Raw genomic sequence first — 60,948 nt, 5'->3', positions numbered from 1 at the left:
ATGATCCCATTTTACAGAGGAAGAAACTGAGGCCTAGAGGTTTTATGTAATCTGCCCCGGGTTGGTGAGGGGCATTTCTGTCCCTCAGCCCATGAATTTCCACAACAGTTTTCCTCACTTTGAAAACTGGCATGGGAAGAAAACCAATAGACTGTCTCTCATATTCATTTTTGGGTGGAATGGAAAGTAATCTTGTAAAATAAATGCAGCTAGGATATTCTCATCACATGCGAGCTGGTGTTGAAAATCATTGTCTCCTTCGGGGAGTGAACGAGGCCAGGATTTGTATGAAGGCTGAACACTTGGTTTTCCTTTGCCCTTCATACTGTCGCTAGTGTCCCTGAGGCATGCAGAGTGTCCTTTCTCACTCTCCTGAAGCGCTTGCATGGAGAGCAGGAAAGCACAGCAAGTCCTACTTAGAAGCAGAAGAAGGAAAAGTTTGCCTGAAGATCTGCCACCCATTGCCACGGCTGCCGCCGGCCCTGTCTGTTCCCAGTCCTCCCTGCGTCCCTGCATGCAAACCTGACCCACCTTCATAGTTTGGCACGAGGCTGTGCCGAGCAGTGTTCGCCGGTGGCTCCGGAAGGTTTTTAGCTGGAGACGGGCTGCTAGGCACTAGGGGGTTGGCGTAATGCCACTGGCACTCGCCGCTGGCTGGCAGTGTGCTCAGGAAAAAGCGTGCCACCTCACAAGGGGATCCTTGGGACTGCCCGAACTTGGCCGGCAACATTGGCTTTTTGCTGCTGAAGACGTGAGAGTCCAGGGGGAAGTGTCCGTAGTGGTAGGAGAAGGGCAGGCTGTAGGACGGCGCGTACAGCAGCTCGCTGCCCTCTGAATGGAGCTGCTGTTCCGGGGGAGCCGGGGCGTTTGCAGGGGGACTGGCTCTCCAGTTTCCGAGCTGGCCGCATTCCAGTTTGTCCATTTGGAACGAGCTGTATTGCTGCGGGGCAAAGAAGGTGCACGAAGAGCTTCTGAGGGGCCGGCGGGAAGCTGCCTTCTGGCCCCATGAGATCCACTCCCATGGGGCCCACCCCATCCCAGGGCTGGCCCTACCGCTGCCCCAACCACCGCTGCGAGGTCCTTTGGGGACAGGTGCACGGCAAGCAGCACCCAGTCACCCATCGCCTGGGTGGGAAGAGATCCCACCCCAAGCCGACAGCACACCAGACGCACATGGACACTTGCCATTTCCAAGAGCTCACAAACTGCTTTAAAAAAAGGGGAGGGGAAAGGTTTTCATTTTTAAAAAGGACAAAACACTTCGGTTGGTCTAAGAGGCCGACGTGCCTTCCTAGTTTAGCCTTCTCTTTCCTAGACTTGGCCCCCGGATAGCAGCTGCCCAGGCTGTGTCACCAGCATGTAGGCAGGACACCCCGGGGACCCTGCTTGACTGCACAGGGCGATCCTGCCGTGCAGTCAGAGCTCGTCACTCCTTAGCATGTCCAGGTGTCCCCAGCCCGGGACCGAGTCAGCCCGCCCGCACCAGCCTGCGCTCTTACCTGCGGGGGGGTAAGGGTTTGTTCTCAGCTTTGTCTTCATCTTCGTATTTTTGGGTTTAGCTAATTTCCTAGTTTCTTGTGAGGTAGACAAGGCGGTCCTCCAGGAGTCCTGGGACTTGGAAGTGGACATCTGGTCCAGGGACAACTGAAGTTCCTTGTATTCAATCTCCCTGGAAAGCGAGAGTGGGACAAGTCACGGCCGGCGAGTGGCAGAGGCAGAGAGGCCCCCCTGGCACCATCCCCTGGGCACGTTCATCCTTAGTGCCCCAACGTGTCACTTCACTGAGGCTGGATGTGGCTGGGATGTGAGAGGCCAGCTCACCCTTGGTATAGAAGCCGCCTGTGGCCCCAGGAAATGCTGAGCCAGGTTAGTGTCACTTGGCAGGGTAGAGGGAGGCCCGTGCAGCTCTCTCCAATCCCATAAAGCCCCAAACACATTTCCTGGGGAAAGCAGGGGCCACACGGAAGGCCGTCGAGGCAAAAAGGAAGGGGCAGAAATACCCTTATCAAGTCCCCCCTCATCCAACGTGCCCAGGGCCTGGCTGCTCTCTGTTAGCACCCGGGAGGCAGGGCTGGGAGCCCTCGCTGGTCTGGAGCCCGGCCTCTGGCCTTGTCCATGTGCACATCAGGGGCCCGTCTCCACCCTAAAGAGCCAACTCAGCATGGTCATGTTCATGGAAGGAGAGGGCCCCCAAAGTGCCAGCCCACACCAATTTGCTCCGGAAGAATAAATAAGGGGCTAAAAGGTTTTCTGTCTTACAGTTTTGCCAAAAATCACTTGGCTGCTAAAACACCTAAGAACCTGGCTGTCATTCTACGAAAGAACCTAGAGCCCAGATCGTCCTGGCATTTGGAAGGTGAATGAGGACCCTCTTCAGGGTGGGGCTGGGGGAACTTCCAGGGCCAAGTGCAGGGCCAGAGCTGGGTGCAAGGAGATTTAATATATAGTGGCCACGATGGGCAGAGAGTAATATAGGGCTCCAGGTAGACTTATGTCTTGTTGCTTCTAAGGGCCTAAAAAGTAATTGCAACTGAACTTGACCTTCTGGGGCTCTTAAGGGGCCAAATATTCACCATCACTTGCAACAGGCTCTCCAGGAAGACAGGGGAAGAATGGGAGGTTTCCTCTGTCTCACCCAACAGGAGCACCCAGGATGACCCAAATGTCTGTGGACACGGATAGCCTGAGTTTACACTCCTGATCCAGGATGTGCATGCTCTTTGCACCTTATTCAAGATGGGGGCACCCCCACCTGCCCTGGCCCCTCACCTGGGATCTGTGATGGGCCCTAAGCTGCGCCCCAGGCAGGGCTCCCCCCTCCCCGTTCGCTCCCCCACTGCCTAGCGCACGGCCCCCACCACTGAGCATGGAAATCATTTGGACCTTCCCAGAGGTTTGGACCAGACTGTTCAAATAAAAACAAAACAGGAGACAAATGAACAGTTTGAGAGAGAGAGAGAGAAAGAGATGGTGCTTATCGGAGCGATCCGATGCGGGACAGGGAAGGAGGAGAGAGCAAGGAGAGAAACAAATACGTGTGACTTACGTGAGTACATAATTGACACTCACGATGCAGTGGGGCCGGGATGAGCGGCTGTTGTGCACCACGGTGGCGTAGCTCTGCACCCACACCCAGCCGCCCCGCCGGGACAGCAGCCGGTAGTACTTGGTGGTGACCTGGCCCTTCACCAGCACTGGAAGCACAAGATGACATCAGTCCTCGCACATTTCCAGGCCTGGCCTCTGGGGACGCTGCCCCACGGCGACCAGCAACCCTGCTCTGAGCCTTCCTGGGGCCAAGGACAAAGGGGGTGGGCTTTCTCCACAGGAAGGTGCATGCTCCCGTGCGTGTGCAGGCATGCACACACACACACACACACACACACACACACACACACACAAGCACACAAGGATTTTGCCTACAGCTTCAAGAAGTCCCCTCCCGTTAAGAACTCTAAGTTAGCAGTCGTTGCCTTCACGGGGGGAAACGGCCCCCAAATAGTGTTTGGACTCGGCAGAGTGATAAAATTGGATATGCCTTTTAGTTTCCAAAGTGCCACAATTACGTTTTAATCCCCCAGCCCTTCGTGGGCAGAAGGGGTGAGTGATGTTATTTAAACAAAGTAGCAAGCTGAGTCCACTCAGCTGTGTCAGGCTGTTGCTGGTATCTGCCGCGCAGTGGAACGGGTGCATTCACAGTAAAACGGCTGGTTACTCTCCTGCCATTTCTATTTTCTTCTCAGGAACCCCATTAATTTCCTACGTTGTTGTTCATGTAGGAAGGGCCTCTGCTTGGCTACACAATTCCTGAAAATTGGGCCTGTGGGCCCATCTTCTATGCATGGGCGCAAACTCCAGGCTGCCGGGAGCTCACACAAAGCTCAGTGTGCCCACAAACCACTGTTCCACCTCACAGCCTTCCAGGAGGCAGGTGGGAGGGTGGGGGAGGAAAGTGCTGGAACCTGTGGGTGGGCAGCGGAGAGGAGGAAGGCAAGTTAACCTTCTCAAGGGAAGGGGAGGCCATCACAAGTCTAGAAAGATGCCTCTGGATGCCCAGGTCCCCCACTCCAGGGTGCTCCTGCTTCCGAAGGCAGGGCTGGCCCCTGCCCCTAACTAGCAGCTGCCTGAGCAGAGATTTGGGGAGATGGCCCAAGGGGCCGAGTCTGTGATTGTATTAGCTGGCACTGAAGGAAACCCCCAGAGGCTCATATGCAACAAAATTCAGCCTTCCTGTTGCACCACCAAGCAAACCCTCCCACCCCCAGTCTGCCCACATACTCCCTGGGCCCTCCACTGCCTTGTATGGCTTCTTTTCACTTCATAGGTGGCTCCTTATCAGCCACATCAAAATATTTTTGCGGAAAAAAAAAAACTGCTGTAAATATGATAGTTAAAGGGTTATTCACCTTAATATGTAAAGAGTTCATACAGATCAATAGAAACACAAAGACTCTAAAAGTAATGTGGGCAAAGGACATGAACGAGTAATTCACCAAAGAATAAACATAAATGGGCAAAATGATGAACAAAGTTTATCTCACTGGTTTAACTCAGGGGTAGATACCATCCATCAGATGAACACACATTAAAAAAGAAGCAAATGTTACAAGTCCATTGATACGAACTGTGCAGAACGGGCAAATCCACAGAGAGAGAACGCAGACTGGTGGTTGCAGGGTCTGAGGAGGAGGGGGCTGGGAATGATGGGCTCCTTTGGGGGGATTATGAAAATGTTCTGGAATTATTAAAGGTGATAGTTGCACAACATTGTGAATATACTAAAAACCACTGAAAATGGCTAAAACGATGAATTTTATATGATGTGAATTTTATCTCACAAAAATGAAATGACAACAGGTGACGCCGGCTGATATGGGGAGAGGCATTTCATGTGTGACGGAAGGTGAATCAGTGTGATCCTCCTGAGAGCTCGTGCCCGCTGACACACCCACTGCACTCCCAGGCATGGTCTTCTGGAAGTTATGAGCAATGCAAACAGGCTTACGTACAAAGAGGTTCATCACAGTCTTACTTAAAATTCAGGAAAAAGCAGTTGGGGAGAGATTTAACAGTTCAACAAGAGAGAAAAGAGCAAATAAATTATGGTGTACTATGCAGCCATAAAAATGATGATTGATAAGAATTTGTAATAGTATGGGGAATGTGTGCAATATGATGTTAAATGAAGAAAACTCAAGATTCAGAAATGCACAGAGAATAACCCTAGTTATGACATAGTGGGCACGCGCACACGTACACACACGTCGCACACGTACCCCAGCCAACTGCAATCTTGGATGAGCTTCCAACCCCCCTGTTTATCCTCATTTATAGAAGGAGGATAATCCTTACATCATATGGTTGTTGGGAAGATGAGCTGATCTGTGCGAAGATTCAGAGCAGATGAAGGGCTCTGTGTTAACACATACTAACTCTCATTAACTGAAAATGACAGGGGATTTTCATTTTCCTTTGTTTCAGCTTTTCTTGATTTTCTAAGTTTTGAACAAGGAGGCGGTTTGAGTTTTATAACCAGAATGTAAAATCTTTTTTTTTTTTTTTTTTTTTTTTACCTGGGAAAGCAGTTTGTGTGGGGTGGGGAACTAGAAGTACACTAATAGGCCCCTCACCCCCTTACACACGGCACTAGGGACACTGGGGCAGTCTTGTTGTGCAGTGGGATGGGGTGGACAGGCCTCTCTGGGACAGAGCAGAGACCAGCCCTTTTCTGCCCAGGCTTAACATATGCATCTCAACAGACTCACTTGGCAGGAACTAGATCCCTGCAGAAGAGTGTAGACAAAGGCGGTGGGAAAGAGAGGACCCTTGCAGTGCTCTCCTCTGGGGGTCTGCCTGGTTGCACGTGCATGGCCTTGTCCTACCCTCTGCCACCATGGGAGGTGGGCATCGCTAGGAAACCGGGGCCCCAACCCAGGTGTTCTCAGAGTGGCCACTGTGGGAGGACGGAGCAGCAGCCTCCAGAAGGTTCTTTTTAGCTACCTGTGGGTGTGGGAGTGGGTTCACCTTTTAAGAAAGATGGCCAATTCATTTATGGCTCCAAAATAACCAAGAGAAGCAAATGCTCAACCTGAGGTCCCACCCTTGGATTTCCCAAGATGTCACACTTTCTTCATCAGAAATGCTCATTAATCTCTTCAACTTTGAAACCTACTCCTAGCAGTGTGTGTACAGCCCTGAGGAATATGACCATATACTTTTCATTTTTCTCATCTTGTACTTTGTACTTTCCCCTTTATTTCTTGCAACATTCCTCATCTTGAGCTGGATAAAATGAAGCCAGTTTATCCCAAATATTTCATATTAAGGATCAAATTGCAGAAATTACAGAGATTTTATTCTCTCTGACCCTCCCCAGCTCTGCCATCACAAGGCTTAGATACAGAGACCAAACAAACATATACATATAATTTTTTCTTTTTTGCTGCTCTGTGACCCATGGCAAGAGTCAACGTATCAATCCAAGTTGAAGTCCTAGACACTCAGTCATAACATTCTTTGCTTTGCTCCAGTTCTCCTTAACTACCTGCCTAAAATTATCCCAGGCTAGAGAGCTACGCACTAAGGCCCTCCTTATGGTGGTGACGGATGGGGACAAGGAAGAGATGTCCCCTAAGCTGTGAGCTCCTGGGGGCAGAGCCCTGCCCCATGCCCCTCTAGCCATAGTACCTCCCAAATAATGGTCTAAGATGGTTCTGGGTCCAAGGTGATCCATGCATGGACGAAAGCCAGTAGTCCTGGTTCTCCAAGGCCACTTTGGGATGGAAATTCTAGTTCTGTAAATATATATTCTCCAGAAAACTAAGTGGCCTTCCTGGGTCTTCCGGAATTTCTCCCCTAGGCACGGTCCTGCCTGGGAGCCTCCCTCTGGGAAGAAAGTGCACTTTGGCCTTGAGCATAACTCTTACTTCTGTTTTGGATTTTAAAGGCTGAAAAGGACACAGAAAATACCCGCCATGTGTTGAATAGTATCCCCAAAGAAGTTATGTTTCACATCCTAACCCTTGGAACTTCTTATTTGAAAAAAGAATCTTTGCAGACGTGATCAAGTTAAAGATTTCAAGATGAAATCATCCTTTACCCAGATGGGCCCTAAACCCAATGACAAGTGTCCTTATAAAAGACGGAAGAGAAGACAGAAACACAGAGGAGAAGGCCAAGTGAGGAAGATGGCAGATTGGAGTGATGCAGCCAGAGGTCAAGGGGCGCCTGGGGCCGTGGGGGCTGGAGGGGGCAGGGAAGGCTCCTTCCTTAGCCCCTGTGGGGGGAGTACGGCCCTGATGACGTCTTGACCTCAGACTTCTGGCCTCCAGAACTGTGAAAAAATAGATTTTTGTTGTTTTAAGCCACCCAGTTTGTATTAATTTGTTAGGGCAGCCCTGGGAAACTCATCCACCACCCAAATGGAAAAAAATGGTAAATGCAGTCAGGGTTCCTGTCCCTTGCACAGCCCCCAGCCTCCCTCGCGGGACAAAACCAGTTCCATCTCCAGACTCTGCTCAGAGGGCAGCATCCCAAAAGGAGGTGGGTAGGAATGACACGTCGGCATCTGTTTCTGGTCCAGAGCAGGCATCCCCTGTAACGTCACTCAGACCCTGCACAACAGCCTGGAAACGCCTTTCAAGTTTACTTTCTATTTCAAGGCTTTGTCCCCTGTTCCATACCTGTACTATAGAGTGATCACAGACTGGTATCCCATGTTCCACATGTGCCCACAGATGTGCTTGTTGGTGGCACAGTGTCATTGTTACTCAGGATGCCTAAGGGTGGGTCATGTGTTCTCCAGTGAGCCACAGGCCCCACCATTCCCTCTTGCCCTACACGAGCCTATTCCTGCATTCATGTTACATGCCTGGCCCGTCAGCATTTGAATGTGTGGCTATTGTCTGTCATTTAGAGTGTGTTCTCCTTGGGTTTATATGAGCTACTCTAATGGCCTATAATTTTGTTATACTGGTTTACCTGGCCTCATAGCCTTTCTGTCACATTGAAATATTTTAATAGTTGGACATGGCCTATGTTCTCTTTGTGGCTTTGGCTTGGCCTGCTTTGATCAGGAGCCTACCTAGAGAGCTAGGTGAAATTCTCAGCTACCGTGGAAGAACAGCCATGTGGACATCATCGTTCTCCCAAACATGGACAGCCCAGCGTCCCTCGACATAATCGTCGGGTCTGACACTGACCCCCTCCCTGCCTGTGCACCAGGCAGCCCCCGCCTGCCCCGAGGGTCACAGGTCAAGAGAACACAGACCTCTGCCGGCTTCCCACACACACAAGGAGCCTCCCAAAGTTAAGTACAAAGAAAGCAGGGGGCCGGGGGAGGCAGACCCCAGCTGGGGGTCCCCGGTTTCCTAGAGACCATGTGACTACATCATGCCTCTACTCACCCTTGGCAGGCGGTGGGTGGGGAGTTGGGTGGGGGGGGTCCAAGCAGTTCCCTTGAGGACCCCGTGTTCACTTTCCTGCCAGGTCAGACCCGGAGAGCTGTCCTGGTGACGCGGTGACCTGCCCCGGCAGGAGGCCCCCACGCGCCCCTCTCTGGGCCGAGGCGCCCTTCGCACTGGCCCTGGAAGCCTGTGCTCCCCAAAGACAGCTCTGCTGGGCCCTGCTTTTCCGTGAAGCCTGACTTTCTCCAGCCTTTGAATTCTTTTTCTTTCAGCCCCTGTGGACTCCGTGTCCCGGTTAAGATAATATTGTAAAGAATGTGTGAAAACCATGGGACTCACGGGCCCAGCACCACCGCCTCGCGCCTCCTGCTCGGCCTCCGCGGAGCCCTCGGCCCAGTCTCCAGAGAGCCCTGGCTGCTGGACACCAGCGTGAGCAACGCGTGGCCCTCGAAAACTGACAGTGACCTGCCTCTGGTCCTGGGTGTTGGCAGCCGCGGCTTGTCCCTGCGCTCAGTGACGTCTCTCTGTAAGGAGTCCCGGGGGGCCCAGGTGGGTGGGCCACCTCCGGCTGCATTCGGTGAGGCAGATGGAAGGGAAGCAGACAAGCTGCCCGTGTCCCTGCATCCCTGGGACAGCCACCAGGCCAGTCTAGCTGGCTGAACTGAAGGACTTGAGTCCCAGGTCAGCAGCGGCCACCTTGGGGATCCGGGTGGAGCCTGGGGGGGCCCAGGCTGGAATAAGAAGCCCAGGCCTCGCCGCCCTCCCCTCAGGCCAGGTCCCGAGCCCCAAAGCACTGCGTGACAGGACCCAACAGCCACACTTCACAGTGACGCATCCACCTTCTCTGTCTTCCCGCCTGTCCTCCCCCAAGCTGGCCTGTCCAGCTAAAATATGGGAAAGGGCCCATGGCCACTATGTGGGTGAGGACACAGAGATAGCAGAAAATGTCTCTGTTACGGGATGAATCGTGTCCCCCCAGAACTCATATGTTGAAGTTCCAACTCCCAGTCCCTCAGCACGTGGCTGTATTTGGAGACAGGATCTTTAAAGAGGTGACTGAGGTAACATAAGGTCACATGGGTGGGCCCTAGTCCAACGTGACTGGTGTCCCTATAAGGAGAGGAGAGTAGGACACAGACACATACAGAGGGACACCCTGTGAGGACACAGGGAAAGGGAGACCTCAGGAAAAACCAAACCTGCCAACACCTTGATCTCAGACTTCCAGAACTGTGAGGAAATGAATTTCTGTTGCTTAAGCCCCTCCATCTCTGGCACTTTGTCATGGCAGCCACAGGACACAAACACAGTCCCCACAATGATCCGAACACCATGAGACAACAGCATCATCCAGAAACAAGAACGCAGGTCCCTCGGATAGGGCTCTGCGGGTCGAGCAGCAGCCGGGCACGTCCCGAGAGGAGAGGTGGCCGCCACTGGCACCAAGCCAGGGGTCAGAGCTGCGGTGCATGGGGGCTCGGCGTCCACAGCCCTCGCAGAGCTTGGGTGTAGGACACCACTGTCGGCCAACAGCCCCCAGATGGTGTGACCCACGTGTCCAAGGAAATGATGACAGATGGGGCTGGGAAGTGAGGAGAAACCTGTGAAGCATTAGAACAGGGGACGTCCTCACACAGCCCGAGTGGAGGCCCGGGCGGGGGACAGGCTGAGGACAGGCTGTGCAGGGGTCCAACTTGCCCAGCCGGCCACCTTCCACCCTCCCTCCTGGGGCCTTTGGCAGAGCCCGTTCCAGCCAGATGAGGGTAGGCCGGGGAATGATGCCCCCTGAGAGCAGCCCCCGCCAGTGGCTGACGGACTTGGTGTATAAATACCTGAGCTCACCCTCCCCTCTGGGTGGGCCCTGCGGGGCTCGGGAGTCCCTGGGACATCGAGTCCCAGCCGCCCGCAGTGGAGCCAGTGGACGACGCCCTTGTGTGGTGCCTTCACTCCCTGCCCATGTTTAGTCCAAATAAACCAGTGCACTTTACTCCAGGCTCAGGGGCAGCTTTGGAGTTTAAGGAAATTACACAGATGCCACCCAGCCCTGGGGGTGGAGAGTCAGGAACAGGAAGCCCGGAGCTGGCCTCTCTGGCCTGGTTCTGCACCTGGGAAGGAGAGCGAGGCCTCCGGCAGCGCGCAAGGCGGGGTTCCGCAATTGCCGAAGCACCACTCCATAAAGACCTGCTTCCGAACCCGTGCTCTGGTGTTGACTGTCTTCCTTTGGAAGGTTCTGGCATTGGAGGGGTGAGACTTCCCAGCTTAATGCTCTGGGGGAGGCTGAGGCTCAGGCCCAGCAGTGCTTCCAATGCTGGAACCAGGCGCGAGTTCTGGAGACTAATGCCCACCCCCAGGCTTGTGCAAGAGCCGCGGCTAAGCACCCACCCACCCCCCAGCCTGTCCCGGAGGCCATTCCCTCTCCCATCCGGGGCAGGCGCACCCCAAGGCCACACCCACCCCCTGGCCTGGCTGGGGTGCACGTGGTCCCGCTTGTCCCTGCGGTAGGTTCTCTGCCGCAGCTAAGGTCAAAGTCACAGAACAGTAGCACCCACTGTCCATCTTGCTATTTTCTGTTCTCTTTGATATGCAGATTCCAGCCTACTTGGAAAGGAAAGCTGTGCTCTAATTCCCAAACACTCCCGCCTTTCTGCGTGACTCTCGGGAGCCCTGCGTGCTTCCCTTCCACATTCCCTCAGACGACGCGATATCCAGGAATGACAAACTTCCAGGGAGATAAAGTGGATTTGTCGGATAATCACAGGAGGCCTCTCAAACCAAATTCCCTGCAGGCCTGGTGAGCCGGCTGAGCTCGGGAGATCAGGGCTCCCGACAGAACCGTGGCCGGCCCGCGTGTCCGGTGCCAGACCTGCTGTGTGCTGGAAACTGCTGGCGGCCTGGGAGCCAAACGGCCTGGGCTCCAGTCCTATGGTCCAAGCAGCCTGTAGCCCTGCCTCACCCTGCCTCACCTGCTGCTGTATGCAGGTGGCCTTGGAGTCTCACCTTGCTCACCCGGGAAATGGACACAAGAGCCCCCAGCTCCCCGAGCTGCCTGTCACAGGCCAGAATCAATAAGTGAACAGAATCCGTCCATGTCAGGGGCAGAGGAGCCACCTGATTAGCATCACCCGATTAGCATCACCGTGGCCTTTGGTACCTTTCCAAAATGCAAATTCTATTCCTTCTCCTGAGGGGGAAAAAAAAATCCCTACTCCCATTAGCCAGGCAGTGTGAGATAAAAGAAATGGTATTCAGAATGAAGACTTCCAATTCCATAAATTTTCTTTCTCCCTGCTTAGAGGCCTAATTTCCTGCCTTTCAGGCCACTTTGAAGAACAACTCTTCCACCTTGTAATTCAGGAGTTTGCTTTAAACTCTCTTGCTGGATTACGAGCCCCCCAACATGCCCCTGACCCCGTGGATGGGGGGCTCCGAGGGCTGGGGCTCTCCGTCAGAGCAGTCGGCCTGCCCCCACACCCCAACGTCGGCAGGGGAGCATGTGGAGGTGTGAGCCTCACCTTTGCTCTCCAAGTCCCACTGTCCTCCCTTCCAGACTGTTCTCAAAGCAGATGCCTCTTCTGCCTCCCAGGTGCTCTTGCTACTTCAGAGCACACCCCGCTCAGCCCCCCTCCTCACAGCTGCCCACTCAGCTCCCCAGCACCTAATCCTAGAATGGACACATCCTACCAGGCTTGCACAGGAAAATTTCTAGCTCCCATGTCAGTGACATCTAAGCACTAAGCAGTTGCTTTTCTACCAAGCTTGGTCTCAAGAATGACAGGAATGTTTATATGAGACCATGATTTGGTCATTTTTTTAAAAAAGAAGAAATAAAAATGTTCATTCACACTTCCAAGTCTCTGTCTTGCACAAGGGAGCAAGGAAGAAGCCATCTGCATCTGCCCAGCCACAGTCCTGGTTGTCACAAGTCTCTGCCGTAGAGACTTGGAGAGAGGAGGGCAACAGCAACACCATAGGGTCCCAGTCCACACTGAACCGCCAGGCACGCAACGCACAACGGCAGCTGATCGAGCAGCCTATAGACCTGCCGTCCACCTTCAACTCAGCACCAGCAACTTGTCCTCCAACGTCTCTTAGCTAACACTAAGCAAAGCAAGAACAGAGGACATGCCATCTGGACCACAATGCAGATGGCCTGGCTCCTCTATCTGCACCCCATTAAAAAGGACCCCTGGACCAGCCATTGGCATGAGGATAGGGTATTGGCAGGAGGATGGGGTATTTCACTCCATCCAAGTTATTCCCTGGCTTAATTTGGATTTTAAAAGAAAAGTGTCACTTCTTTAAACACTTCAGTGACTAGAGCACATCCCCTAAACCCAGATGTTCCCAAACTGCCTCCGTTGGTGAATCAAATCAATGTGTATCCACTCTTTCCATGCTGACTCCTCGCACCAAGGAACGGTGGCCTCCCCTGAGCCTCCCCAGCTCTGCCACCTCCCCGCTGTGTGACTGTGGGCAAGTGGCTTGCCTTCTCTGGCCCTCAGCATCCTCAACGGTAAAATGAGGATCATGGCCATGAGAATCTCCCTCACTGGGTTGCTACTTTATTTAATCCCTTAAACCAGTGCCCGGCAGTAGTAGGGACCCCATTACGGATCAGTTCTCCCATTGTTACTGTTATTTGCAACTGGTGTCCAGCCGTCACAGCAAAGTGTAGGTTCCAAATCCACAATCTGGAACCCAGGTGACATCTGAACCATCCCACACCTGCCAGAGGTTCCCCGAAAAGGTGTGCATGGATGCTTGAGCACTGACCACAGGTAGCTGCACTTAAGCAAGGGGTGGAGAAGTTACGCTTGAGGTTTAGGGCTCATGTGTAAAACCATGGATGGTTATTGCACCAAACCAAAGGGACAATTCCCCCTAACCCTGCCCCTGAGGAGCTACCTCCCACGGCTGGGGGTGGGCGTGCTACTCACGGAGGTGGTGTGCGTAGCGGAGGTGGAACACGTCGCAGCCGTGCACGTGGTGGTACAGGGTCTTCTCGATCAGGTCCTGTGGCTCGTACCCCGTCAGCTCGGTCACCCTGGGGGAGGACGGTGGCTCGGTGAGCTGCACTGCTCTGCAGATCGCCTTTCATTTAAACTAATATTGATTTTGCCAACTAATCGAGTGCTAAAAGGCTCAGGGGGGAAATGTTGATTTTGGAAGCTGAGAATGATCTTTTTTACAAGAAGAAAGTCTTTGAACTGTAGCGCCAGCGCAGGACGTAGCACTATTCATGGGCAGGAATGTTCTTCTGAAACCACTGGCTAGGAGAATGTTTGGGATGGCTTAAAATTGCAGCCTTTTTCAAGGTGAAGCTTATCTGAGAATATTTCAAGTGATCTTTGACACCGACACCAGGAAAAAGCTGCCACAGCGAGAAGGAACCCGCTCTCTGGGGGCCTCTGGGGGAGAATCCCGTGTGAACCTTCTTTTAAATTGTGGTAAAACATACATAATATAAAATTTGCCATTTAACCATTTTTAAGTGTACAATTAAGTAGCACTAAGTACAGTCATGTTGTTGTATAACTATCACCACTGTCCCTTTCTAGAGGTTTTCAGAGATTTTCCATCACCCCAAACAGAAACTCCGTCCTTATTAAATGCTAACTGCCTCCTCAGCCCCTGGTAACCTCTTTTCTACTTTCTGTCTCTGTGAATTTGTATCTTCTGGATGTTTCATGTAAGTGGATGATACAATATGTGGCCTTTGGTGTCTGGTGTCACTGAGCATGATGTTTTTAAGGCTCATCCATGTTGTCCCATGTGTCAGTACTTCCTAGGGTGGAATGATATTCTAACTGATGCAGATGCACATTTCCTTTATCTGTTCCTCTGCTGACGGATACTTGTGTGCACATCGTGGCTGTTGCGTGTGTGAGCGTGGACCCCGTTCACTGGCACAGGTGGTCGCAGGATGCTGTGGTTGGCTGCTTCCTGCTAACAGGAATTATGGAATAACCGAAGGTATTTAAGCCTCGTATCAGTGGGGGATTGTTGTGGACCCCCCAGAAAATAGTCTAACGACCTGAGATATTGTGACTGGAAGGAAAGCCGTAAGCTCTCTGGAGAAATGGAAGCTTTTTCCCAGTGCTTATATGACACGACCCCTCTGTATTCTCATCAAGCCCAGGCATATTAATTTTCCACTTCAGCTCTTTGAAGAAAAGTGGCTCTCAGCGTCCAAGACCACATCGTCACTCACATCGGGATTGCTCCGACCGGAGGTGAAAATTGCATGTGGCAACGGTATGGTTTCCCAGGCTTTGGGCAACTGAGCTGGGAACCGTGCCCTGGGAGGAGGTGGTCCTAAACATCTTGGTGACAGATATTCAAGAACAGATGAAAGAGAGGGACAAGAAGGGCTTCCAGAGGAGCCACGCATGGTGCAAAGTCCTGGGGTCCCTGTGAGCTGGGGGACCTGAGGAAGGCTGGGGCTGGGCCCTGCTTGCCAGGGTAGGAAACGCTAGCTGTAAGTTAAACCGGGAAACTTGACCTCACTTTCATTCTTTAACCCGCTTCCCTTTCTGTTGAGTTCTGCTGGGGCTTTGGGTCGTAAATCTCTGAGTGCCTCATGTTTCCCTGGAGTGGCTGGCTACTTGGTGTGCACATTTCCATGGTGCTCCTTTAGGGTGGGAAGGAGACAGGGCTCAAGGCCGGGGGAAGGGGGACCCCGCACAGTCCAGGGCCGTTCAGGGCTCAAGGGACTTGTCTAAGGGCCACCTAGGACTTCAAGCCCCATCGGAGTCTAACTCTGCGTGGCAGGAAAATCGAGCTGTCTGCCTTCCTCCCAAAATAAAAACAGGCATCTCTATGGGGTGGGAATGAAAGAGGCTTCCCAGACCCTTTGGATACAAAGCTACAGAACAACGGCCCCAAACGTGTAAATGAATCAGAAACACATGTATTAAGTTTCTCATCAAAGTACACACCAGCTTTCAAAATTAAAGGGAAATCGAAGGGTTTGGCAGGATGCCCTCCCATTTTTTCCCAAACCTCTAGTGTCTGAAGACCTGTCAGAGGGATCTGCCAAACCCCAAACACGGCTGCGTTCACCCATCCTTAGCAAAAGCATCAGCTACAGTTTCAAAGCGAAATACCGCAAACCCCTATGAACCAAATTTCAGGTTATGCCGAGTTCAGTTGTGTCTGGGCTGTGCTGCGTGGGGTGCCAACGGGCCCCCCCGCCCTCGCTCCTGTGACCGGGGGCTGCTGGGCCTCGGGCCACGCCCTCGCCTGGCTCCCGGGGTTTGGACACAGCAATGACATCACCCCACCTGCCACTCTTGCTGTCCTCCCAGTGCTGCACCGGCCCAGGCCCAGGCCCCGGCCCCCTGGTTGAAGGGGGACCATCCCGCCTGAGCTGTGACGGCCTGACCAACCCCAGTGACTGGGAGGGATTCTTCCAGCACCCTTCTGACCTGGCAAGCCTCTCCCACGTGACTGGAGTTCCAAAAAGGCCTCAAGACATTGCTAGAATCTTCCTGATACTTAGCAGGAATAACTGCAGGGTTTTGGGGGAGACAGGAAGTCTCCTTCAAGATCGCCACCCTTCTTTTCTACTCACTTCAGGGGTGCAGCCCCCACCCCCTGAGGCATAGGAGCCGGTCTGAGGCCCCCACCCCCCAGTCAGCAGTCTGGCTTCCAGGGAACCTCTCCAGGCTTTGCAGCATTTCAAAGCTGTGCGGTTTAAATACCTTGAAAAGACCTGAGTCTCTCCTCTGGGGAGACCCCATTCTTTCCTCTTCTAGAAAATTTATTGGGTCTCAGGGGTTTTCTTAGAATTATCAGAGAAAAACTAGGAGACAAGTAAGAAACCAGTTGGATACTCCCAGATGTCTTCAATCACGACCTTAGCCGATTTTCTTCCAGCCTCCTCTGAGAAGCGGCTCCCGAGTCAGGAAGGACGGACAGCCCCTGTCCCCGCACACCTCGGCCTGGCCTGGTGTTGAGGCAGCACGCTCAGCCTCCTGTCCCCACAGGTCCCGCCCTCTGCATGGCCGGGAAGCAGCGTGTGTCGGCATTTGGCCGTCGAAGAGGTGGTGGCGGCTTTGCCCAAAGAGTTATGTCTACTCCTGCTTGGCGTTTTGGGAAGATGACGGTGACCCCGTAATGCCCACTCTTGTCATTCCTCAGCCTTCGCCTGGCTCTGAGGTGCATTAACAATGAGCTAAACCAATTCATATCGTCACCTCTCACCTCTAACCAGGTGCATTTGTTTTTTTCCTCAATAAAGCATCACTAAGTGGTTAAAATGACCGATTTTATGTGATATATATTTTACCACAACAAAGAAAAAGAAAAAAGGAAAACGTTGGTAAATCTTGGCTTCAGGACATACAGAAAACAAAACACACATATCTTTTGCCCCAGAAATCTCAGTGCACAGCCGGAGTCAGGAGTGGGGTCTCTGACCGCTCGTTCCCGCCAAGGAGGCCGCGGGCCGACCGAGTGGCGGGCGGGTGACATAGGCTGTTTCCACTGTGTGTGATGCTTCCCACCTGTCATGTCATTTCGTCTCGCCTGGCAGCCCGGTGGGCAGCGAGTGGGCGGCAGCTCTGCTATTTTATAGATGGGAACATGGGAGAGGCCTGGCCGGCGTGAGGCCTCAAGATTTGGGAGGGCTTTGATCATTCCACGACGTAGACATGTACCGAAACATCACACTGGGACTCATAAGTATATGCAGTTATTTGTCAATTAAAAATAAAATTGAATTAAAAAAAAACTTGTCAGGATCGCAGTCTGCCCCGGGGGAGACCCAAGGCTCCTCCCGCACAGGCCTGGAGAGCAGGCCTGCCCCGACGCCCCTGTCCCGGCCCAGAGAAGGGGACCTCTCTGCTCCCAGCCTCAGCCCTGCGGTGGCTGTCACAGCTCCGATGGCCTCACAGCAGCCTGAGTGGGAAGGCCTCTGCGCACACACACCGCCCAGCATGGAAACTGCTGGTTCTGAAGTCCTACCGAGTTGACAGAGACAGGGGGCAGAATTCTGACATCATGGGCCTTCAAAAAAGGCTTACTTGTGCCCACAACCCATATTTCTGTTGCACACTCTAGTGAGTGGATTCAAATGTAAAGACATAAATAAAATAAATAAAATTAAACAAGTCCCTGAGTCCTAAGGCTGACATTAATTCCTTCAGTTCTTGGCTTCACTAAATCCTTTCTAATTAACACGCATTCTTAGTACAACTTACTCCTTGTTATGATCTGGCTTCCTGTCCCAGCTCTCCAGGGCCCATTTCCACCATCATTATCTCCCAGAAGTCCACAGCGGCGGTGGCAGCAGGTGCCGAACTCACCTGGAGTCCAGGAATATGAGCTTCAGGTCGAGGCTGGCCCTGAACATGAACATGTTACTGTGCAGCTTGATCTCGGTGATGGCGCTGGGCGGCAGCGACTGGCCCACGGCCACCAGCCCCACGATCTGGTAGCAGGAATCGTACAGGGACATGTCCAGCATATACTGCCTGATCTTCAAGTAGCCGCTGCAGTGGATGACCTGGGGGAGAGGAGGCCAGGGTCAGTCCTTGGTTCTCGAAGGTGCTGGAAGTTCCCCCAGCCCAGCCTGTACTCAGCTGTGCGGCCGATGCGCTGGCAGACATCCGGTTCAATGCTCAGGAGAAATGAACAGCTGTGCTTCTTTCTTAGGAAACAGTATCATAATAAAGTATAAGGGTTGTCTTATCTAACTGACTATAAGTAACTCCATAAATTTGGGCTCTCTGATATGTAATAGATTTATGCATAATTAACTTGGTTGTGATTAGATAACACAACAAAGGCATTCTGGAGCACTAGCCATTTGTTCCCTAATGCTCTTCCCATGGCACTGGATTTGACATTCGTATCACGGACATGCTGTATCACTGCAGTAAATTAAGAACTTTCAGTAGAATTGTTTAAAATCTTCATTTTTAATGTATTTTTATTTATTTATTTATAAGTCAAGATTTTATCCCCCTCCTTACAAACAATAAGCCAGAGTGGCTATATAGAAGCACTTTCAATGACTATAGCCCCAAATCACACAGGGGCACACGCACCGTGTTCCAGCACCAAACAGCAACATCAACGCACCCTCAAGCCCACTACTGGAAGCATTTATGCAAATTATAGTCAGTAAAATCGTCATAAGATCATAATCATCATGACAGTGGTGAGGAACAGCTACAATCTTATCCTTAAAGTTATTTTGCAAAAACCTTCCTCCAGGATTCAGTCTTCAGAGCTGGAACAAATCTCAAAATCTTTCTAGCCTGTTCTTCCATTTTACTGATGAGGAAACTGAGGACAAAATAGGTGATATGTGTTGCTTCAGATGAACAGCTGGACAGTTTATATGTAGCAGAAACAAGTGAAGACCCAAGTGCCCTGAAGAATGTCTACTGGGTACAGAGGCAGTGCTGGGGGCCCTCCGCCCTGGCACAAAGAGGCTTCGAGTTGGGGACAGCAAATAAGAAACGTAGCCCCCAGCTACAAAAACAGAGCCAGGGGAAGGTTAAGGAGGGGGTGTGGGGGTGAGGGGGAGGCACACCCTAGGATGGGGGACTGGGATGGAGCATTCTAGAAAGACAGGACAAAGGTACCAAGTGCCCCCTCTCTCACTGCACCCTCTTCCCTCCCTTTCTAAGGGGCAAATGCTCCCGGCCAAAGGTTCCCAGCAGCCTCCAGCTCCAGCGCAATGGTTACAACCTTCTTCCTCTAAAGCCCCCTGGGAGGAGGGTGAGGGGCCCAGGGAGTGGACAGAGGGTGGAGGGGCTGCTCAGCTGGACCTCCCCCAACCTGTCCCTCCAGCGGGAGTGGCTGCCTCTCTGCAGAGGCACAGTACTGCCAGCCAGCTCCCAGTGGGTGACCTAATCCTAGATTCTGGAATTAACCAGTGCACGCCGCAATGTCTGGCAGAGAAATGTAGCCAGGGAGGAGCGCGGGGCTGGGCCCAGAGGTCCCAGCTCGGCCACTCAGCCTGGCCGGCCTTTCTCCCTCTCAGCTCCAGTCCTTGACTGTAAAACGGGGCCACTGCTACTCATTTCAAAGGGCTGGTGTGACTCTTAATTAAATGGACTGGGCCGGGCACAGTGGCTCACGCCTGTAATCCTAGCACTCTGGGAGGCCGAGGCAGGAGAAATCTCTTGAGCTCAGGAGTTTGAGACCAGCCTGAGGAAGAGCAAGACCTGTCTCTACTGAAAATAGAAAAAAATCAGCTGGGCATCGTGGCACATGCCTGTAGTCCCAGCTACTTGGGATGCTGAGGCAGGAGGATTGCCTGAGCCCAGAAGTCTGAGGTTTGATGTGAACTAGGATGACACCATGGCACTCTACCCCCACCAAAAAAAAAAAGGAAGCAAGCAAGCAATGGACAGGATGAGATGCTGCAGAAGAAAGCTCTCCTTTGTACCCTAGGATGGGCTCTGTCATTACTGCCACACACACCTTCAGCGGCAGCACTGGATTTTGGGAATGTCCGAGGCTCAGAGCAAATGTCTATGCTGCAAATACTCACTGGATCCTGACCTGTAATGTGGATTCTCAGTAAGCTCCAGGGGCAGCTGCTGCAGCGGGACTGGCCCGTGTGCTAAGTGCCAAGGTAAAATTGACCCTAAGCCACGCTGATTCCTGGTCTTACACGATGAATTCCAGCCAGCCTAGAACATCCTTCCAAAATGCCAGCCCCAACGCTTGCCTCCTAAGCGGCCGTGTGCCACATTGCTAGAGAGTTCTACAGCAGTGGGAATGACACCTTTGAGTTCCTGAACCTTCCTTTCTGAGGATGCGCTTGAGCATGAAGCAAAGTGTAAAACCCGTAGTGAAGACCCACCACCAGCTCCTCCCCCCACCTGCAGCTCCTCGTACCTTGTATCCACTGCAGGTCAGGCCCGCATTTCTTTTCGCCAAGACACACTTCATTCGAAGAAAGAATGACCTCTCCATCTCGTACTCTGCAAGCAGGAGCAAGGTTAGGTTGGCAACTGTCCCACCAGTTCCTCCCGACATCATCAATACATTCCCAGGGCCAGATCCAGCAGCCGGAGGCCTCCTCTGTGTGTGCCCAGCCCCTGACCCAGACAGCTGCCACCTGTGGCCAAGATCTGTGTGGGGAGGGGAGAGACCAGCCCAGTCCTGGTGTGGCCTCCACGGCTGCGAAGGAAGGCCACTCAAACAAGGCCACCCTCGAGTCAAGGGGTGGGCCCCATGGAGTCCCACCTGCCCATGGCCACAGGGTGGCTTGGCACCAGGAGAGCCTGTGTTGGCCAGCCCAGAGGTGGGTATCTGAGCTACCAGAAAGGCTCAGAAGTGCCTGACCTCTCTCAGAGTAGCAGATCCTGAGTGTGACCCGGCTCGGTCAGATCAGCGCCTTTGCCCTCATTTCCAGCCCTGTCTGTCCAGAGCTCTCCCCTGCCCACTCAGACTCTTTTCTTTCACAGGCCCCACACACACCTCTGACCTCCCTGGTGTAGATGCAGATGAGTCTCCTAAGGAAACACCCCCTGCGTTGGTAAGGGACACAAGCACTCTGAGACACAAATGGAGAATCCCCCACCCCCATGAGGGCAGGTCACTACACTCTAAATAAACAGCCATTTGCTGGAGCTTAATAAATTAATCTTTAAAGAAAGGTTACCACTAGGAATGGAAGCAAGTCTTCCACCCTCCCTGAGGGCACTGCCTTACGGAAGCCAGGGAATCACCTCAGAGGGCCCCCTCCCTGCCCTAGTTGGAGAGGCTGCCATATTTTACCCACAATTCCCCTGCAGCTGGCGACTGCGGGCATCAGGCTTCCTTCTAACATGGCCGCCTGTCAAAACAACTTCCGGATAAGCATGGCGGTGTGGAAATTCAGGTCTAAAAAACATCATCCGGTAATGAACTACCCAATTTGGGTCTCCAGAGAGCCCATTTCCCCCATATTTATCGTACAACAATGGGGGACAGTTCAGACACAGAAAATCAACTCTGTGAACGAGCATCTGAGGAACCTCAACCCTGGGCAGGCTGTGGCTTCTCCTCGTGTACGCCTTAGATCTCGAAGCCCACAGAAATGGGGGTAGAAGGCCCCCATGGCATTCCCAATTCATTTTAGAAATGCTTTTTTAGAGGCTATGACATGGGAAGAGTAGAAAGAAACCAGGGCTAATGGGAGAAAGCCCACTCACATGCAATCAGTATACTGAGCAATTTTTAAAAAACAGTAACAACACGATGTTCTGAGGAATTCTCTAAGACTCTTGTTGTCTTTGTCCAGCTTTAAAACCACCCCACAGTGAAAGAATTAGATTCAGGTGTGATGTTCTAACCTCGTCCTCATTTTGTTAGAAATTACTTCTTCAGAGTCATTATTCATGTCACCGTGTGCATCTCCGAGGATGTCACAGACCACAGCTGCAAGTAAGCCCCCAACTCATCTCGGGAACCAACATGCCCTTCTCTCTCTTTGGGAAGGAATGGACTCCACTGACTACTTCTAAAGCCACAGAGCTGTATCTGCAAGGGGTTTTGCAACTGAGTGTGCAATTCTGTATTCTCTTTTCCTAGCCTTAGAATGACCCTTCCCAGAAGAGTAATAAAAAGGCCGCTCATTTTTTTCTGTGGCTAGCTACCCCATTCTCATCGCTCTTGAAGTTTCCTCTGTTGCATTTTGTTCCACTGGGGTATTTTGGCCAAGTTGGGTAGTGTGGTCCAAAGCACACACTGCACCCATTAGTCAGCAGGCCTGTTGGCCTCAGTGGACTGCTGGCAGGAGTTCAAAGGCCAGGGCCCCTGGAATAAGTTCTTCTGTATCTTCCTAGCACTCATCACAATTGTAATTTAAGGCGTCATCAGTGTAATGACCATGGCACAAAACCTACAGATCCCTCCCTACTCGAAATAATGGTTTTAAATGCATAAAATACATAAGGTTGCCAAAAAATTGACTGTATTGGAAAATATTTATCAAAATATTTAAACACATAGTGATATGGATATAAATGTGCTGCTTTATTAATATATAAATAACAAGATTAAGTAGCAGGTCTCATAACTCAAAGACTTTTGAAGTAGGCATGAGCATAAGTGATATGTTTAAATATCCACAAAAACTTTAATGTGATATGCAAATATCTGTGATTTCTGTTGTCGGCAAAGCCACAGGTACTAGTGATCGATCCTAAGATGGTTCATTGTCTGCAATCATGAGGAAAGGAAATGCTAAATTTCAACTAGAGGAAACACAGATATAATTTTCCCCATGCAGTTTCTCGGACACCCCCACCCCTGTGAGCTCAATCTTCGGCCTCCACAGTCTAGACCTCTGATGCTGTGACCCCCAGAATTCTGAACCAAGAGCATATTGGGGGGGCGGGCTGGCACCACCTTTGTCTCCTGCCCAGCACCAAACACCGTCTCTGGTAGGTACTGGAATCTCAATCACTGTTGGTTTAAAAGACAGAGGCACGAATGCCAATCCCCACTGGGGGGTGTCCTGTGTTTGCTGGGGGGACCTGGACTGGGCAGCCCTAGTCACGCCCCCGGCCCTTGGCAGGCGTGGGAATCAAAGCCCTTGGGTCACATTCAAGAACAGCGTCTTGTCTTTATTCTGGCTTCTTTCGTCTAGAGGCGATACCTTGGAGCAGGTGATGGTGCAGAGGCTGGTGGGCGGTGAGGACAGCAGTCATCTCGTCGTGGTCGGAAGGGTGGATGTACTCATAAATACTGTTGCCGGTCAGCTCCACCTGCCGCAGAAGGGAAGGGTCAGAAATGCCACCGGCCTCTCTGGGACTGGTGCAAGGGGAAGGGCAAGGTGTGTCACAGGTATGCACCCTGCCAGGGACAGGACTTTGATCTCTGCTTACAGCCCACACCTTTGCCAAATGCAGAAACAGTTTTTTTTTTCTTCAGCAGAGATCTGAACAGACTCCCACCCTTTCTAAAAAGGCCAGAAAGCTGAGGCTTGAGCTTAGAGCCAAGAGAGTCCTTAGCAGGAAGGACTAGCAAGTGAAGGATGGAGAAGATGGGGACGCTGATGGCCCGGGCAACGTCCTTCATACAGGAGGCGGCTTGAAGCAGGCCCGTGCCAGCGGCTCTGTCCTTCCCTCACTTGCTATCTGGGGGGACTGGCCAGCCGGGAGCCCAGCTCAGGTCCGGCCCGTGCTCCCGGCAAGAGCTCTGTCCACACAGAGGCCGGCCAGCCAGGAACCAGGGCACCCGCACACCTGGGGAGGCCGTGAGCTCTGACAAAGGCCCTTTCTTCGTCAGCTCTGAGCTGTGCCCCTCAGGCACTGCCAGGCCTCTCTCACGTTGCCAGAAATGTGTCTCTGGCCTTCCTGGTCCATGATGACTGTGCTAATTCTGTGGCTCCCACCCAGGGGTGTGGCTGGGTCTCTGCGTGACCAGCAGGAGGGTTTGGGCCTGCTCCAGATAGCCACACTATGTGGGGATTATTTCCTGGCGTTGCTGCCCCAACCTTCAGGCACCTACTTCCAGACACAGCCCATGGAGGACGCCACGTCCGTGTTGGACAGGACGCCGCTTTGCAGGAATGCCTGGCTCTAGGAAAACATCCTAGTTATGATTTGTACACAGAGGCCCCTGGTGGCCTGATTCCCAACCTTGAGAACCTTTCGAACGTTCTCCAAACATAAGTGGCAGGAAAGGAGATGACACACAGTCTCAAGACCTGGGCCCCCTCAACCACCTTAAGAGGAGCAGTGACACAGAATGTTCCAGAAACTACCATCATCAGAGCAGCCTTCTGAGCAATGGTGGGTGGATCCTACAGAGCAGCAGTCCTCAACCATTTTGGCACCAGGGACCAGTTTCATGAAAGACAATTTTTCTGCAGATGGTTGGGGGGAAAGGGGGGAAGGGGTGGAAGTGGGGGAAGACATGGTTTCGGGATGGGATTCAAGCACGTTACGGTTTATTGTGCAGTCAAACCTCTCTGCTAATGATAATCTGTATTTGCGGCTGCTCCCCAGCGCTAGCATCACCGCCTCACTCCACCTCAGACCATCAGGCATTAGATTCTCGTGAGGAACATGCAACCTAGATCCCTCGCATGTGCAGTTTACAGTAGGGTTCACGCTCCTGTGAGAATCTAATGTGGCTGCTGATCTGACAGGAGGCGGAGCTTATGCGGTGATGCGAGTGATCCATCAGGAGCGGCTGTAAATACAGATGAAGCTTCTCTGGCGCTCACCTGCACTCACCTCCTTCTGTGTAGCCCGGTTCCTAACAGGCCAGGGACCAGACCAGTACATGTCCTTGGCCAGGGGTTGAGGACTGCAGCTATAGAGCTACAATCAATAGAGCAGGGTGGCAGCTGAAGACAGTGTTTTTCAGGGGAGCCCCAGGGGCAGTGATAGGAATTCTTCCACAACCAGCCAAAGCATGGGAAAAACTGCCTTGGGTGGCAGAGAGCCTTGGGTGGGTCCGAAGTTTCCTTCTCAGCCCTGCCCCAAGCGGGGAGGGTAACCTAAGCCAGCAAAAGGAGGCTTGTGGAGAGTCTTGTCCCCAGCCACCCCCTTGTTATTTTTAAGCCTGTCTCGTTGCAGATTTCACTGGGAGGCTTATTGCTCTCCATCAACACGATCATCTAAAAAGCTGCCCTGACAGTGCCATCTCACACGGCAGGGCAACCCGGCCAGCGGCTTAATGGAGAAGTTCTCCTGGGAGCCACCATTCCAAATTAGCATCTAGGCCGTCAGCTCTCTACTTGGGACCAAGGTGGGGGGTGGGGAGCAGTGAAGTGATTTACGCCACTCCTCCCAGCCAGCTCTTCCAATTTGTTAAGACCATGGATGAGTTGCCTTTTTGTTTAGAATAAATTACGCTTCTGGCCTGCTAAGCAATCCTGTCCTAAAACGGCTTTCACAGTTCTATTTTCTGCATTATTCATGGAATGCTTCTTTCCAATATTATGCAAACAGAGCGACCGAGAGAATCCTATTACAGAAATCTCCCTACCTCCTGTTCAAAACCCGCCTCCCAAACCTGGCGCTGTTCTACGGACCCAAATGGAGACTTGCCTCTGTGAAAAGTTATTACACGATTTCATTAAAAAAAAAAAAAAGAGTAAAAACTAAACATTTCTTCTTTCAAGTCATTCCTGTTAATCCTTAAAAAGTTTAAATAAACAGGCACATTTAAGCCAGCTATTTGGGACAGGACAATCTTGTTTTCCTGAGGGCAGCATCGGGCTGTGAAGCCCTGTCAAGGTGGGGAGTGATTTCAGCTGATAAACAAGGGAACTATCTCTTTAAAACATTTTTTTTTATTAACTCACAATTTCAATGGCTTATTTTAAAGATAAAAAAATAACAAAATAGAAAATTTTTGTATTGGCCTCTCATTTCTCCCTTCCCCACCTTTTTAGGGGAAAACGATAATTCTGATTTGCTCAAAGTTCTTTTTTAGGAAACAGTAACTGGTGTCTTTTGAGAGGGACGTCTTCATATACTTGGAGAAAGACTTCCATCTGTGCTTATCAAGGATTAGATTTGCGTTTTAATCCCAAAGTAGCTTCCTCTGTTTTCAAAGTTCACATTCTCATCACATGCGTTGAAGACCATGAGTAAGGATGCATGGATGGAAGGCGGGGTTTTCTGAAGACTTGGGTCCTTTATAAAAAGAACGGGACAATTCTCATGCTGTCTAGGAAGTAAAACAGTCTTCAAATAACAGAAATGTTTTTAAAGAACAAATTTTGGAATGATAAACCAGTGCTGACCTTAACTCAAAATTATGGTTGACATGGTGTTTCCTGTATTTACATATCTGTTCGTGCTTTTGAACGCTGAAAGAAATCCGACTACCTCACTAAAAAAAAAAAAAAAAAATTATAGTTGTCGCTATAAAACTTTCCAGGTCTCATACATCAGCCTTATTAAAACAGACCCTCGATGTGATATTTTAGTATTTGTAAAACCCTGCTAACTACAAAATGGATGACTTTCCTACTAAGAGCTTTTTTATGTTTTGCTGAATAACTTTTCTTCCTGCCAAGAAAACTACATATGATAAATACAGCACTAAATGGCTATATTCTGCGTGGAAGGGCAGAGTCACCGGCACTCCGAAAACGCACGTTACTCTGTTTGGGGGTTTTTGCTGAGTATGGTAAATTAAGCGTTTTAAAATAAGATGGTTTGGGTTTCAGGGTTCAAGTTATGTCAACAAACATAATACGCTGTCTTTTCTCTTCATCTCAAAAGTGAAAGGATTAGGTCTCGTCCCTCCCAGCACCACCATTGATATTTTTATGGTTGCTTCTGGCAGCAGTCTTGACTATGACATTTTTTAATGTGTCTAAAAGAGCTATTTCATACACATCTATATTTATTTGAATATGTATATTAGTTACCTAGATGCTACATAACATACGCAACTTTGGTGAGGAAATTTAACACAAAGATACTTTAAAATGTATATAGCAGCTATACAGGGCTTTGTTTTTTCTTCTTCAAATACAAGAAAAATAATTGCATTAACCAAAAAAAAAAAAAAAAGGAACTAAATCATTTAATAAATGTGCATGGAAAAAGATTACTTCCCCAACTCTATCTCATCCAAAAAGATTTCAATTTGCCTCTATGTTTTATGTGTGCGCATGTGTGTATGCATACACCCAGTGCAACTGTCAGGCCAGAAGCTCACCTGTTTCCCAGCACTTGGACCCTGGGCTGAGGAAACAACTTGCATTTCATGGATGTCTCTGTCATTTTTTTAGTGCCACAGCTGGACAGCAACGATCACATGTTTACTAGTTTAAAAGTGCAAATAAACTAATAAACTTTGCCATATGAAGTAGATTTCTTATCCTAACACATGTTTTAAAAGTTTAATAAAACGTTTTAAATGGAGATGGGCTTATAACACATAAAGAATCATTTTTACACCTTCAAATAGATAATTCAGATAGTTATTTAGAGGTGTAGACCAAAAACAAAACAAAAAATACTACTTTGCTATTAATTTTCACACAATTATGGCAGACCTTGGGGCTTATGTTCCTGGATGATCTTTTAACATAGAGTTTAGCCCTGAATTAACATGAAAGATGTCTTTATTTAGCGAGATAATGTCACTGAGAGTAATTGAAAGTTCTTAGAACACAGAAGAGCACATGTAAATATTAGCTATTACTACTATCATTATTCATCAGAAAACCTGTTTAAAAGGTTACTCTGACTACTGGGTAAAATTTTATTAACACTTTTGTCTCTTGTGATTTAAAAAATACTCAAGTCTATTTTAATAAAGTTTTGTGTTTCATATATTTGCCTGTTTACCAATAATAAAAATCATCTAAAAAGTGCAAGAAATTTAAAAAGAACAGTTGGGTATTTGACATCTTATCCAATACTTTGTTTTACTATTTAAGTAAAGAAGACAGAAAAAAATACACATTGTGATTCCACCTAGATTTCATTCTGTGAAGTTAATCATGAACAGGAGGCAGATTGGAGAGAAAAGTTTGTTGCTGCTTATTTAAACAGTTCACCGTGGAACAACTCCCCAGACACTGGCCAAGGGCTCACGTCGGCATTAAAGTGTTTTTGTAGCTGCAGACTGATTCTAACACAGCCCTGCTGAGAAATCAGAAAAAGTCATTTGCTCTACACAGTTTGACTTATCTTTTAAAAATCTGTCACTTCTGCTGGGAACACAGAGACAAAAGGTATCTCTATGACTTTCTTGGAAAATGGTAGTGTACAACCCCTCTCCTCTTTCAAAATTATGATACGAAATTTTATTGCTACATTCTGGCCTAAAGGAAATATAATACTTTTACTTGTGATTCTGCCTAGATTTCCTTCTGTGGAGTTAATCATGAACAGGAGGCATATTTGTCATCTATCCAATATTTTGGTCGTTCTTAATTATTGTGTTCATAATCAATCAATTCTATTTTCCACATAAAAAGAGAAAACAGAGAAGCAGGAGGCTAGCTTGAGAAGCCTCACTGAATGAACTGGATTGTCTTGGGATGTGCACAGCACCTCAGGATGTGTCAGGACATTCCAAAGACCAAGCAGCCCATTAGAGGTCCTATTAAGGTGACCACCAAAGGATTCTACTGGAAGCAACTTTGTTCTAATGAAACTGTGGGTATGCCTTGCATTTGTGTAGCTCCCTATAGTTTATAAATCACATAAAATGGGCACTTTGATCTGTTTCTCACCATAATCTTGAAAAAGGGATAGAGCAGACATTATTTTATTATTTAAGTTATGATTCAAGGAGGTTAAGTGCCTGCCCTGTCAGACAATGAAAACTACATAACTGAATGTATTTCCCTTTTTGCTTTGACTGCTAGGGAGCTCAGAGTTAAATTTAGTATTTGATACCAGTGACTTTACCTGTTTTAAAAGATTTTTGAACAGGCATTTTAAAAGCATTTGAAATATTTTATTGTGTTTGTAACATTATTGTAAGACTATCAAAGGTTTTCTAAATTACAATTGAAAAAGGCAAGTAATCCAATCAAGGTCACTTGGCCACAGGTCAAGTCAGGAGTAGAAACCAGTTGGGATACATCTAAGGGGCCCTGAATAATAATTTTAAAAAGGGCAAGGTAAAAATTTAGAGAATAATAACTATGAAAAATGTAGAAATAGTAAATTTCATATTCTCAACAGTATTTCCCATTCTACAGGTACACTGATCATTAGTCATGTAGGTGCAAGAGCCAAGCCTTAGTAAACTGTGTCTGGGAGACCTGGTTTCATTAAGGAAGAGAAAAGAAACTTCCAAACAATTTAAGAATGCAATTCATTTTAAAGGGCTTTGCATAAGAAATACATAGGCACATAAACCCACTTGGACATGGATTGGAAGAGAAGGCTGTAAACAAATGGCAAGTTTAAAAAGAATGTATTGGCAGAAAAATAAAAAGAATATACCAGATGCAGGTTTCCAAATGTGGTATCTTGTTTTTCAATGAGAAAACTGAAGCCACATTAACTGGCATGTTTTATTGTGGCTTAACTACATTAGGAGATTGGTGCAATGCAGATTACTCCTGTGCCTTCCTGGAGTTTGCTGTATCCACAATTAATTCCAATGTGTCTTCAAATGTGATTAAAAATCACTGATAGTTCACAATGTAAAGAAACATTTAGTCCCTATAGGTATAAAAAGGTGACTTCCACCATCATGGTCCCCACTTAAGTCAGACATGTGAATGGGACTGATCAGTTAGACGCTCCCCATCTGGACCCGCCACAGGTCCAGACAGCAGCAAGATCCTCCACCAAACCCTTGGCTTGACAGGGATAGATAGAGCTGAGTCCACCTCTTTTCTCTAAGGGATGAATCCTTTCTTAGGAGATGATTCTACTTTTCCAGAAAAATTGGTAATATTTTAATGCTGTAAAGAACCAAGACCTTGCTGTGCAAAACAGTAGTAAACTGAGTTTTATGAGTTTCTATCACAAGCATATAAAATGCTTTGCTGAAACGACCACTGAACTGGAAAAACTCAGGAAAAATGACCCTGAATTCCATGTGAACACTCATAAATCTACCCCTCCCCTTTCTTTCTCACCACAGCACATTCTGCATGAAATCCATGCTCTACATCAGCTTACCTCTTGCTTCACAGCAATACAGCAATTCATAATACCACATGCAGACCAGCAAATGTGGACTGAAACATCTCCTTTTATGAAGAAGCTGTTTTCAGTGGCATCTAACATTACTACATCAGCAGATAGTTCAGGGAATGGGACAGAATCTCAGAACAAGACTGGCATGGTGAAGTAAGTTGCACTGGTCATGAACCCCAAAGGAAAAAGAAAGTAAAAAAGTAAAATGTAACATGGAGAAGAAAAGCCCCGCAGGACGTCCTAAGAAGAGGATTTTGCAATGTGGGATTACGTCTGTACACAAAAGCAGACGATTTATTTTCAAGTTGAGTAAGACTGTCAAGATCTGCTAATGCCTCATTTAATATTTTGGTCATACCTAAAATTAGGCAATACCTACCTGGGACAAGCCTAAATGCACAGAAGCGGTCTCGGATATGTACATGATTTTGCCATCAGATGCTACCACAAAAACAAATCCATCCAGAGTCTGTAAAAGAGAAAGTGTCAGGATGAGTTGATAGTTCCACATTCAAGTTAAATCTAACCATTGTACTGTCACTGGGATGGAGGAATGTATAAAATATTATCAATGCATACTTGGTAAATGCAAAACACAACAACAAAACAAAACAAAAAATGAGGCCCAGGGCCATAAGAAGGAATGTAGGTAACAACACACAAGATCTGCTTCCCATGCCAGCCTCTGAAATGCTTTTTAAAGCACTTTAAAAACAATCATATGTACACATCACAAAAATCATGCAAAACATTTTGAGAAGTCCTATAATGCTCAGTTTAAATGCAGTAGCTTTATTGTTTGGGGTTATTTTAGCACTTAGCACAAATCCGGAGTTCTATGGTACTTAGGGGAAAATCTACCACTATACAGACCATTTTATGTCATAATTGGCAGTCATTTGTACCACTAGGACATATGCTTTATTTGCCACAATTTTCTAGTTACCCCTAAGTACCATTTGAATAATAAATTCCAAACACTACCACTCCCCAGAAAATAAAACAAAATACCCGGTTATTTTACCAGACTATGTCTACAGAATTAATTATTTAGAATTTGCAAGAGATCAAATAACCTTTGCAAAATTCAAGGAGAAAAAGTATCAACTTCTGAAAAATTAAAACTATGCAAATGAAATTGTGATTTTTGCCTAAGTTGGCTAGCCCTCAAAAATAAAGTAAAATTATAAGAGGTAATTAAGACAAATAAAAATGTAATGATTATATTTATGTGTCAGGGATAAAAAGACTAAATTATTTTTGAAAAAGGAAACTGCATTTTATTTACTCATTCATATTTTAGATCCAGAACCAAAGAAAAGCAATAAAGTTGGTGAAAGACTCATACAACCCACAATGCTGCCCCCATAAAAAATATTCCAAATTAATTTCTGGCCACAAATTCTATTTTTATGGCCTGTAATTGAAACCAGATTACCTTTGGTTTTTCTAAGCCCCCCCCTTTGGAGGGGGGGCTAAAAAGAATGTAGTAGATGTGAAACTGGAAAGCCGTCCTTACATCCTGCCTTCTCGAATAGTTTGCTGCAAAAATTCTTTGCCGACTAAACTATCATTACCTTTCCCCATCACAAGGTTAAGATCAGCGTCTTCATCATAATAAGCCTTACTTTCAGGTTTCTAACTCCGCTGCAAAACTTTTTCCCAACAAAGCCTGCAGCGTTTCAAAAATACAAAATATACAGCAACTTCCAAAGCTGTAAACTTTGAGGCACATTTTGCATGCTTGCTCAACTCCAAAATCATTACTAAAGCGATACGATTAACGAAATAGCATCCCGCAACCAGCCGTATCTAGGATAATGAGTAAAAGAGCAAAAATTATTATAATTAAATTTTAAAAGTTGCCAGCAGTAGCTAAAAAAATATTCTTCACGGAAAATGTTGGGCATGCCTTCACAGCTTCAAATTATCTGATTCGCTTCCACGTATAACTGCAGAGACGCCCGTCCACACACCACTCCGGAATTAATTACGGAAATGTACCGTGGAGAAATGTGGGGGTGTTGGCTTTGCCCGCCAGGTTTTCACTGAAGTTCCCCGGCACTTAGTTGTCCCTGATGTTAGTGTCACTTACAATAACCGAGGCGCATGGAACGTGCGCGGAGCGGGCGCGAGCTGGAGGCGAACGCCCGAGGGCTGCGGGCGGCGCTGCCCGGGGTTCGCTTTTACAACAAGCTCCGGGTTTCCACTATTCCCTGGGCTCTGCTCTTTCCCCAGCACATGCATTTTTTAAAAATAAATCGCACCAGGGCATTCGAGGCAAAAGAGTTTTGAAAAGATCTGCTTTTTCGAAAAGCAGAGCTCGCGGCTGACTCGCTGACCCAAGTCACAGCGTCGGGCAGCCAACATTTTTTACCCTTTAAAGAAAACACTAAATAGGAGGAGGAAACGCAAAGTAGCGCTCTGTAGGCATTTTCCAATGGCAGAGACAAATGACAGGAGGGGGGGAATGAATCGAGTCGTTGATGAGGCTCTGTAAAGGGCATTTGAAAGAGCGGAATTTGTCCCCACCTCGCGCCAGCCGCCGACCTGGAAGTGGCGGGTTGTGCGCGGAGCTACCCGGCCCCAACCGCAAAGCCCGGCCGCCGCCCGGCGCCCAGACGCTGCCAGGGGAAGCCGAGGTCAGGAGCAGCGTAGCAGCTGCCCGGTGAATGGCTCCGGGCTGGGGTGCTCAGGAGCTGTGCACAAAACCATGCACGGACTCCAAGCCAGGCGACCTAGGAGGCTTGCTTATCGACGACCGCTCTTGAGCTGGACTAATGGGTTAACCTCGCTCCACCTCCTGCTGTGTGACCTCAGACATGTTACTTAACCTCTCTGTGCCTCAACCTCCTCTTCCGAAAAAAATGGAGTTAAAATAGTGGGTGGGAGGCTGGGCGAGGTTGCTCACACCTGTAATCCTAGCACTCGGGGAGGCTGAGGCGGGAGGATCGCTTGAGGTCAGGAGTTCGAAAACAGCCTGAGCAAGAGCGAGACCCCCGTCTCTACAAAAAAAAAATAGAAAAATTAGCTGTGGTTGGTGGTGGGAGCTTGTAGTCCCAGCTACTGGGGAGGCTGAGGCAGGAGGATCGCTTGAGCCCAGGAATTTGAGGTTGCAGTGAGCTATGATGACACCACGGTACTTTAGCCTGGGTGACAGGGAGACTCCTCAAAATTAAAAAAAAAAAATAGTGGGTGGGGAAGTGAGATGATACAATTAGATTTTGAACAGAATTTGGACTGTAATAAACTCTCAACAAGTGCCAATTGTTAATATTCCATTATTGATGCTGTCTCTCCGTCATGGATACCCCTGCAAACACACAACTGCCGAGCGCTTTAGAGCTGCAGCGCTCTGCTCAGGGGTCCCGATCACTCCTTCTCCGGCTCTAGCGCCTGGCCCAGCGTCTGGCACAGAGCGAGCGCTTCGCTGAGCGAAGTAAGGTCAGAAAGGACTTAACCACGCCCAGAGGCGCCGTCGGCCTAGGTCTCCGGAAGGCTAGAGAGTCCTGGGGCATTGCGGGGGAAATGCAGGGTGGCCCGAGGCTGCACCCGACGTGCTAAGCGTCCACACGTGGGTCCTGTCTCTCCGGGGAACACCCCCTACCCCGGGCGACTTCTGCAGCGTGGGAGCAGCCTAAGGATCTGCCCAGCACGCCTCCCCTCGCCCCACGCGGGTCTACCTGCAGCAAGTGCGATCCCAGCTCCTTGGCAACGCTGTCCAGGGGCCCGGCGCGGCTCGGCTGTCCCCACGCCTCTCCTAAACCTGGACGGTGGAATAAAGCAAACCAGTTAATGGGCAGTGCCCAGCCCGAGGCCGGGGTGCCAAGCAGGGCGCCCAGAACCTCCGTCCCCCGCCGCTCCCTGCCAGCGATTGCGGAGCGTCCCCCCACCGCCTCCCGGGCCCAACAGGCCGCCAGCTGATGCCGCAGCCAGCGCACCTTTGCCCTCGGCTGAAAACGGAAAGACCGGAGGAGAAATTCCCGCCGAGGCGGCCCGTCCAAGCGTCCCTGCGCGCGCTGAGCCTGCCAGGCCCACTGCTCCCGCGGGTCGCCCACGTGCTCATGGCCCTGAAATTGCCATTTTATTTGAAATGCCACAAAGTAATCTAATCTGCTTTGAAATCGCCATCCTCGTAGCCAAACGGGGATATCGCTTTGACCCGTAAATATTCCCCCAAGGACCCCCCTCCTCCCTCCTTTCTTTCCCTGTGTCGCCGGCAACTCTTCATTTTCCCGAAGGCAGAGAGGCCCAGACGGACGACCCCGCCGTCCAAGACGCAGCTTTTCCCGCATAAAAATGACCCCCTCCTCCGCCCCACATCATCCCTTCGGACTCCTCAGCCTCCACAGGCCCCCAGGAGCGCCGTCCGCCTTCCATGCCGAGAGCTTCTGGTTTACCTGGAGGCTTCCCGCGGGCAGACTCTAAATCTGGAAGCGGTGGGGCTAGGGGTAACCCGCAGGTGTCTATGGGCACATAATCCGCGCTTCTTAACTGGGTCCCCCAAGGCCTGCGGCCCTTCCTCACCACCTCCCGGTAGCCACCAGTGTTGCAGAAGGCGCACCGGGGGAAAGAGGGCCCTGCCCGTGAGAGCTCCCTTCTCTCCGAGCCGTCCGCGCGGCTGCTGTGCCCGGAGACCCCGGCTTCCCTCTGCACATTCGGGAGGAAGCAGGAAAGCCGGGCGAACCTGCGGCGCTGAGCGCGGGCGGGGAAAACTCCCCCAGCTCCCCGGAATCTTTCCGCATTCCGCCGAGGGCCTGGCCTGCGGACCCTCCAGTTAGCGCTGCGGTCCCCGCCAAAGGTGGCAAAGGCCGGCAACCGCCATCTGGGCCCGCGCCCCAACCTTCCCCGCGGAGAGAACGGCTGCAGGCTCGCAGTCCACTTCCGCAGCGCCCAGCCCCGCCTGCGACCCTGCGGGACGAGCCGTGGGCGCCGCCGGCCCCGCCCGCGTGCGGAGCGCCAAACCACCCCGCAGAGCGGGACGTGCCGGGGCGAGGAACTGGCCAGCTGCGGCGATCCTGGGGCCGCAAAGCCCCTCCAAGCGGGCAGCCCCGAGTGGCTTCCTGGGGAGTCGCCGCGCAGTCACTCTAGGCACCTGGGTCTCCCCGCTGCCCCCAGGGAGTACCTGGGGCATCGCGGCTTCCGGAGGCCTCGACCTCGGGAGGCGCAAAACGCACCTCGGGGCCCAGGGCAGAAGCGTTGGAGAACTTTCCCCAGAAAGTGTTCAGCAACTAAAAAAGGGATGACCTTTAATTTCTCCTCCTGGGCTCTAGGAATAAGGGGCTTATCTTGGTATCCCCATAAGGAAGTGCCTAATTCACACATATCCCTGATCCCCCAAATATTATCGCAGCTCATTATTAATGCCCCCCCCGCAGCCTCCACCACGTGAGTGGAGGTGTCTCTTTAACCCCAAGAAATCACTCCAGCCCCACCGTGATCACAGCAGCGCACCGTTTGCTCTCACGTGCCGCCCGTTCTGCCGGGCACCCAGGCCGGGGTCCACCTGGCAGTGTTTACCCCCATTTAACCAGCAATGGAAATAATCAAAATTTAAAAGTCTAGGGGCTTGGGTGAAGTATTTCATAAGGACCCAGGAAATTTTTGATTTCCAAAAATGGACAAATGCTCCCTGGAAACTGTCCTCTTCCCTTCCCCCAGGTCCTTCCCTGAGTTTGGGCCATCCCTGGAGGGTAAACCCTCCCCTGCCACTGGCTGGGGAAAGTGAGCTTATCCTTCCAGCCTTGGCTGCTTGGAGGCAGTGGCTGATTGATTTGGGGGAAACCTGTGCCTTTGGGAAGGACCTCCAGACCAGACTCCCCTGCCAGGCTCTCCCAAAAGCCTTGTCGAAGGCCCTGGCTCTACATGCAAAAGTCACAATTTTCTGTGTAATTCAAATATCACATATTTCAAGAGAGCTTGTTCTCTTATATCATAATTTTTTTCTGTAATTTCCCAACACCTCCACTTTGCCAGCAGAGATTTAATGCAAATTCCGCTTTCCAAGGAGGTGGCTGAGAAAGTGCTGCTGTTCCCCCCAAGAGCCCCTGCCTCGAGGGTGCAGTGGTGCTGCCAGCTCTTCCATTAGAAACCAGTGTGGGTGAGGTCTGTTCACTCAGATCATAAAAATCTACTTTGCACTGAACACAGAAACTAAATAAAGGAAGGTTTGTAACGAAAAAAATTGTCTTGGTACTGCAAAGCGATACACACTCCCAAAAAAGTGAGTTGCTGGGCATGTGTCCCTTATCTGGACCTAACAAGGAGATTTATTTCAAAAATGATGGGTGGGCAGAGACTGGGCTAAGCTCCTCCGGCGTTGGCAGTCTTGGTGGTAGAAGCCCCCAGCACTGACTGCTCTTGCCAGGGCAGCCAGGGGTCCCAAGCCCGGCCTGTGATTTCTGATTTTGGGTGGGTTCCTCTGCACCCTGTGTGCCTTGCAGGACCCACAAGGGGGGGGTGAGCTACTGGAAGTCGGGGATGGTCAGGTTGCTGGGAGCCCCCAGGGAGAAACAGAGGCTAGGTAGGGGTGGGGGCAGGAGTTAAGCCCAATTTTGCCAGTCAGCCTCCCGGTACCTGGTTCCCCCTGGGCCTCCCAGCATGTGTGGATGTGTGCATGTTGTACCCATGCTCTGTCTCCCGTGCACTGTGAGTCTGAACTCCACCGGATCCTCCTACCACAGATGCTGACTAAGTGCGGTCCCTCCTCTCTAGGCTCTGGCCCTGGGGGTACCTCCAGGTGCAGGTTGCAGACCATACACAGGGGATGACACAAATAAGATGATTTGGGGTAGAAGGGGAGATGGCTGTGGCACTAGGAGGCTGGCCACCCCTCTCAGATGAGGGTATATTCTAGTTGAGACCTAAAGAATGTACCTAAGGAGGCAGTCAGCTTTGCTCCTTTCTCTGGATGGTCGCCCTCACCCACGCTCCAGCCCCGGAGCTGGGACCCGGACTTTGGTAGGAATACCTGGGTTAGTGCCATTCTCTCACTTCCCCTTGGGGCAACCTATAAGTATCTAAAAAACGGTGACAAAAAGACTTCACTGGGATCTTATGAAAATCTAATGGGGTTAATAACAGGGAGGCGCCTATCCCTGCCCCCACCCCCCTAGGAAAATTGGATCTGCGAGTGTGAAAATCCAGGACAGGCAGCTGCAGAGACCCATCCTGACACAGGGGTCTCGCCTCCTCCCGCCTCCTCCTCCCTCCTCCTCCTCCCCATCTTGCCCGGTCTCCAGGGTCTGACCTCCAGCACTGCCTCGACCTCTAACCTTTATTTCTCACCTCGAAAATGGGACTGCTGGGGGAGCCTGAGGCCTCAACGTTTGCCGCAGCTCCCCCCTCTCGCTGTCCCTCTCCTTCCCTGCCTCCAGCCTCCCCTCCCGGGATTATCATCCCCTCGTGGGGGTGGGGCTGGGGGAGGAGAAGGGGAGCGTCTCTGGGGACCGCTCCCTCGGGCCCTCGGAGCACACAAGGTCACACTTGCAGACTGCAAACCACTCCGAGTCCGGAAGGGTCCGTGTCGGGGGTTGGGGGAGGCGGGGGTGAGGAAGGCTGCGCCTCTCGGTCTGTCCTCACCCAAGCAGGTAGCGGGACTCCGGTCTAAAGTCACCCTGGTGGGCGTTTACAACCCGGAATCCAGAGGAGCACGACCACCGGCGGGGGCGGCAGGCTCCGGTGGCTCCCCAGGGGAGGGAGGCTGCCGAGAACCTGGGCGAGGCTGTAATGGGGGAGTTCGGGGCCAGGTCCCCTACTTACTGGTCTAAGGGAGCCCACAGCTTGCACCTCTAACAAGCTTTTCTCCACACCAGGACCCCAGTAAAAGCCCAGTAAATTGTCGCGATTCGGGGGGCTCCTCTGAGCACTTCAGTCCTCCGGCATCCAAACCCTCCCGTTCTCTCTCGGGTCCCTGAAAAGTCCTCCCCTTGAGCCTTTTTCCAAACCAACCGGCCGGTGTTCAGGGGGTAGGGATGCCCCAAGTAGGCCTCTCCCAGCCCGATGGCTTCCAGCCTGGCCGGGCGCGTGGCCGGGCTGGTGTCGTGCCTGCTCTGACAACTGCGGGAAGGCCCCCGCGCCCCAGCGCCGCCTGCCTAGACCTTGCGAGAGCTGCCCGGAGGAGAGGCCGCCGAGAGCTGCCCAGCGCCGCCCGGAGGCCCCTTTCGCGTCTGGAGCTCCCGGCTCGGGTCTTTCCTGCCCCCCCGGGGCTGAATCCTCAGCGCGCTCCCCTCGAAGTCCAAAGCCCTGTGTCCTGGGCGTCCCCTTCCCCACCTTCCTGAGCGTCAGCTTCCCGCGACCGCGAGCTTTCCCTCGCGACGCGGAGCTGCAGCCTCGCGGGCTTGGGGAGAGCGTTGTAAACATCCACATTGTTCTAAAACAAAGTCAATTTTTAAAACTCTATATTATTTCCGGGGGCGGTAGAGAAAGGTCTCAGAAATCTGACCCCATGTCGGTGTAGGGTTGAGTTTATCCTCGCCAAACCCTCCAAACCAAATCCTTTCGATTCCGGGAAACAATTCCTAGGACAGGGGGCAGCCGGGCTCCTCTTGGAGCGCACAAGTGTGTGGTGCCTGCAGCTCAATTCAAACCCAAAGGCATCGGCCATTGAAATAACTCAGGCCTTGAATCCCATGTCTTTGTGTGTGTGGACGACGTTTTCTTATGTAGCAACACCTTCCCCACACCTGTCTTGGGACTTTCAGGAGGGAGAGTCAGCTTCAGTTTCCAACCCCAGGACCTGAGGCCAGTCTCTCATGCCAGCTGTCAGTGTGCAAGGTCCCAGAGGAGACGCTACCCTTTGCCCCACTACCAGAGCATGAATCCAGGCTCCTTGAGAGGAGCAGAGCCCTTGAGGTTGGCGGTGGCATTGTTGCAGCTCTGAGTTGGGCGGCTGGACCCCCAGTGCCATCCCTCAGATGGGCAGAAACTATCCTGTATTCTACCGCTTGTGGTCCTGGAGCAGCTATGGCAAGGAGAAACCAGAACTCATCTACCAGGGAGCTTCTGCGGTTTCCAAAGCGTCCCCTCTCTGGAAGGGAGAGCCACACACCAAGAGGAGGGCAGGCTGCCCATTGGCCCCAGCGCTGTCCCAATCCCTAAAACTCACTGAATTTTCAATTTAGAGCCCAAGTTCTGAAGCCAGCCTTCCTCTCCTGTCCTCTTCCTTGACCCATCTACCTACCTGCCACTTCTTAGCTCACTGTTGAAGGGGAGAAAAGTTAGGGATGCAGAAAGCAGGGGATCTTCAGACTCTGGGCAGGGGGCAGGCAGCCAGCCCTCCCGCCCCCCAAGTGAGGCCCAGGAAACACCGGGAGTTCACAGGAAGGAGGAAGTGAAGTAAGAACAGCACTTAGATTTCTAACTGCACAGCACAATTCTGCTTGTGCATCCTCACACTTTATCAGGGCAATCATGTTCAGGTGCCACCCTTTGCTAATGGGCCCATTTTACAGAAAAGAAAACCAAGGCCTAAAGATGCAGCATGACAATAGAGCTTCAAAACCTGGCTGTACAAATTGAAAGTATCCTGATCCCTCGAACTGGCCACCAGGTCGGGGTGTTTACCCTGGTACTGGTCGCCTCCCTCTGCTCCACCTCTCTGAGCTCCTTTTTCTGCCTTTCCATCCAAGGAAATCCGAGGTAAAGAAGCGGAGGTTGGCAGCCTCAGTAGCACAGCGAGATAACAGGCCATCCACCGCCAGCCATGGCAGAGACTGGCCTGCTCTTGCCCTTGCTGTGGGACTTTGGAAAGGTCTGTGCCCTCTCTGGCCCGTTTCCCCAAGTATGAAGGGTTAGTCTAGTGATTTCTGTCATTTCTCAAGTCTATGCTATTCATTTTTTTGACTCCCAGCATCCCAAGTTGTTCTCTATTCTTCTTTACCTAGGAGTCCCACTTGCTCCAGGGCAAGACCACCCTTGGCAGATTGATACCTCTGGATATTTTTTCTATTTGCAGTCTTAAGCCCAGAGCAATCTGAAAGCTTGCTGCCCTGGACCACCCAGGCCCTGAAACCTCCCTAGAGCCACCACTATGATCCTAGCTCAGCCAGGCCCCATTCTGACCCGATGCCATATCCTTTCTTGCAGATCTGGGTTCCCTAAGAAGACGTCAAATCAAGATGCCACTTTGTTGCCCCCACCCTTCAGAGCTACCAGAGGAGTGACTAATTTGCACAAATGGACTCATTTTGCACAATGGAGGTCTTTCTAAATGTACCTTCTCTCTCTGTCCCAGGGTCCCAGCTTCACAACTCCTCTGTCCCAGACTGACTTGACAAAACGATGTTACTGCCCAGAGCTACAGGCCTGAGGCCCCTGAGAAGTCCCAAGGCTGCGAGTCCACCCTGCCAGGTCTGCCCCTACTCTGGACACTGCAGAAACCAGGAAGAAAGGGCCACTTCCCCATTCCCTTCCTGAGCAGACCCTGCAGGTTCAGGGTCATTTCCAAAACTCTAGGGCAAAACAGCTGCCTTCTGATCCCTTCCAGAGGACTTCCAGGGTTACCCCCTCCCCCAGGAGATACACAGGTGATCTCTCAACTGCCCCCCAAATGGCTCTGGTGCCAGTTTCTCAAGGCGGGACACCCAGCAGCCCCCCCCCCAGGGCTCAGAGCCCTCCCATCTGGGCCCAAATCTCTGGAGACTTGCTTCCCAGAGCTGGAACACACGGACTCACTGCACAGACCCAGTTTAAACATGGGCTGAGCAGTACGACCCCCACTTTTCAATGTTTAGCAGGCTCTCCTGGAAATCCCAACAACAAACGGCTTACAATTAGCCCCCTCTTCTCAGACCCCTCCTAACTAATTTCTGGTTTATTTGAAATCATTGGCAACACATTATTTAATGTTCTGATCGGTTCATAGAACGCGTTTTATTTCCAACGCGGGAGAGAAAGAGGAGGAGGACGGATGAGGAGGACAGGAAGCCTGCGCCCTGCCCGAGTTCCACACCTGCTTTGTAGCATGCGGTTAAGAAACGGCTCATCCCAGAAAACCAGTAACCACCACTCCTCCCCGGGTGGGACGGAGACTCAGCCCTTATATAATAAAACCTAATTCTAATTTGCACTGAAACTTCTGCCGGCCAAGAATCTTTCTTACTTCTCTGGCCTTGGGCAGACCAGTAGCAACCACTGGGGCCAAAGCTCCGAGCGGGAGGGGCCGGGGCGGGGGCGTCTTTGCGGATCCGAAAAGGAAAGGGGAGGAACGGGCTCCAGGCGGGCGGGTCAAGGGCTACGGCGCCTGGAGGTAGAGCGCCCGCGGCCGCGCGGCCCGGCTAGGAGGCTCCGGAGAGGCCCAACAGCCGCTTCCGGCCCCCTCGGCTCCCCAGTGCGCCGCGCTCGTCCGGCGCTCGGCTCCCCGGCCCGCTGGCTGCAAGACTAGAGGCCTCGCTTGCAGACCGGCCCTCCACGCTCCACCGGGAGGCGGTGAGAAGTGCAGCTCCACGCCGAGAGACGAGCGCAAATAACAGGCTTCCAGAGCAGCGAAAGCAAAAGGTCGAGCTTTCCGATTTCCAGCCGAGCGCCTAGCCCAGGACCGGGTTAATGGAGACGCCCCGCGGCCTAGGGACACCTGTCGCCTGCACTGCAGCGACCCTCCGGCGGCCTGTGGCTGGAGTTGTCTCCCTACCCCAGCGCTGGCTCCCGGGGCTCCAGAGGCCGGCACAGCCCGCATCAGGCCCCTGAGCAGCCCACCTCCCAGCAAAGTAGCAGAATCTCTCGGCCATGCGACCCTGGCCCGGGGCAGAGACACCGGAAGGCGCTCGGCTCAAAACCCCTAGGATGCCGAAAACGAACGCTATGGTCACCAGGCCTTCCCGCCAACTGCTGCTAAGAGGTGCCTGGCCGGGCGGCCACAGTACCCAGCGGCAACCAGCCTGTGCGGGCTGGGAGAACCCACCCAGTCCGCCACCATTCCCAACAATCCCGAGTCTCAGTGACCCTTGCCCAACCTGGCACTTTTTCTAAAAAGAACGGCTGCACTGAGGCCTGTGTGCCATTTTCGAACTAATCGCCCCTCTCTTCGCGCCGCATCTCAGCTCATCCCGTGGTCTCTCCTACCCTGGCCACGGGTGCCCCAGGTCCAAGGGAGGCTGGCGAAAAGGCCGCGGGAGAGACCCAAGTCTGAGGCTCCGGCTCCCCAAAAGTGCTCGCTTGGTGGCTTTGGCCTGCAGTGCCTGGGCCTCTCCATGCACCCCACTGCTCCAGCGTATGGAACAGCCAGCGCCCTGCACCTCCTCCAGGAAGCGGGAGGGGGGAATGCAGGAAAAATAAAAGGAGAGTGGAAGAAAAGGAAGCGAAAAGAAAGAAAATAAAACCAGAATGGACAGGGAAAGAAAAAGGGAGAGAAAGAAAGAAAAGGAAAGAGAAAGAAAGAGAGGAGAAAACAAGAAAAGAAAAGAAGAGTAAAGAAAAGAAAAGAAAAAGAAAGAAAAAACCAGTATGGATTGGTGAAAGAAGGAAGGAAAGAAGAAAACAAGAAGAGACTGGATGCCTTCGTGCGCCTGCCTCTGGAACAATTCTTGGTTCGCTGCTGCCCAGCCCTGAGCCAGAAGGTGGTTTGGTCGCCTGGGCCACCACGGCCCTGGCCCTTTCTCCCAGTCGAGGCGGAAGCCGAAGCCCCCGGCGCGGCCTCCCCAAGACGCCCTAGCACCGGCCATGAGGCCCCTCTCGGGCCGCTCCGGCTTCCCGCTTGGGCCGGGGCCGCCGGGCTCCCCAACGTTCCCGGCCGCCCACCTGCGGCCTCACCTTCGGGGAAGACGGCGCGCATCTTCAGATAGCTCGTGGTCAGTCGGATGATGGACGCTTTGTCCAGCTGCGAAGTGATGGCCGATGGCAGCGGGAGCAGCTTGGCCAGCTCGTAAAACTCGCCATTTTCCTTCTCCCTCCTGGTCTTGGCCGCATTCTTGGACTTCTCCTTCATCGCGCCTCGGCTCCGGGCATATTAGACCCGGCAGTGCTCCTGGCCCGCGGAGCCCCGCTCGGGCGCGGCGGCGGGGATGGGGAAGGGAGCGCCGGGAGCCAGGTGAGTCCGGAGCGCCGGCCGCAGGCAGGTGCGCGGGGCCGGCCTGGGGCACCGAGATGCCTCTCCGCAGCCGCCAGCCCGTAGCTCGGCGCAACCCAGCGGCTCCGCCAGCTGCGGCTCGGGGCGCAGCCTTCTCCGGGCAGGACCGTCCCGCGGCAAGCGGAGCCCTGCTTCCTGCTCGCTCCTGCTCGCTCTTGCTTCCTCCCTCCTGTCTCTCCCGCCTCGGTTTTCCTTAGGGTGCTGGGGGTGGCCCGCGAGGAGGCGGCCGTGCTGTTCAGTCCTTAACCGAGTGTTTGCACCCGCTGCCGCGAGGCCCCTCCGGACTGGAGGGCGGCTTGGGCGGCGGCGGCCGCGGAGCCATGGGGCGGGAACCGAGCGGAGCGGAGCGGGGCGGAGGCGGCTGGGGCCCGGCCCGGGCCCGGGCGCGCTCTCCTGCCCTTCTTGGTCGCTCCCTGTACCTGGAGTCGCCGCGCCCGGAGCCGGCGATCTGTGGCGAGGCGCAGCAGCTCCGCGGTCCACGTGCGACGGGGCCGCGTTTGTTTATGGCGGACCCGCCTTCGGGCGGAGCACTGGGCCGCCCGCGCCGCGGAGGGGGGGCCGGCAGGGGGAGGGACCGCGGCGGGGGCGGGGGCGGCGAATCTCGCCTCCGACCCCGCCGCGGCCTTGGAGTCACAGGCGCGCCTCCGTGTCACTGCCTCCAGGGACTCTCCCGGGAGAGACTCGCGCGTTCCCGGGCTCGGGGAAGTCGCAGTGAGTGCACTCGGTGCGCCGCGGGTTCTCACTCCTTAGAGTTGGACGCTGGGGTGGGCGGCGGGGAGCAGCGAGGGAGGGAGTTGTGCCGAGGCCTCCCCTGTGGTTCCTGGGCAGGTCACCGGCGAGTGTGGCCAGGGAGGCGGCGCGCCCCGCAGGCCTAGTGCCCGGCCCGGGAGCACCTAGCCCTCCGAGCCTGCGCTGGCCCCAGCCCTCCTCCTCCTCACGTCGCAGGTCTGAGAGCCGGAAAGGGGGAGGCCAGGGACGCCCCCCGCCCCCTACACACTAGAAGAAAGCGGCGTGAGCGGCTCCGAAGTGACCCTTCTGCCCTTTCTCTCTTCGAAACACAGGGCGAAGGGAGATTGTCGCCGTCTCTGGAGGAGCCGGCGGCCGCGGGGTCTCAAGGGCCGGAGGGAGGGAAGCGGCTGGGGAGCCGAACCCCAGCGTGGCCTCTCCCAGGGCGGTAGCAGGAACAGGGCCCAACTGCCGAGGGCGGCCTAGCAGCTCGATCCGGCGAAGCCAGAATTTCGGGGAATCGCCGTTGGGCTGGCGCTTCCGAGCGAAGGTCTCCTAACCAGGGTCTCTGGGCAGGCGTTGGTGGAGACCATGGCGATGGGGCAGAGGCAGTTGGAGAAGGGAGGCGCAGTTGGAAACACGGCCACCGGCCACCCAGAGCTCTCCTTCTGGGCCACGTTGGATCTAAAGAGTTCTTTTGTGCCGCCTCCCTCCTCCCCTGTCCCGCTCTTGCACCCCAGATACTGGTATGGGGCCCAGTATCCTCCGTACACCCCCCGCAGTGTCGCTTGCAAAAACTTCCACTTCTTCCAGGACAGACGTCAGCTTCCTGGGAGCCCCCGGGTCAGGGACAGATGCAGAGGACGCAGGACAGTCCCTTTTGGGCGTCAAGATCTAGCGGGGACTCGGCCGGCCGTGTGCAGCAGGCTGTAAAGCTGTGGGTCTGTGGGCGCCTTACGTGGAGGTCAGCACCAGGTGGAAAGGACACCGGAGTCTGGGGTCGGGCGCAAGGATTTTGGTTCTTGGTGCCACTGCTCTCTCCCCTGGCCCGGGATGATGAGCCTGCTGCTCCGGAGACCTCCAGTCCGACAATAACCGTGTACTCCCTTCCCTCCCCGGTACCAGGAAGGCCCAGCTTTCGACAACCTTGCCTGTAGCGGGAGCATCTGACGTTTTTCAGGGACTCCTGTGAAGGTCAAAAGTTCTCAGGGGTTCAAGGCGGTGTAGGCTCCTTCCACGGGCTGGACAGTGTACGCAAGCCGGGCTCGGCCTCCGTCTGCCCCTAGCGCCCTGCCCAACCCACACAGTGGCCGAGGCGCGCAGGGCTGGTGCTCCAAAACCGCGAAGCGGCGAGAGCTGGGAGCACAGAGGAACCGCACTTTCCACTGGGGCTTCGGATCCAGGAGCGCTTTCCAGTTTCCAGCAGTGCGCACGGAGGGCGGTGCTCGAGAATGCGGGTATGCACTGCCCAAGCCCCGCGCGTCGGGCCCACTTCCGCGCCCAGAATCCAGCACCCGGCTGCGCTGACAGTTGTCGCCTCGGGGCCTCTGAGAGAAGGGGCACCAAGGCGGCAGGGGCCGCGGATCGGCCCCGCCGCAGCTTCCTCAGGCTAGCCCCCCTGAGTGCGCTCTGGCACCTCCCTGGCTTCGGGAGGATTTAACGCTGCTCTCACTCGCGGGATGTCCGACCCTCAATTATGGACCCCGGAGAATTCCTTCCCGGCTTGAAAGGGATTACTCAGATCGCAGAAACATGGCTAAGTGGAAGTGGGAGAGACCTGACAAGTAACAAGAACGGAAACTGTCCTCAGTCCAAATTTCCCGGATTTTACTGGAAAGCGCTCTTGTTTTCACAATGGCAGCCGGTGTTCACGCATCTGCAAAACAGGTTCGAATCGTGTGCTTTCAGAGGTAGCTTAACCGAATGTTTGAAGACCCGAGGGTATGTGGTGTGAGATACTTCCAGGCCCAAAGCCTGCCCAGCAGACGGCCAAGCGGGCGTTGTATACCCCCAGCCCCAAGCACGTTCTTGCACAACACGCGGGCTTTGAGCTTGAGGTACCCGACAGCGCCACCAAAAGTACCAAAAGTACTTGGGCGTGGATCTTAAGGTTTCCCAGGTGAGAAGGATAGTGATTGTCTAGGTGGAATAGTGAAGGAAGAATCCCTGCTCCTGACTGGGGCCGTCCCAGGGCTCTACCTACCAGAGGGAGAGCCTGAGGCCCTCAGAAAAAGACACTTAGGACGAATACCCACCGGCTTTATGTGGGACAGTTAGTAAGAAGTTAGAATCTCTGTTTAAACTGGAAAAGTACTGAATAAGTGCTAATTGGAGTGATCAGGAACATTAACGGTGACCGCAGGCTGGGACACCTGCTACGAGTCTCTCGCTCCTGGCGCGGGAAGAAATTCCTGGTCCGCGCACTGGGCCCAAAGCCAAACCCCTAGCTCAGAGTACACAGCCCAGCCCCGCGGGCCCCAGGGGAGAGTGGACAAACCTCCGAATCCGAGGCGTCATCCAGAAATAGCAGTTCACTTACTGGCCCAGAAGCCTGCAGAATCCGGAATGAAGAGAGATTGGGGACAGGAAGAGGGCGGGTGGAAAGAGGGGTCCGACACTTTGAGGTCGCACGCTTTGACGTGCCCCTTGCTTGCAGGGCGTCCCCACCCCTAGTCTGTCCTGCGCGCGTGCAAGCACGTCTCCGTGTACCCCACCCTCTTACAAATTTTCCATTAGGAAACTTATCTGGAAGAAATTCAGCCCCAAGAGGAAAGGGGTGGGCCGGGGGGGACCACCTCACATCTGCTTGGATTTTCCGCTTCAGATGCTGCGCAACTGTTTTTCCCCAGGCTGCGCGCCCGCGCCTACCTGAGATCCAGCCCCAGCGGAAACCAACTTTCACCTGAGATCAAGGGGAGAACCCATAGATGTTCCACCCGGGATGGGCTCCCGGAGAGGCTGCTGCCCTGGCAGCAGGAAATCAGAGACCTTGTCACTAAGGTGGGGGGACGGGAAGGGGAGGGATTTCGAACTCCTGCAGTGGGGTTTAAGGAGAACTTCAACCACCCGCACCATCAGAGACAACAGAAAATCCAGGACTACGGAGATTTATAATCCCTCGTTTACACTGGAAATTAGTACGACATGGTTTCTCCAAAAAACCGCGCTTGCGTTCAGCATCACATATATGACCATTGTATGGCTGGGAAGCTTTTTTGGTCTGAGCTCTCGGAAAGAGTACCTCGATTTTCACTCCTTTCCTTGTATAAGCTCCTTAGAGACCTCACCAACTTTCCTTGGGGTCATTGCTGCTCCCGTAAAGAACCAAAGGATAATTACAATATTTCTACTCATTGTTTTAAAATAATTACCGGTATCCAGAGCAAGTTTGTAATAATTTATTCCACAAGAGGTCAGGACATTCTGTCTGCTCCCTCGTTCCCAAGTAGTAGGGAGAAGTTTATTTCTCTTGTTTGTTTTAAATAAATTCTTCCACTGGAAGTTACTCCTTTGTAAAGTGTTTGCTTTTAGGTTGGTCAGTGTATCTGATTACATCCCTTAAGCCCGGGTAGATCCGCCTTCCTGCACTGGGTCCAGGACCCCACTGCCCCAGAGCCTCTGGCCCTCAGCCTGGGGGGACCAGGTTGCAGGTCTGTCTCCCCCAGGAGAGGAGGGAGAAGGAAGGAGGAATCCCAGTGGCGTGGGTGACCTTGAAGCAACATCTCTGGTCCTTCTCCTTGGACTTGGTAGTCCAGGACCACTTTGGGTTCTGGGATTGGGGGCTCCAGAGAGCTGGCCAGGAAGTGTCCCCAATCGGACGATTTGAGTAGCCACTGCCTACTACTCCGCCTCTCTCAAGGCTATCCATTTAGGGGAGCAGAAAATGTCTCTGGTAATTACAATAAGTAGCAAAGTCCTCTAGGGAAGTCCATGGGGCAGGACGAAGCTGCCCTTGATTTGGGTAAATGTGGGGGTTTGGAGTGAGCCCTTTCCTCTGCATTTTCTTTCTCTGTCTCCCAAGCCTGTCCCCTCTTTCTCTCGGGCCTCTGAGAAGGTCCTGGCTGCTTCATGGTGCACCCTGACATCCAGTGACCTCTGGTGAGGCCAGGGATCCCTCTGGAGCACAGGCTACTACTAGAGCCAAGGAACAGCTGGGCCAGGGATTCTGGGCCCAAGGAGAGGGGAGCCGAGTGTCCTACACCGACTCCTGCAACCCGCGGTTAAGCATTTAGCTCTTGGCTCAGCTTAACGGAAATGTCGCCTAAAAATCCCCGGTAGGGGTGAGGCAGCCACTCTGCTCCCCAGAAAAGCCCTCATTTCTTTTAGAAACGATGCCCACGTCTTCCAGGGAGCCCCTGAGCTGGAGGAGTCTTAGTGTGGTGTGCACTGAAATTCCTCAGTGGTAACATCAATTACACACCGGCTTGAAATCTGAAAACCGATTAGTTCTTAGTGACCTCGCTGAAACAGCCCTTCAAAAACATCAACAACAACCAAAAAAAATCCCTTTTAAGAAACAAAGCAAAACCTATCCACCTGAGATAAATATTTCTGCATATCAAAGAAAACACGGACACTGTGGGCTTAATTTTTTTCTAGCACGTAATAATTGTAATAGCCAACCCTAAATCTAGAGCTGACCATAATATAGGGCTGTTATAGGAATTTAAAGACACAAACTCGTTTTGTTTAAATAATACTGGGGGTCTGTTTGCAAAGCAAAGCTAACCGTGGGGAATCTGCTCCCTAGTCTAAACAAATCTGTAGGACGAGGCAGGCTAATTCACTCGAGGTTTGAGCAGAGAAAGCACAAGAAGGCGGTGGCGGCGGCGGGCGGGCTGGTTGGCCCCCTCCATCCTGGCCTGGGCGCGCGCATCTGCCCCAACCCGGGCGTGGGCGTCTTCCTGCTTCGCGCGGATTTTTATTTTATTTTTCTTTTCTTTTAAAGGCCAGCGTGAAAGGTGTGTTTGCTGAGAGATGTGTGTCCACGAACATACTCATCCCTCCCGGGAGAAGGCGGCGAAGCCCACGGCCCAGGGCTGTTGTGGGTCAGAGGTTCCGCACCGAGAGGCGCGAAAGCCGGGCTTCAGATCCGAGCGGCGGCGGGGGCGGCGCCATGGGGGCCGCACGCCATCTGCCCCCGCACTGGGGCGATGGCCGAGCCCGATGGCCAGCCCTCCCCGCCCTAGGCCACACCTGGGTGTCGGGAGCTGCGGGCCACACTCAGGCACGCGGCCCGGGCGACGGAGGCTCAGGCTTCCCGGTCGCCGGAGTTCTCCTTAATTCCGCACCAGGTGCTCGGAACTCCCATCCCGGTGCTGGATGCCGGCTCAGAAAGGGATTATTCGCGGGTACAACGCTTGGGCGGCGGTGTCCTGCCATTTGCGCTCAAAAAAAGTTTGCGGACCGCCCGCATGGTCAGAAACGCAGCCCGGGCAGGGTGGCGGAAGGGGGCGCAGCGCGGCGGCCTGCGGGGCTCACGCACCGGGCAGGTGTTGTTCAATGCACCCACACGGGGTAGGGGGCTCGGTGCGCAGCGGGCGGGGGTCGTGCCGGGTGCCGGGGCGACTGTGCATGACGCTCACAGGCGTGCCGGCGGGTCTCCCGTTCTCCCTCCCGCCTGGGTCGCCTGGTTCCCGCTCCGCTGGTCCCGCATTCTTTCCACGCGGGAAGCAGGGAGCAGAGGGAGCTGGGGCCCATGTGGGGCGGGCGGGAGACGGCGGGACTCAGTGCATGTGGGTGGGCGACGTCTGGTGGGGTCCTAAGCCCCACGCTTTCTTCTCGGCTTTGCCAAGGCCCCCAGAGCTCTCCCCAGAGCGCGCCTGCGTAGACAGGAGTCCGGATCCGGAATTCTCGCGCTGGAGACTCAGCCTTCTGGAGGGAGTCCTGGCCTGATCCCCGACTGGGGAAGAAAAAGGTCCAAGCCCGTCCGCAGTCTCTCGCCCCCTGTTAGCTGCCCGAAGACAGAATTCCTTCTAGGTGCTGGAGCAGATCCCCCCGGGAGGAGGCGCGGAGTGGAGCACGTTTTCGTGTACAGCGAAAGACTCTTAAAATTCTCAGTTCAAATTTTCTCTGGAAAAAAAGCGTCGATTAGCTGATAAACTACAGGGTGAATTCAAACTGTGCGATTTATGAATATTTTTGGCTCAAACTCCGGCACCCTCTTCGTTGTTTTAGAGCGGAAATAAAATCTTGGTTATTGCACCATTGCTCTTTGCGCCCTGCGGGTGTAGACAAAGACTATTTAACTTGACTCCCGACCTCTTCTCCATGCTTCTCTCTCAGAGAGGCTTTTGAACCCGGCAGGGTGCGCCCTTGGGCGCCGCCTCAGCTGCGCGCACAGATTTTCCCCTTGGGGGAACGTTCTGTTTACGCGAGAGGCGGTCAGGGTGCCGGTGTGCGCGGGACTCACAGGACTTGTGCAAGTGCCACTCCCACGGTGGAAGCCAATTAACCCGCTTTATTATGATGTGAGAGACCTGATTTCAGTCTCGCCATTTAACTTCGGAGAGTTTCTCCATTTGACGAGCTGTGGAGATATGGAAACGGGGGTGGGGGTGGGGAGTGGATACCTGGAAGACTTTATTGAGAAATCTAATTTTTGAATAAATACAAGAAAGAAAAGCACAGAGGTTTATGCGCTTTCTATAAAAATAGAAAAAAAGAAAAAGAAAAGCAAAGCCCAGAGGTGTGGCCGTCGGAGGAGCGCCAGTTCAGTGACAGGCAGACGCCTTTTGCGACTTGTGTTGGAGTTCTTCACACTGTCTGGACCAAAAGCTATGGCTTTTAAACAATTTAAACAAGGTTGAGAGTACTGGAATACTCGTGTGTGAATTTTCTTTAATTCCTGGATAGTTAGGGGCAGGGGAGGAAAAAGATCAGTGACATTATTACCCAAGCAAAAATAATTTTCCTGTTTATTGAAGTCTACTTAAGGTAATTGACCAGAAAATACCTGCCTGTTTAGGCAACATAAAGACCACCCTATGGAGATCTCATTGACTTATTTATGTTTCTGTTTAGCCTGATGCCTACACCATAGCGTTTTTTGGAGAAGCTGTCACCTCTGACAAATGAAGAAAAGTGGATGCCAAGAGAGATACACCTACAAAAAATTTTTGAATTCCAGGGCTGACCCTACCCATCTGTTGTTTAAGAGCATGTTACATGGACCCTACTTGATTGTTTGAGATCCAGCCATTGAATTTTCTGAAAGTAAATCCCAGAAATGGAAATTCATGCTTATTATCTTGCCCAAACGTTTTAATATCTGAGTGGCCTGGATCGAGCAGGGATTGAGAACTCTTCCTACTGTAGCCACAGCGATCTTTCTCTTAAAAGCTGAAAACCTTCCGCTGGGGGTTAGAAAAGCAATAATTTAAACATGCAGGGAAAATTCCTAGCTGCAAGAAAATGGGAAAAAAAAAAAAGAAGGCTCCAAGTGAATTTACAAAATTTATACTTGTACGAAATTCCTTTGAACAATTATTTGACAGTGAATGTATTTTTCTAGTTATGTTTGAAGATCTGAATTTCTCAGTCACCCTTAGCATGAGTGAATTCTGCGACTAGTTCTCAGCAAAGATGACTAATTTGGGAATCCATGCTTTAAGGTTGATTTTTTATCTTGGTCATCTGAAGTAAAGCTGCTTTACTTTAAATGCTTTACGTGACTTTATGTCAAGCAAACCTTGGGTAAAGTTTCTCAGGAGTGTCTCTAAAAACATTATTCATAATTAAAAACCGATTCATAGAAATCACCAGAAAAATTGTGGCACATTATGTTCCAACATGTTTTTTAGGCCATGTGGAATAAATAAGATTATGGTCTGGTTGGGTAATACTGCCTCCCAGCCTTCCTCTGACAGTGCCAGGAGGACCTGATACAGCTTCATGGATTTCAGAACAGCTTGTTGACACGAGCCAGAAGACATCTGCTCTTTCTATAGGTATTTTCTCCATTGATAATGTTAGTTACAAATCCATTCTTTAAAAGGCTCCTGAAAAGTGTAGTCTAAGAGATGGATAAGGTAGCACTAAAAGGAATATCTTTAACAGCCTCAGAATTTTTTAATGGGGAAGAAAGACTGTTAGGAAACCTCATGTAATGTAGTCTGAAAGATAGAATGAACCCATTGGAACACAGACCCACCTCCTTACAGGCCAGCTGATGTGCCATTTTTGGGGGAGGGGCACCTTAGTGTTGAAATTCCCTAGAGCAACCATTCCTGCTACTAAACTTTTCTCTGCAGGGAAAAGCAGTACAGGGAGGTCTCAAGGTATTAGCAGTACCAAGCTGTTCAGCTGGTAGTTATGTTAGTATAAACCCCTTCCTGGTAGAGAAGTAGGGCAAAGCTTATAGAGGATAGTTAGTGGCCTGAGTGGTTAGTGCAGCTTCCAAAGGCACTGGGTTTGCAGTCTAACTTGTCTGGGCATTGGTTGACTGGGTCAGTATACAAGGGTTGTCCAGAAAGTATCCAGTCATGTTCTTGTAATATTAACAATGACTGGATACTCTCTGGACAGCCCTGGTATGTTAGTGGCTAATATTTGTGTAGAGAATCAGCATTTACTAAGGTAGTTAACTTATTAAATAATCCAAACTGAAGCATCAGCACTTGCCAAAAATCACTCCCATTTACCTACCTAAAAGAATACATGCAATCTCCAGCCCTGTGCACAGTTGCTTGGAGGGGTGACTTATGACTTACCAGACCATTTTGGTCCTCTTCACAGTCCATGCAGTTATGGGCATGTGTGGTGACTCACCGACCTGGCATGAGAAAGTGGCTAAGGCACATTGAGGGTTGCATGTCCCAGGCACTTTCATGTGCGGTCTGGAGCTGGAGCAACTTAGAAGCAGCTTGTACTTTATGCAGCAAAAGAAATGCAGTTCTTTGGACTGGAGCATGCTCACGCACTCCTACTTGCACACACGCTATTGCTCATTCAAGAAACATTCATCAAGTGGCCACAGCGTGCCAGGCACCAAGCCAGACATTTCAGTGATAAAAGTGAGTTCCTGCCATTCATTGAGGCGTCCTCAGTCCTGACAATGAATTTAACTGAGAATCTGGCCTGCTCATGTATATCAAGGGCCTTAGAAATATTTTGCAGCTTTCGCACCAGTATGTAAATCTATTTCTGGTTATTTCTTCTATGGAAATAATTTCTAATACCAAACAAAGTCTGTTTGCATGGAAATTTGCATAATGGTTCAAGCTTTGGTTTCAAATCTAGATTTGACTTCTCTTTAACCCTCTGCTTTGATATCTGTACTACGGGGTGATGGTCACCTCATAAGGAGTTGTGAGTTTTACCTAAAAAATTATTGACAAATATAATGAAAATAAAAGGACCTAGTGCACTGCCTGGGGGAAGGAAGTACTTAATAAATTATAGTTGTTACTATTGGCATCATCATCACAATATTATTTATAATATTAAGCTTTGAAATCTTAGCATTCATAGTATTAAAACTCTGGAAACAAACTATCCTAAATGGGTGTGTGGGATGATTAATTAAATGATATGTATATTTTTTCAATGAAAAATTATGAAGCTATTTAAAAAAAATTTTAAGTTTCTAACAACATGGTATGGTAAATGCCTTTCTGTATATTAATACAATCATATTTCCCAGACTCCCTTGCAGCTAGGGTTCCTGACATGAATTAAGTGTGACCAATTGGATGCATTTATTCAAGAAGTGAGGTAGAAGCCACTCTTTTGCTGCCTCTGTGGTTTCTGCTGGTAGACACAATCAGTGCATACTGTGTGTGTGTGTGTGTGTGTGTGTGTGTGTGTGTGTGTGTGTGTGGCAGCATTAGTAGAGGTGCCAGTGACATTGCTCTGAAGCCAACACTTCTAGTAATGTTTTTCAGAAGCTGGATCACAGCTAACAAGGGTATTGCTGCATTCACTATCACAGTGGCACCTTCCTGATCCTGTTATTGCTGGCTGTGGCAGTGCTAGCAGCTGCCCTGGCCAGCCAGTTCTGTTACCCATTCCTGGTGAGCCAGTCTAAATTCACTACCCAGTCCTTCCAACAATTTTGTAAGTACTGAATTTCCTCTGTTAAATCTCTCTGCTTCAAACAGCTCAGGTAATTTCCAGTATTGGCTACTAAATCCTGAATGATACACATTGGAAATCATGCCAATCCTATAAAACTCTGCATATTGTATGATCATAATTAAGTAAAAAAAACAAGTACTATATAGAGAAAAGTACCAGAAGGGTATTTCTCAAAATGTTGATTATGAACATCTTTGGGTAGTAAAACTGTGAACGATCTTTCAATTTACTTTATATTGTCTCTATTGTTTTCTTTTAAAAACACAGCTGTCTCAAGATATAATCACTGTCTTAATCCATTTTCTGTTGCTATAACTGAATACCTGAGACCGGGTAACTTATAAAGAAAAGAGGTTTGTTTGTTACATTTCTGGAGGCTGGGAAGCCCAAGGGCGGGTGGCTGCACCTGGGCAGCTTCCAGTGAGGGCCTCGTGCTGTATCAAAACATGGAAAGTGGCATCACAGGGTGAGAGGTGAGCACTAAGAGCCAAACTGGCTTTTATAACAGCCCTATTCTCGTGGTAACTAACCCACTCCTGTGATAACCCATTAACCCATTAACCCACGGTGGCAGAGCCTTCAGGACCCAATCACCTCTTAAAGGTCCCACCTCTTCATACTGTTACATTGGGGATTAAGTTTCAACTGAGTTTCAGAAGAGACAAACACTCACACGACAGCAATCACATACCATATAATTTACCCATTTAAAATGTACAATTCAATGTTTTTAGTATATTCACAGATATGGGCAACCATCATCACTACAGTCAATTTTAGAACATTTTCATCACCTCAAAAAGCTATTAACTCCCATATCCCTCACTCTCATCACCAGCCCAAACCAATCACTAATCTACTTTGTCTCTACAGATTTCCCTGTTCTCGATTTTCATATAAATGGAATCATATAGTATGTGGTCTATCGTGTCTGGCTTCTTTCACTCAGCGTCATGTTTTCAACTCCATCCCTGCTGTAGCATATGTAAGAATTTCATTCCTTTTTTCTGGGCTGATTAACCTTCTATTGTGTGGATAGACCACATTTTGTTTATCCATTCATCTGTGGATAGACATTTGAGTGGTGTCTTAACCTTTTTGGCTATTATGAACGATGCAGTTATATCCCCCAAACTTTTATTGCCCATGTAGTAATTTTATGATAAATATTTAGTAAATTTTCTAACATAAAGAAAATTTGGCCTGGACAGCCAGTACTTTAAGAGGAGGCCAAGACTGTAGATTTCACCCATGCACGACTGGGCAGTTAGCTCAGCACTGAAAGTCCAAGCAAGATCTGCAGGCTCTACCTGTAACCCCACAACCAATGAATGGATCTATAAGAAATGCTCTTGGTTACCAGAATGACGGAACCAGAGACTGTAAGCCCATCTCCATGGCTTAGGAGACAGCTCTGAAGCTAGGCAGGACTGATTATAGTAACCTAACAGAAGTGTGATTTGGCTTTTGGTATTTTCACACTAAAATTTCTGTCTACTGGAGTGCTGGGAATGTTCTATGTCTTGATCTGGGTGGTGGTTACATGGGATTCATGTGAAAAACTCACACTGTACACTTAAGATTTGTGTATGTTATTATATTTAACTCATACAAAAGTTACACCCTGTTAATGAAAAGAAGAAATGATAGCCATGTGGTTTCCTGAGATCTTCCTTTCACCCTCCCACCCCACCTATTTCTTCCTTTCTGACCATTTCTAAATAACCATGGGCTCATACCACACAGACAGAAAGGGAGAAAGCTGGGAATTTAATCTAGCTCTTATTGACTGGGTGTGGAGTGCTGCTTTCACTGGGAACTTTTCCAATGTCTAGAATCTATGGGATTTTCAAGACTTGGCCCCAACCCATGTGGCCAGTGAGTACGAGGGCTGGTCTAGGAGGCCAGGTCTCCCAGCTCAGGGACATGCTTTTGTCTGTCTTGTGCATTTCTTTACTCTCAGCACCCAGCAGTGTACCAGGCACATGGTAGATGACCAATAGGTATGTGTTGACTGAATGTGACCAGAGTGGGGTTATCACCAAAGGCCAGGCAGGCTGCCCAAGTGACAATTTGCTGGAAAAACCAAGGCAAGAAACTCAATTCTTTTTCCCCCCTATGGCACCATCAATGGATGTTGGTCTGTCACAAGAGCATGGAAAATTTCCACTGGAGATACCAGAACTCCTTGGCAATGCCTGTGAAGTGTTAATTTTAGCTTTCAATGACCGATGCCCTTGTATAATTTACTGGGTCAGGTGGAGCATGAACCAAAGCCAATGGTTATGCACTCAGAGAGCTTTCCTTTCCTGCAGAGACTCGCTCCTTACACGTTAACTCGGAGAGAATTTCTGCTGTTTGAGCCTAGTCTGAGAATTCGGAGCTACTCTTAAAAATATTAGTGATCTGTCCTATCAATCAACTTTCCCTAGAGTTCATGCATTAAACATGATTGTGACTCACAAATGCTAAAAGGCTATAGCAGTAACCATAAAATAAACACAATCCTTGCATGGCCCTAGATATTCTGAGCTGAAAGATACATAAGTGGAATATCAATTACTGGAATTAAGGAAATGTATATTCACAGGGGTTTCCATGCCTTTCCCAGCTTTCCTTTTTGTATCCTAGTAGGGAATGAAGTTCCATGTTGAACATGTATGAAACGCTGGAAATATAACACTGGCATTACACCTAAGGGTAAATAGTTAACAAGGGAAAATTTCTTCCTATACAAGTATTCTGACTAATATAAGTATAAAAGACAGGCTGATAGAATTAGGATAAAGCATTTTGTAAACCTCTGGTGAAATTATGGACCTCAGCAATGATCAGCTCATCACTGATGGCTGCTAATAGGGAGAGGAGTGGAGAGGGAGAGAGAGATGTCTCTAGAGTGATTCAGAGATCTCACATGCCTTTTATACCCCTTATAAAATAGTCTTGCTGAAAACCTCAACTCTGAATCTGACTCAGTCTCTAACTAGACATTCTAACTACCATTTTCCAAGAAATCCAGGAATGGAGAAATACGGGCATCAGGGGGTGCTACCAGCAAATCTAGAATGTGGGAAACTATAGGAAAGACAGCCCAGGTTTTCTGACAAATATAGGGCAAGGGGAAAAAAGTAGGAAGGAAGGGAACCTGTAGATGAAATGACAGTTGAGAAACATATCAACCTTATGCAAAGTGGGGACCTCGTTTGCATCTTAATTCAGGCACAGGTATAAGAAAATCAGGGAGATGTAAAGACTGACTGGATATTTAATGCTATCAAAGCATTAGTGTCAATTTTGTAGGTGTGATGGACGGTTATGTTGTAGTATATAAAGTATTTTAAGAAAAGAGTCCTTATCTTTTAGAAATACATACCAAACTATTTACAAATGAAAAAAATGTATTTAAAATAGAGAGTGTAAGTCAGGGTCTTATAAGAATTTTTAGTTCTCCAAGGATAACCCCTTGAATTGGATAGATGTGCATCTATAGTTCAGCCTTCTCCCATCTGACCCTGGTGCACTCTTTTAGGAGTGCATCGTAGCCAAAAGGAGACATAGCTGCAGGGTGGATGTCTCCAGCCCTGTATCCTCTGGCCTCCGCAGGAGGACAGCCTCAGCTGCCAGTCCCCTGTGTCTCCCACCCCCCTCTTGTTAACTCTGACTTCCCTGGTCCAAGCTATGCCTTGAGGCACAAAGGGGAGCAGGGTGATCTGCATCATTTGTAGGGCTTGGTGCAAAATAAAAATGTGAAGCCCTTGTTCAAAAAGCGGGGAAAAAGTGACATTGACGTTGCTAAAATTGAAAAAATTAAAATGTTTTCCTGTGGTCTCTCTCTTGACTTGCCATGGTGGGGGGTGGGGGGTGGTGATTTCTTTTTTTAACTATTTAATGTCACTTTCCCTTCAGCATGAGGATGCTTTCATGGCAGATGCAGACCCTCACAGGTGCCCAAGCGCCCCACCTTGCAACTCTGTGTGTCCACGTGCAGCCCACCAGCTGCCAGGTTCCTCCTCCTGCCAGCCACCAGCCTGATGCCCTGTGCCTGGCCCCTCTCCTTCACACGAGTCTGCTGTCTCTACCCTCAGTGTATGGGCTTCCCCCAGAGGATTACAGCCCTGTGCCAGGACACACTCGGGACCTGCATCAGGGATGGGTGAGAGCCTCACTTCTGCTCAGTTGCCCGAAGAACATGCCATGCTGTCTGCAAAGAATTACAGTTTAATTTTATCCTTTATAATCCTTTGTATCTCTTATTTTATTTGGTTATTGTTTTAGTGCCCTGACTAGAACTTCCACTGCAATTTTGAATAGAAGTGGTAAGAGCAGACATGCTTTCCTCATTCCCGGTCTCAAGCAGAAAGGTTTCAGTATTCACCATCAACTGTGATGTTTACAGCAGGTTTTTTTGTAGATATGTCTTCCCCCCCCCACCCCCATCAAGAGGTTTCCTTTATATTCCAGTATCTTCTAGCTTCTGTTGTTCCTGTTGAAAAATCAGTTGTCAGTTTTATTTTTGCTCCTTTGAATGTAATGGTTTTTTGGTTTCTTTTCTTTAGCTATTTTTAAGATTTTTGGGTACAGCATGGTGATTATAACTAATGATTCTGTATTGTTTACTTGAAATTTGTGAAAAGAGTAGATTTTAAGCGTCCTCACCACACACATAAACACACACACACATACACGAATGGTAACTAATTGCAATGACAGGTGTGTTAATTTGATTGTGGTAATCATTTCACAATGTATAGGAAAGTCTGGGGTATGCACCAGGGTTTCGCCTCTCTGGTAGGCTCTGAGTTATGATTCTTACATCTTCAACACCTCGGGATTTATATTAGTTTCCTGGGGTGACATAAACAAATTACCCCAAACAGGGTGGTTTAGAAAAAGAAATTTATTCTCTCACATTTCTGGAGGCTGGAAGTCTGAAATGGAGGTGTCAGCAGGGCCACGCTCCCCTGAAGGTGCTAGGGAGGATCCTTCCTTGCTGCCCCCAGCCTGACACCCCAGGAATTCCTTGGCTTGTGGCTGCATCACTCTTATCTCTGCCTCCATGGTCACATGGCCTTCCCCTCTGTGTGTGTGTGTCATCACCTCTGTGTCATCACCTTATAAGATGTCATCTTATAAGGATATCAGTCACTGGATTCAGAGACCACCCTCCAACTAGGATGAGTTCATCTCAGGATAATTACTTACTACATGTCCAAATAAGATCACTTCCTGAGGTTCTGGGAAGACATGAATGTTGGGGGACACTATTCAACTCAACAAGACTATTGAAAATGCTGCACTGATTTGTAACTTCTTTGCAGCAACTCCTTGTTTTTCAGCTCTGGGCAGAAGCCACAGGGAAGGTGAAGCTCATATCTCTTGCAGTCCCCCATCCCCTCCCCCAGAATTTCTGTTCTTCAAATCCTGGCTGCTTTGGTAGTCCTAAATTTAAGTTTTTTTTCCTTCCAAGACTGATGCAAGCTCAAGGCTGCTGCTTTTTATTCATCATCCATGGCTTGTGCTTCAAACTGGCAAATGGTCCAAGGGAAAAGCAGAGGCTACAGTGGGGCTCACCCCAGCGTTTTCCTCAGGACCCCAGGATCTCTCCAGGATTAAATCCAGGATATGTTGGATGCACTCAGACAGTTGTCTTTTGTATTTTATCCAACTTTTATAGTTTTGCCAAGTACAAAGTTTGCTTTGATAGTTCTTCATAGACAGAAATAGAAGTCTAATATGGCATTTCTTTTATTCTCGTCTTGTGTCTCCAGACCACAAGTAACTGTCTCAGGTGCATTGCTTTTGGAAGCCCAGTTAGTGGGGGCTGTGCCATTTAGGTTTTTTCCCTCCTTTTTACTGTGTTTAGCGAGAGGACTGTGTCTCTAAGCCTGCCTTTGTTCTTTCCGCATGACCCCTTGGAGTGAGGATCCTTCTGAAATGTCAAGAAAGAAAAAGTGAGATAGATCTTGGGAAATAGTGGGACATGGCAGAGCTACGGGGGCTCTTGTCACCTTCTTCCTGTATAGGATCCTTAACAAAATCTGAGTAACAGGCATATAAAAGGACAAACTGCACAAATAAGCCACACAATATTACCTCTGCCTGCTGAGATCTGAGATACCAGAGCAAGGGAGGAGTTATGTCTATAGGAGTATGTTTCTCAAAGTGCACTTTTGAATAAAAGGGTGTGGATGCTACTACCTTATACAGTCCCCAAAACCTATGGTGTAGGTACTATTACTAGTCTATTTTACAGATGAAGAAGGTGAGGCATAGAGAAGTTGATTAACCTACAGTCTACCCCTGGGTAGGCACTCTTTAACCTCTGTTATATTGCCTTTTAGTTCATTCATTTCTTTAGTAAAACCACATTTTCAGCCATAAAATGCAAACTTTTGAAAAAATCAACTTTTAATAAAATGAATGAGCCTTTTTGTAACTTTTTATATAATTCCCAAGTTACAGAAGTGTTGCGAGAATAGCACAAGGAACTCTCATATGCTCCTTACCTAAATTCACATATTCTTTACACTTCCTCCCATTTGATTGTTCATTTTTTCTCTCTCTCTGATTCATCTGAAAATAAGTTGGAGATATCCCTTACCCATTACTCTCAAACACTTTAGCGTGTATTTTCTGAGAACAGGAATACTCTCAACATAACCTCGATACAATTATTAAAATAGGAAGATTTACTGTTGAAACACTGCTATTATTTAATTCAGAATTTATATTCCAAGTTCATTACTTTTCCCAATAATGTCCTTTATAACTTTTCCCCCCTGACCCAGGATACAGTCCAGGATCATGCATTGCATTTAGTTGTCACGTCCCATTAGGTCCCTTTAATCTGAAACAGCGCCCGGGCTGTGCTATCCTGTGCTCCTCGTGATTAGATCCAGGTGATGGAGCCTCGGCTGCAGCACGGTGCTCCTCTCATCGCCTCCTGTCACGTGGCACGTGATTTTCATTTGCCCTGTTACTGTTGATAGTAAATTTCATCATTTGATTAAAGTGTTATCTGTCAGGCTTCCCCACGGTAAATTTGCTCCAATTCCCTTTGTAATTAATAAGGATTTTTTGTGGG

At 50.5% G+C, this 60,948-nt stretch overlaps 1 protein-coding gene across 1 annotated transcript; it reads right to left on the bottom strand.

Annotated features, from left to right (window-relative positions):
- Positions 1–2,899: 2,899 nt before the first annotated feature.
- On the bottom strand, positions 2,900–43,545 carry SIM2 (SIM bHLH transcription factor 2). The gene is made up of 8 exons (XM_045540650.1): positions 42,746–43,545; positions 33,682–33,764; positions 30,378–30,467; positions 23,014–23,122; positions 20,265–20,350; positions 17,714–17,913; positions 13,343–13,449; positions 2,900–3,194 (listed from the first exon to the last, which is right to left on the bottom strand). The coding sequence occupies exons 1-8, from the start codon at positions 42,918–42,920 to the stop codon at positions 3,043–3,045; spliced, it is 1,002 nt and encodes a 333-aa protein (XP_045396606.1). The 5' UTR covers positions 42,921–43,545; the 3' UTR covers positions 2,900–3,042.
- Positions 43,546–60,948: the final 17,403 nt, after the last annotated feature.

Source organism: Lemur catta, chromosome 1, assembly GCF_020740605.2.
Source record: "Lemur catta isolate mLemCat1 chromosome 1, mLemCat1.pri, whole genome shotgun sequence".
In the NCBI taxonomy this organism is placed as follows: Eukaryota; Metazoa; Chordata; class Mammalia; order Primates; family Lemuridae; genus Lemur; species Lemur catta.
Note: the sequence above shows the minus strand (reverse complement) of the source record. Positions and strands in the feature narration are given on the sequence as shown.

Coding starts and splice junctions, on each gene's coding strand:
- SIM2 (XM_045540650.1), bottom strand. CDS start 42,920: ATGAAGGAGAAGTCCAAGAATGCGGCCAAGACCAGGAGGGAGAAGGAA. Junction 30,468..33,681: donor TGGGATCGCACTTGCTGCAG/GTAGACCCGCGT, acceptor TCTCTTTTACAG/ACTCTGGATGGATTTGTTTT. Junction 13,450..17,713: donor CTCATATTCCTGGACTCCAG/GTGAGTTCGGCA, acceptor GTCCTCCCCCAG/GGTGACCGAGCTGACGGGGT.